This window comes from Leucopleurus acutus, assembly GCF_964270905.1.
Source record: "Leucopleurus acutus genome assembly, chromosome: 6".
NCBI lineage: Eukaryota > Metazoa > Chordata > Mammalia > Artiodactyla > Delphinidae > Leucopleurus > Leucopleurus acutus.
This window is the reverse complement of record NC_139149.1, coordinates 78,367,376-78,439,464: the sequence shown is the minus strand read 5'-3', so window position 1 is coordinate 78,439,464 and position 72,089 is coordinate 78,367,376.

The following is a 72,089-nucleotide window of genomic DNA, read 5'->3' as shown; positions in this document are numbered from 1 at the left end:
CACTGCTCACAGAAGGGCAAGCACCACCCCTAGCTGTCTCTGCACATGACTACATCCTCTTTCTCTCACTACCTCTCTGGCTCTTGCTCTCGCTTTCATTCTGACAGACACACACCTATCACGAACTCAGTGGGGCAGATACAGCCATTAGAAAATACCACAGCTGGTGGCACAAAGACAATTAAAATAAGCAGTTACAACATGGCTTTTTATTTCACACATTTAGATGAAGGGGCACTAATTTGAGCTTATTATCTGAAAACACATGTATTTTAAGTGTGATGCTTAAAATGAGCAATTCTATCTACTAGAATTTTATTTGTTTTACTTTTTTTATTATTTAAACATACACGGGGTCTTGCTCTAGGCGTTAGATTACTTTATATGAAAATGATGGGCAAATTTAGTTTATGACAGATGCTAGCATAATTTTACTAAATGTGTTTGCATCTGATGTCTTCCTTGAATTGACACTTTCTCTAGAATCTGTGTAATCAAAAGTCTTGCACCCAGCTTTTAAGGACTGGTGATAGAGTAGAATAGGCATTTGGCTTTCCAGCTAGTTGCTTGCATCACTGAATCATAAGTACACAGAACACAAATAATGAGACAGGAAAGACAGTCATAAAGTAAATTGCAACTTATTGTCTAGGACCAAGGTCCAGGTACTCATGTAGTCTAATGGGTCATATAGATTTTGAATAGATTATACTTTTCTGTTAAGGAAATTAAATTCTTCTATTTTTTTCTTTTTTACTTTCTGAATTGTTGGCATTTGTCTGAACAACTCTAATTTCTTATGTAGTCTGTATTGTGTAGTGTTTTTAAATAAGGGTTTATAAGAAATTACTCTGAAACATTATATATGTAATCTTTAAAGTGCTACTTGGTAATCATGCATACATTATGAGTATTTCATATTAATAACTATAATTTCATCCCTTTATTCAGCCAAATCACTTTTATGATAGTTTTATTTAAAGCTAGATACCTTAGATTTTCTTAATGATGTAATATTTTATATATATTATATATACATATTTTAATATGTAACACACGCATAGATAGAGATCTTAATGATATAACATACGATCATATCTTTCTTCCCCTCAAATCTCTCATTTTTCTACTCTAGTTCTCTTTTCTTCCTCTCCTCACCTTCAAATCTTCCCAGCATACACACACTCACCACAAGATAAACTTCCCGAATATTAATCAGCGGGGTGAAAATATTTTAATATTTATTTGCTATTCTACTGTAAGAAGCATGAATAATCATCTCACCAAATATTTATTTTTGTTTCCCTATTTAAATAGGAGTCATGATAGCCCCACTTTGGTCCCATCGAACTAAACCTCCCAGGGAAAATAACTATAAAATCTGGAGGGTGTGAGGGACTACCAGAAAGCATTGGAGAGTGAACAAAGTGAAAAAGTGAGCAGCAGATGACATTTAGGAGAACAGATACTGAGGGAGTTTCTCATTTTCATGGTGTCTAGTCTGAGAACAGGCCCCAGTTTTTCAAACGGAGCAATTTAACATGCTGGACAGTTAAATCTCTGATAGAAAACCCATCATCCTGATGTTCTGAAGATCTATAGGACATTTTTTATGGCACTCACAAATGATAGAAAATAAGGGACAGTATCTATGAAAGGAGAGAGCCAGAGAAAGGAAGCCCTAAATTCTGTATATAAACTAACCCCTGAACCATGCATGTGGGGCGTTTATGGGGTAGTCTTCAAATGGCTAACAGAAACAGAACTCAATTGTTATTTGAGGTATGTTTGTTCAGAAAACACCAAGCAGGATATTACAAAGACAATGACACCTGGACACATTTGGCTAAAATCCAAATATAAATAGAAAAATTTAAAGCAGTCAGGGAAAAAGAAAAGGCACATCTCATTCAGAACAATGATTAAAATGACTACTGGGCTTCCCTGGTGGCACAGTGTTTGAGAGTCCACCTGCCGATGTAGGGAACACGGGTTCGTGCCCCGGTCCGGGAGGATCCCACATGCCGCGGAGCGGCTGGGCCCGTGGGCCATGGCTACTGGGCCTGCGCATCCGGAGCCTGTGCTCCGCGACAGGAGAGGCCGCAGCGGGGGAGAGGCCCGCGTACCGCAAAAAAACAAAACAAAAACTACTGAATACTCTTTGGAAACAATGGTTGCTACAAAACAATGAAAAACATATTGAAAACATTGAAAGAAAATAAAAACAACTATCCCACCAGTGTTCTATATTCAGCAAAAATATCCCTCAAGAATATAGTCAAATAAAATCATTTTCTGACAATAAAAACTAAGAGAATTTGTCTCTAGCATATCTGCACTAACAGAAATGTTAAAAGAAGTTCAAAGCTGTTAAAAATATGGAACAAAAACTTCAAATTATCTTCTCTTTTGACAAATAACTACATGCACCACCATTAGGGAAACATTGAAATTTTATAAAAAACAACTTGGGACTTGATTTCTGAGAAACAAAATATTTAATTTTATATTTGAAAGTAGGAGACAGCGCCAATATTACATGGATTAAATTCTTAACCTTTTTTAGGTAATTTAGCCAGCTGATTTCTACAGGTTAGTGATGTTATTTTAGCTAGTACTTTAAAAACTAGCCTATGTAAAGCAGATCTGGAACACAAGTGCTTTTGGCAACAATTTACTTTTCAAATAATCTTTTGCTGAATTGGACTTGCAAACAGAAATGACACCACTCACTGGAGAATTACATATATTTTTGTAATCACTAAACTTTATCTTAGTTAGTATACCTACTGCCATGAAGACACTCTCAGGTGGCTTTGTTTTTACACCATGGCCATGAGATGAAACTCTGAATTATTATAATTTGGGGAGAAGATTTCTCATGAGATAAATATCCTAGGCCAGGTGTTGCAAACGAATTTTGCTTAGTTACACTGTCTCAACATGCTTAGACTAAAAGAAGCCAACTTTATAAATAGAATATTGACAAACAGTTGAGAGCAGTTAGTATCATCAGAGCTAGAAAAAAACAATGCACATTTTTTTTTGTGGCCTGGTGCTATCTGCAGAATAAAACAAAAGATTTCTATATTGTTTCATTGTTCAGTAAGCTTAAGATGCATATAGTGTTTGAAAGTAATAGAAAAATATTTAGAAAAGTATTTTTATTAATTTATTAGTGATATTGTAGAATATGTAGTTTAAATTATAAAATTTATTGTTTTAAGGTAACAAGATAATGAAGATAATCAAATAATAGTGATTATTTTTATGTTAAAGAAAAGTCTTAAAACTACTGTTGTAGTCATATTTGTACCCCTCAGATCATGTTGATTTATCCTGTGAAAATTTCCTTTTGTTTCATCAAGATGAAATTAGTATTGGAGTATTATATCCTGTATTAAAACCACAGTTCCTATTGTTTATTTAGTGAGCCTGAAATATTTCAAAGCACTGCGCGCCAGTAAATCATAAGTAGTTCTTAAATCTGCCTTCAGTTTTTTTCCCTCAGCTCAAAATCACAAAGCTGCGTTAGGAATATCAATCTAATAAATATGTAACTCTTTAGGGTGCTTTTATAAAACGAAATACATTAGAGTAGCATCATGAATGAAAATCAATAAATCAGTCAACTAACTGAAACTAAATAAAGAAACAAAGAAATAAACAACAACAAAACAGGCTCTATACTAGGAATCAAGTATGAAAGCTCTCAGTTCCCCTTAATTAAAAATAGGACACTTAAAAGAAAAAGAAAGAAAACATACTTAATGAAAGTTTTAAAGAAATAGTTCCAGAAACAGAAATGATTTCAAGAATACTTAGGAAATTTTACAACATGGGCATGGCAAGGGAATACTTGTAGTACAAAATAATTTTGAGCTGATACTCCCACAAAAAAATAGAGCAACTGAACGTTCCGATTTATATTTTACTCCAGGGTTTGAACATATGAAATACTAACTTGGACAGAACCTAACACATTAATGGTGTGTGGCTTGCAATTAATTAACTTATAAGCTGAAAATTTGAGCAATTTATAAAGTCATCATCAATCTAATTCTAAAAAATCAATTTTGATATTGATGAAATTTCTCAAATTCCATATTCTAGCTGATGAATAATTTAACCAGTTTTATGTTGATTTAACTTTTGCCTCTTTAAAAAAGCAAATCTTAATTTTCACTTAATATATAAATTATTTGAAAAATCTTTCTCATAAGTTTCTTCCTTCACTTTCTGGAAATCATTGCTTTAATTTAATTTTTGTTAGGTTGAAGTACCTCCTTGAGCTATATTCTCAGAAATTGTACATATTTTCTGAGATCTTGCATTAAAAAATTCTTTTTATTTACCTTTATCTGAAATAACATCTTGACAAGAAACAGAATTCTTCTCTCTCAGCCTCCTTTTTCAAAGCTCTCCAAGGTGTTTCCACTGCTTTCTGGCATTCAGTTTTTCATTCAGTAAGACATATGATTATACAAATAATAAAAAGATGTCACTCTAGTTCTCATTCATTTTGAAGCAACATTCCAATTGAAATGCTAGTAACTTTTTTTGTCTTCAACTTTAGCAATTTTTTTAGTTATATTCATATTACCTTCCTTCTTTATTTTTCACTTCTTATTTTTCTTCCTTCTTCCTCTTTCTCTCTTTCTTGCTCTGTCTCTAGCAATTCCCCCTCTTCTAATTAATTAACCCTGCAAGAGCTGATTAGTGTTGGCATGTTGTCTTCCATGAAAAACCATAGTTCCAACTGGGAAGTTATTTAGTGAGCCTGACATTCTTTAAAAATTAGTAATTTAATTATTTTAAAAATAAGGTTATTACTTCTATTATTTGTCTGACTATATATTTTTACAATCTGTGCCATTCTCTCCTTGGTGTCTCCTATTATTTGTGTATGATGCCCTTAGCTCTTGTCTCCATGACATTGTTTTTATACTTACAAGTAATTTTTGTTTTTGTTCTTTATTATGTCATACTTTCTTTGTTAACTATTCGAAATCATGAATGTAATTTTCAACAGTGTCCTCTTTTCAGTTTCTCTGTTGAATTTTAAATTGTGGAAATTACAATTTATGTTTCTTTTATCTATTCTGTAATCAGTAATTGCATATTTTTTGTCTAATTAAGTTTCTTTGCATTTCATTTTATTTTTGTTCAGTTTGGTCTATCTTCTGTAAACTACCTGAGTGATCTTTCACTGCCCACATACTTCAGTCATCATGTATTCCCCAGCTGTCAGATAACTCAGGACATTGAGGGCTGTTGGCAATTATGGAATAACAGGCAATGAGACATAATTAAAGGTTGAGCCAAAGAAAACAGACTGGCAAGCTGTGAGTCTAGTGTTTTGACAGAGATGCTTCAGATTTCTCAGGATTCTCCAGACGTGAATGTGAGCAGTACAGAATGAGGCACATTGGCCCACAGAGCTGAGCTAGATCAGTACTAAAAATTTCTGTTATCAAACATTATATCATCAAAATCAGTAAGTAAAGATGTAAGGTTAGCCCTTGTACTTTACTTGAAATACTTATGAATATGACTTGCAGCCCCCCTTTTAAATCTCCTCTTTCTTAATACAATATAATATTTTAAAGTAAGTCAATTTAATAACAAATTACAAAAACATTTTCTGAGTACTGTTTTTTTCTTAATGTATTATCTAAAAGTTTTATAGATTTAATGAATCTACCCTCAACTTTCCATTCTTTGAAAAATTAGCACATCCTATCTTGTAACTTTCTTTTACTATACATATTTTGTCCTTTCGGCTGGAGTTTACATTCTTTTATGATGATTATCTCGGTTTCTACTTCTCTCATATAATTGAAAGGAAAAGACGTTTATATTTTTGTGATGATGTTCTTGGCTTGTGCTTCTTTCATATAACTGATGTGAAAATGTATAGTATGATTAAAAGTAAAAGATACTGACAATAAGTAGGTTTACTGATGATTTTCCTTGTGTGCATTAGGTTTGTTAACAATTTGGTCAGTCTTAAAAACATTAAGGTTCTTACATTACTTTTTCGAGATGTAAGTTAATAAACAAGTTACCAAGGGTAGATTTTTATTTGCAAAATAAAGAAGTGCATATGGCTATCAGTCACTGGATCAATTTCTCCAAAACTAAGCACATATAAAGACAAAAAGTTGAAAACTCACAAGATTGACATTTAGAATTTGCATTATCAGAATTAGGACCAAATATTCAATAAACACAAGCCATTTAGGAAATCAGGTGCAAATATTCAGTAAATTCAAGAGTAGTGATACAACAAGCATTCCCACAGAAAAAAAAGGATACAGTTACATATCTGAAAAAAAAAATCAGTCAAGGTGATTTAATCTTTAGCACTCTTTGCTCTGAGGCTTAGCAACATAAGACCTGCTCTAAACACAAAATTAGAGTTCTAAAATTTCTACTGTGCTGTTTGTGAGGAAGCTCTGTGTGATGCTGGCCTTCACGATGGCCCCTAATGATCGTTAATCATATCCACATATAGTCCCCTCCCATACTGAATATAGGACTCACCTATGTAATCAATAGGATGTAGTAGAAATTATAGTGTATTTCTTCCAGGTTTACATCATAAAAGACATGGCTACATCCATCTTGCTCTCTCTACTGAGGACATCAAAAACCATTATTTGAACACTAGAATAGCTCTATGTATCCATAAGTCAAGGGACTGAGGCCTCCTGCCAACAGGGACCATGGATTTACCAGTCAGTTATATATGAATCTGGAATTGGATCCTCCAGATTCATTAAGCCTTTAGATGACAGCATCCCCAGTTAACATCTTAACTGCAAACTCATGAGAGAACCTGGGCCAGAACCAACCAATTAAGCCTCTGTCAAATTCCTGACTCAGAGAAATTGTGAGACAATAAACATTTATTATTGTTTAAACCACTATGTTTTGAAGTAACTTTTTCATAGCATTAGATAGCTGATATGCTGAGGTATTTCTCGTGTCACTGTCCCATGCAGTACAAAACTTTCTTTTCCATTCTTCATCACAAAACAAAGAAGATACGAATTGGGAGAATGTTAATGGGTGGATGGGGTGGGGAAGTGATGTACTGACTTCATTTATGAAACATTCTAGGCAAGGTACATAGACATTAAGGTCCATAATAGCTTTACATGCTGAAGAATAGAAATGTGCTGCACTTTATCAGTTAAAATAGTGGCGGTGGTGGAAAAAAAGAAGATTCTACTTCAGCTGAGGAAGACCACATGAGATGAATGCCTGTTAGACACAATAAATTGGGTTACAAATGGCTTTTTTCACCTATAATTTTAAGAAATGGGTTAATAGACAAAGCCAAAAACTACCACAAACCTGTCTATTGTGAAAATATGGATGAGACCGGATCCCTGTTTATCAAAGAAGAAAGAAAATAGGCCAATGACAGTTATGTAGATAACATTATAAAGTTTCCCAGCAAATAGAAATATAAAGGCTGAAAATGTTTGCCAGCTACAGAACAAAAATTAAATTTCTTATATATTTTCTCGATAACACTAAATGCCAGAAGACAATTCAATACTATTTACACAACTTTTGAAAGGATTATAGAGGGACCAAGAATGTATACTCAGCCACATTGTCATTTGTTTTGGAAAGTCAGAGAAATACAGGTTTGTCTTTTGGACTCAGAAATCATTCAAGTCATTTTCTTGAAAGCAATACATAAAGACATATAATAGTGAAATGAGTGTGAAAAAAAATTGAGAAATGAAAAGCTGTGACAGAAAAGACCAGGAAATAAGCATTATAGTTACAGAAATAAAAATGAGTTTAGATTATTTTTACAAATGTAGTAACAAAAACAACAGAACATGTTAAAAGAGAAAACAGTTGAGTTGATTAATGAAATGTTTGTGCTGTATTGTCTTCATTGGAAGCTACTTTCGTGTACTTAAACATATGATATATGCTTTCAAAATCAATTTCAGAGAAGAAAGTTACTAACACCTGTTGTTTGATTCTTTTCAGTGCCATTTTGTAATTACATGATTGAACATTTAACCTAATTATTACTGATCCTTGCTTTTATTGCAGCCTTCTGTTTGGGAAATTGTGGCAAAGGTTAATTATAATCCCAATTGTCTCTAATCACCAAGGCTACACATATGTATGACTATAAGTCCCAAATTTCAAACAGCAAAATTAGCGTAGATCATTGAGTATCATTTTGACGAGCCTCTTTTAGGAATAAACTGACATATTACCTGTCTCAAAAGTCTCCTTCCTCCTGTTTGGAATCATCTGAGTGCAATAATGTCTGTCCACAATTCTCCAGTTCACTTTACACTTTGAACGAAATGCTTCTCCTCTTCATTCTTTTGTATTTAAAAAAAAGTCAAACATTCTTTAAAGTATTAATATTTTATATCCAGACCGAGTCTTTTATACCTTATTGCTATGTAACTGAATAAAATCAATGCTCTATCAATTGCTGGCTGGGAGAATGGGCATTTTAATTAAAACAACAGTAAGGAGAAATACCATGAAGCACATAATGCCATTTGGAAGATTAGACACTAAAAAGCCAGATAACAATAAGAACACACTGACAATATATTCTTAACCAGATTGGCACTACTTTAGCATTATTCACTGGTATGTTTCTAGCAGAGAACACAGTCATACCACACTACAGGTGTTAAAATAGTGTATGTATTTGTTGAGGTCTTACCTACATAGCTGAGATTATTGGAAAATAATTATTTGAAAAGAGGAGACAGAAAATGACACAAGAGAGGGTTAAAGTAGTTCCTTTTGTACCTTCTTATTTTGTCATTTTAGTATTTTAGTATGTTGGTATATTTTGAAATTAAGCTTTGGAAAATTATAAGAGTTTGAGCAGACTTTCCATTTCCGCTTAGAACTTTGCTTTGGCACCCATAATTAAAATTCATTTCATGTTAAAAGTGTCTTCAGAAAAAGCTTTTAATGTGGTTGCATGTCTCAATCTCAGTGTTAAGTTTTGGGTAAATCTTTATGACACATTTATAAGCAGTGTGAATATAAGCAATCACAATTTCAGCCACAGAGATAGTCACTCTGTATGAGAAGTTAGTTTTAAAAAGGGAACCTGTGCAATATTTTCTTCTATTTTCTATTCCTTAGTTTCTCTTCTCAATGTTTTTACTTTACATTTCACTACTCTAATGTTTTTGTGAGAGAAGCTATGAAATTTCTAGTTTAGATGAGTTTATGCAATGGAAACTTGTTGAAAATAAAGCTGAATACTAGTATTGAAACATCATTGTTCTACCCAGAGAATCATTTTACCTAATTTACTGGTATATATAAGATCTAAGGCACAGTTGTTAGCAGAAGCACCATGCTTTAAAAAATTACACATATGTAAAATATATATTATTATATAATTTATTATAAATGTTATATATCATATAATTTATTGTATATGCTATAATTTATACATTATATAACATATATATAATTATATATATAATATTAGAGCTCTAAATTCCTTGCAAGTCCAGATTTCTCAGACTGTGGATATTAGAGAAGACTAAGTAGATCAATGTGGTTATGACATATGTTTCAGTTTCTATTTCTAAAGAAAAATAATACTTAAAATTATATAACTATAAAAAATTAAGAAGAGTATATTGGTAGTTACTGATTAATTTATTTATATAGTTGGTATATTAGTCAACTGAAACTCACTAACATCTTTGGTCGTTTTGACCATAACATAATTTTTAAGTATTGTTATTTACAGTTATATGTTGTTTATTAGAGACATTGTTAAAGACAGGAAGCTTAAATAATATTAAACCAAGGAAAAAACAGATTACATTTCTGCTTTCCATTAGGATTTAACAAGTTATAACTGTAGATACACTACCACTAAAACAACTTAGAAAAGATGAGTAAGCCTTCTGGTGATGAAGGAGCTAGTGGCATAGAATTAGGCAACATGCCTTAAAAATCTAGAACATTGGGCAATGTATACAAAACTACTGTTTTTAGACATTGGGGCAATAAGCTGTGCAGAACTGTGGTCTCTGGGAGAAGGAAGAAGATAAATCAGATGACCCTAGTGATCATTCTGGCTTTTGGTTCATAGAAAAATTTTGGATCATGGAAAAGAGATAGGAACTCAAGCAGAGAATGGAGGTCTCTTTGAATTAAGAAGACAGACAGCAAGGTGGCTGAAATATTTGAGGTGGAGTACTAGAGAGAATGGAGTTGCACAGAAACAAACAAATAAAACAACAACAAAAAAGGGAACTTCAAAAGCCTGCTGCGTTCCCCTCAGTCTTGTCTGAATATTGATTTCCACATGAGTTAGGTGATATAACATGAGTAAAGATCAAATGCCAGGGAGCTATAGATTGAACAATTCTTGGAACATACACAGGGCTCAGAGATGTTTAAATTCCACCCAGACTGAGAGACCTTGATGAACTATCAACTGATCCTTAGAGACCTTGATAAAACACTGAGTGATCCTTAGAAACCTTGAAGACACCCCCTGAGTGATCCTTAGAAACCTAAAAAGTTACACCTTAGTATTAAGTATAAACTAGCACTAGGGTACACTAGATCTATGCTAATAAAGCACAAAATAAACCTGAAATTATCAAAGGCAGCAAATGATATCCAAACACTCCATAATGGAATCTAGCATCCAGGTGGATGTCCAGCATTGAATCAAAAACTACCATACATGTAAAAAACAAAGCACAAGAGAGTTGAACATCTTTAAAGGACAGAAAGGGAAAAAAATAGCCCCAAATTTTATGTTCGTCATAAATATCTTTCAAAAACTAAAGCATAAATGCATTATGTGACTTTTACTGGATTCTGGTTCAAGCAAACAATAAAATACAAAAGTATGTAACATATATTTTGAGAACAATTTAGAATATATAAATATGGGCAGAATATTGGTTAATATTAGTAACTAATACTAATTTTCTCAGATGTGATAATGGCATTATGGTTATGTAAGAAACTAATATTTTTGATAAGAAATGCACCATGAAGAAATTAATGATGAGATATCACAATTTATAATAACCACAAAGAGAAAAACTTTAACGTTTGTTGAATCTAGACAGTGGGATACTGATATTCATGGCACTGTATATGATAATATATATTGATATTCAAAGTATTTTCCATTTTTAAAATATTATTTAAATTATTAATTAAAAGGAATGGAAAAATAAAATAAATAGGAAAAAATCAACAGGAATTAGTAGGAAATAAAATTGAAATATGTGCTATTATAATTTGTTCTTCTTTGAGAATGCAGAGAAAGTTTTCACACAGAAGTACCTGGTGGGCTGAGCCTTTCCAGGGCAAATGCCATTCCAGAGTAAAATTTGGCAATATTACACCCCTCATTGCCTGCACTCTGTGTTCTTTTAATTTCCCTCCTAGTTTCTGAAATGTGACATATTCTTTCCCATCTCAAGGATATTGAATTTTGTCATACATTTTCTGGGATCTCTCCTCTTCTCTGCTTCCACTTCTAAATCCACCTGATCACCTAAGTCACACATTCCCATGCTGGTTAGTTTCTTTTCATTTTTTAAGACAGCTCAAATGATTCTTCCTTAATTTAGTTTTCTCATATTCACCCATGCTAGATGAGGGCATCTTGTCAGATGCTCTTGTCACATCCCTCTCCTTTCAGGTTATTATTGCAGTTTTGATTACACATTTTAATGTTTTCTTAAGTGTTCAAAATTGATCTCACACTAGGATGTAAGCTCTAAAGGGGTGTTGCCAGAGAATAGAACAGTCACTTATACATAGTAGGTACTCAAACTATATTTAAAAGATGAATAAAAGGAAAAACATATTATGATTATAAAATGTGATTTTGAAAGAAATGATAATTTTGCATTCCTCATGTTTCAGTTGATATAATTGATAAATATACCTTCAACTTTAAACTTTACACACCAAAATATTTGCCAACAATTAGCCAACAGCTCACCTTTCCTTTTGTGGAGTCATTGAGAATTATAACCCAGTGGAGTCTGGGATATAGAAGTGATCAATTGTAAATCCCCAAATGAGGAAAGCATCCAATACAGGACTGTTCCAAATGGTAAAATTCTGATGTGTTTGTTTATCTTCTTAATACCTTTAAACATACAGTGTGAAGGTCTGTTGATTGTATTGATCATAGACCATCCTGTGGAGTTTTGTGTTACTCCCTACCAAATAATAGGCTTACCTTGAAAATGTAAAGGTCAAGAAATGGTAAAAGTTAATACTTCTTGATTGACAAGCATTTACTTCTTTCATGAGATTAAGGTTCCACTAAGTCATTGTCACTGATTTCTTCTGCCAAATGCTGTAAACTTGTCCAAAAACCATAGCAATTTAATGAAAATAAGGAATACAAATAAATCAAACCAAACCATAAGAGAATTGCCAAGATAATCAGACTTGTTTTGAAGGAATATTGCATCTTATATTTGTTTTAAGGCCTTTCCCACCAGATATTCATATTTTCTAACATCCAAAATACAGTTATTAAATGTTTTGCACAGTGATATACAATTACAAAAAAGAGTCTTTTAAAAATTGATCATGTCAGTTTTTTTCTCAAAAAATTTCTGGAATGTGACTGTGAGGTCACTTTAGACATCATTTAGAAGATTCAAAAATGGTTTGCCTCAGGATTATTTTAAGAAACCTAACTGGATATCTCTTTTATTTATGTCCTAAAGCTGATATTAAGAATAAGTTAATAAATAAGCATAAATAAAACATAACAGTAAACAAAAGAATCTGATTTCAATTAGAGATACATGTAAGGCTGCAACACTGTTTTTTGCTTGCTTGTTTTAGTCTTTATTTTTGCTTTTTAAGATTTAGTGAAAATGGCTGCCCATTCTGATTGTGACTCCACATAGAATAATGTATTCATAAAGCTGGGTTTCTGTGTTCAGAGCAGGCAGGACTGTAACTAACTTCCAAAACGAATTATATATCTATATTAACTTGATGGTTGTCATTATGGTGAACATATGCTTATATAATTTCAGAAGTATGAAATGTGATTTGAAAATATCTATTATCATGTGCAGCTTCATATTGTATTCCAAAGGGGCTGATTAAAGTAGTTACTTTAAAGATGCATAAGCACTTTAGTAACAAATGTTTTTAAAAGTCACAATTTCAGATACTCAGTGCACCTACTGAAAGGAATTAAAGTAAATTAATTTCAACATTAGCCAAAGTAACTGACCCTCAGACAAAGGCAGCTAAGTGTTTAGAGAGTGATAAGTTAGAAAATCAAGAAAATCAAAATCTAAACTCATGCGTACAATATGGCAGAATAGTCTTTTTTATTCTCTCCAAATTTAAAAAGGCTGAATTCTGCCTTCAAAGACTTAACTCAAATTAAAATATTTATGCAGACCAAATTATACAAGAACGGTCTGTCATACTTTAATGCAGCAACAACTTGAGCATAGTACCTTCACTATAAATTTAAGGCTATACTGTATGGATATATGTTAAATTTAACCCAAGTGACTTTATGTGATTCATACTCATTTCTACATAAATGAACAATAAATAATTTGACCCTCCTTGGAATCATTCATTCATTCATTCAATCATTCAATCATTTATTCATTCTTGTATGGCAAATCTCAAATCAGCCAGTGCAGCTAATCTAAATTTGAAGTTTGAATTGAACTAAATCTGGACAAGGATTTACATTTCAGAAAGTAAAGCCTTTCTAGTGGAAAGTAGTATGCTGAGCTTCATATACAAATTTCCCCACTAAGTTATGGATAAGCTATTTCCCAAAAGGCTTGAGAAACAGGAAAATATCAGATTCCCAGAGGATGAGTTGAACTCATGAAACTCTATTTTTAGACAAAAGCCCATGAAAAGAATTAAAATACACAAAATAAGAACAATGTTTGTATATTTAAAATTCTGTTGCCCTGCCACGAGCAGCATGGTGGTAAATAGCTTGAACTTAATAATCAGACAGAACGACATTTTACTACCATGTCTACCACTTAACAGCTATGTCATCTTAGACAGAATCCTTCACTTCTCGAGCCCAGATTTCCCAAATTATAATTGGAATTTTAAGTACTTTTCTCACTGGACTGTTCCAAGACTTCAGATTGTTTATGAAGGCAAAAATAAAATAAAGGAGAGTGCCTGAAACATACTAATTAATATCTCTATAGTAGATTATGATAATAATGCTGCTGATGACAACTAACGGATCAGAAATTTTAAGAAAATATACAAACAGTGAGGAAGAGACATAATTCAAAAGCACAAGAGGGAAAGAAATCCTGGAAAATGAATAGAATAATTAATTGTTCAGCTAGAACCCAGGACACCTCCTAATATAAAAGCAGCAGAAACTGAGGGCAAGGATGCACCATGAAACAGTTAAATAGCACAAAATATTTACATAAAAAATTGGAGAAATTTCTTTGTACAGGTCTAAATATGTTAAAAGTTCTGTTATATAAAGAAGATCTAGAACGAAGGGTTTCAAGATTAGTATGAGAGCAAATGCCCCCTTTCACATAATTAATTCAAACTTTGAATGCAACTTAAAAAGTCTTAATTAGAATTCTCAGATGAATTAAAAAGGAAGTGAATTGAAGAAACTGGAACAAGCTAGAAAAATGAGTATTAAGAGGTAAAAAACAAAAATCTGGAAAAAAAAAAAACAGACTTATATACAACAAACCCCCCTCAAACCACTTCATCTTCCACAGAGTTACATACAGTTCCACACTTAGTGGCATTATATGGAAGGAGAGACATTGCCTGAAATTAAATTAGTAATTATAATTTCTAAACATAATGTATAATGCCACATTATTACAAGATAGCAATGCCTACCAGTACTAATATGTTCCCTTCCATTTATTCATATATTTATTCTTTTTTTTTTGTATTTTGCCACAATTTTTTTTTTTACATCTTTATTGGAGTATAATTGCTTTACAATGGTGTGTTAGTTTCTGCCTTATAACAAAGTGAATCAGTTATACATATACATAGATCACCATTTCTCTTCCCTCTTGCGTCTCCCTCCTTCCCACTCTCCATATCCCACCCCTCTAGGTGGTCACAAAGCACCGAGCTGATCTCCCTGTGCTATGCGGCTGCTTCCCACTAGCTATCTATTTTACGTTTGGTAGTGTGTATATGTCCATGCCACTCTCTCACTTTGTCACAGCTTACACTTCCCACTCCCCATATCCTCAAGTCCATTCTCTAGTAGGTCTGTGTCTTTATTCCTGTCTTACCCCTAGGTTCTTCATGACATTTTTTTTTCTTAAATACCATATATATGTGTTAGCATATGGTATTTGTCTTTCTCCTTCTGACTTACTTCACTCTGTATGACAGACTCTAGGTCTATCCACCTCATTACAAATAGCTCAATTTCGTTTCTTTTCATGGCTGAGTAATATTCCATTGTATATATGTGCCACATCTTCTTTATCCATTCATCCGATGATGGACACTTAGATTGTTCCCATCTCCTGGCTATTGTAAATAGAGCTGCAATGAGCATTTTGGTACATGACTCTTTGAATTATGGTTTTCTCAGGGTATATGCCCAGTAGTGGGATTGCTGGGTCATATGGTAGTTCTATTTGTAGTTTTTTAAGGAACCTCCATACTGTTCTCCACAGTGGCTGTACCAATTCACATTCCCACCAACAGTGCAAGAGTGTTCCCTTTTCTCCACACCCTCTCCAGCATTTATTGTTTCTAGATTTTTTGATGGCCATTCTGACTGCTGTGAGATCATATCTCATTGTAGTATTGATTTGCATTTCTCTAATGATTAATAATGTTGAGCATTCTTTCATGTGTTTGTTGGCAATCTGTATATCTTCTTTGGAGAAATGTCTATTTAGGTCTTCTGCCCATTTTTGGATTGGGTTGTTTGTTTTTTGTTATTGAGCTGCATGAGGTGCTTGTAAATTTTGGAGATTAATCCTTTGTCAGTTGCTTCATTTGCAAATACCTTCTCCCATCCTGAGGGTTGTCTTTTGGTCTTGTTTATGGTTTCCTTTGCTGTGTAAAAGCTTTGAAGTTTCATTAGGTCCCATTTGTTTAGTTTTGTTTTTATTTCCATCTCTCTAGGAGGTGGGTCAAATAGGATCTTGCTGTGATTTATGTCATAGAGTGTTCTGCCTATGTTTTCCTCTAAGAGTTTGATAGTTTCTGGCCTTACATTTAGGTCTTTAATCCATTTTGAGCTTATTTTTGTGTATGGTGTTAGGGAGTGACCTAATCTCATACTTTTACATATACCTGTCCAGTTTTCCCAACACCACTTATTGAAGAGGCTGTCCTTTCTCCACTGTACATTCCTGCCTCTGTTATCAAAGATAAGGTCACCATATGTGCGTGGGTTTATCTCTGGGCTTTCTATCCATTGATCTATATTTCTGTTCTTGTGCCAGTACCATACTGTCTTGATTACTGTAGCTTTGTAGTATAGTCTGAAGTCAGGGAGCCTGATTCCTCCAGCTCCATTTTTCGTTCTCAAGATTGCTCTGGCTATTCAGGGTCTTTTGTGTTTACATACAAATTGTGAAATTTTTTGTTCTAGTTCTGTGAAAAATGCCAGTGGTAGTTTCATAGGGATTGCATTGAATCTGTAGATTGCTTTGGGTAGTAGAGTCATTTTCATAATGTTGATTCTTCCAATCCAAGAACATGGTATATCTCTCCATCTGTTTGTATCATCTTTAATTTTTTCATCAGTGTCTTATAATTTTCTGCCTACAGGTCTTTTGTCTCCTTAGGTAGGTTTATTCCTAGATATTTTATTCTTTTTGTTGCAATGGTAAATGGGAGTATTTTCTTGATTTCACTTTCATATTTTTCATCATTAGTGTATAGGAATGCCAGAGATTTCTGTGCATTAATTTTGTATCCTGCTACTTTACCACATTCATTGATTAGCTCTAGTAGTTTTCTGGTAGCATCTTTAGGATTCTCTGTGTATAGTGTCATGTCATCTGTAAACAGTGACAGCTTTACTTCTTCTTTTCCAATTTGGATTCCTTTTATATCCTTTTCTTCTCTGATTGCTGTGGCTAAAACTTCCAAAACTATGTTGAATAAGAGTGATGAGAGTGGGCAAACTTGTCTTGTTCCTGATCTTAGTGGAAATGCTTTCAGTTTTTCACCATTGAGGATGATGTTTGCTGTGGGCTTGTCATATATGGCCTTTATTATGTTGAGGAAAGTTCCCTCTATGCCTACTTTCTGCAGGGTTTTTATCATAAATGGGTGTTGAATTTTGTCAAAAGCTTTCTCTGCATCTATTGAGATGCCCATATGGTTTTTCTCCTTCAATTTGTTAATATGGTGTATCACATTGATTGATTTGAGTATATTGAAGAATCCTTGCTTTCCTGGAATAAACCCCACTTGATCATGGTGTATGATCCTTTTAATGTGCTGTTGGATTCTGTTTGCTAGTATTTTGTTGAGGATTTTTGCATCTATGTTCATCAGTGATATTGGCCTGTAGTTTTCTTTATTTGTGACATCCTTGTCTGATTTTGGTATCAGGGTGATGGTGGCCTCGTAGAAGGAATTTGGGAGTGTTCCTCCCTCTGCTATATTTTGGAAGAGTTTGAGAAGGATAGGTTTTAGCTCTTCTCTAAATGTTTGATAGAATTCGAGTGTGAAGCCATCTGGTCCTGGGCTTTTGTTTGTTGGAAGATTTTTAATCACAGTTTCAATTTCAGTGCTTGTGATTGGTCTGTTCATATTTTCTATTTCTTCCTGATTCAGTCTTGGCAGTTGTGCATTTCTAAGAATTTGTCCAGTTCTTCCAGTTTGTCCATTTTATTGGCATAGAGTTGCTTGTAGTAATCTCTCATGATCTTTTGTATTTCTGCAGTGTCAGTTGTTACTTCTCCTTTTTCATTTCTAATTCTGTTGATTTGAGTCTTCTGCATTTTTTTTTTCTTTTTTGTGGTACGCGGGCCTCTCACTGTTGTGGCCTCTCCTGATGACGAGCACAGGCTCCAGACGCACAGGCTCAGTGGCCATGGCTCACGGGCCCAGCCGCTCCGCGGTATGTGGGATCTTCCTGGACCGGGGCACGAACCCGTGTCCCCTGCATCGGCAGGCGGACTCACGACCAATGCGCCACCAGGGAAGCCCTCTTCTACGTTTTTTTCTTGATGAGTCTGGCTAATGGTTTATCAATTTTGTTTATCTTCTCAAAGCACCAGCTTTTAGTTTTATTGATCTTTGCTATTGTTTCCATCATTTCTTGTTCATTTATTTCTGATCTGATCTTTATGATTTCTTTCCTTCTGCTAACTTTGGGGTTCTTTTGTTCTTCTTTCTCGAATTGCTTTAGGTGCAAGGTTAGATTGTTTATTCGAGATGTTTCCTGTTTCTTAAGGTAGGATTGTATTGTTATAAACTTCCCTCTTAGAATTGCTTTTGCTACATCCCATAGGTTTTGGGTCATCGTGTCTCCATTGTCATTTGTTTCTAGGTATTTTTTGATTTCCTCTTTGATTTCTTCAGTGATCTGTTGGTTATTTAGTAGTGTATTGTTTAGCCTCCAGGTGTTTGTATTTTTTACAGATTTTTTTCCTATGATTGATGTCTAGTCTCATAGCATTGTAGTTGGAAAAGATACTTGATATGATTTCAATTTTCTTAAATTTACCAAAGATTCATTTGTGAACCAAGATATGATATACCCTGGAGAATGTTCCATGAGCACTTGAGAAGAAAGTGTATTCTGTTGTTTTTGGATGGAATGTCCTATAAATATCCATTAAGTCCATCTTGTTTAATGTATCATTTAAAGCTTGTGTTTCCTTATTTATTTTCATTTTGGAAGATCTGTCCATTGGTGAAAGTGGGGTGTTAAAGTCCCCTACTATGAATGTGTTACTGTTGTTTTCCACTTTTATGGCTGTTAGTATTTGCCTTATGTATTGAGGTGCTCCTATGTTGGGGGCATAAATATTTACAATTGTGATATCTTCTTGGATCGATCCCTTGATCATTATGTAGTGTCCTTCTTTGTCTCTTCTAATAGTCTTTATTTTAAAGTCTGTTTTGTCTGATATGAGAATTGCTACTCCAGCTTTCTTTTGGTTTCCATTTGCATGGAATATCTTTTTCCATCCCCTCACTTTCAGTCTGTATGTGTCTCTAGGTCTGAAGTGGGTTTCTTGTAGACAGCATATATATGGGTCTTGTGTTTGTATCCATTTAGCCAGTCTGTGTCTTTTGGTGTGAGCATTTAATCCATTTACATTTAAGGTAATTATTGATATGTATGTTCCTATTCCCATTTTCTTAATTGTTTTGGGTGTGTTATTGTAGGTCTTTTCCTTCTCTTGTGTTTCTTGCCTAGAGAAGTTCCTTTAGCATTTCTTGTAAAGCTGGTTTGGTGGTGTTGAACTCTCTCAGCATTTGCTTGTCTGTAAAGGTTTTAATTTCTCCATCATATCTGAATGAGATCCTTGCTGGGTAGAGTAATCTTGGTTGTAGGTTTTTGTCCTTCATCACTTTAAATATGTCCTGCCAGTCCCTTCTGGCTTTCAGAGTTTCTGCTGAAAGATCAGCTGTTAACCTTACGGGGATTCCCTTGTGTGTTATTTGTTGTTTTTCCCTTGCTGCTTTTAATATGTTTTCTTTGTATTTAATTTTTGACAGTTTGATTAATATGTGTCTTGGCATGTTTCTCCTTGGATTTATCCTGTATGGGACTCTCTGTGCTTCCTGGATTTGATTAACTATTTCCTTTCCCATATTAGGGAAGTTTTCAACTATAATCTCTTCAAATATTTTCTCAGTCCCTTTCTTTTTCTCTTCTTCTTCTGAAACCCCTATAATTCGAATGTTGGTGCATTTAATGTTGTCCCAGAGGGCTCTGAGACTGTTCTTAGTTCTTTTCATTCTTTTTTCTTTATTCTGCTCTGTAGTAGTTACTTCCACTATTTTATCTTCCAGGTCACTTATCTGTTCTTCTGCCTCAGTTATTCTGCTATTGATCCCTTCTAGAGTATTTTTAATTTCATTTATTGTGTTGTTCATCATTGCTTGTTTCATCTTTAGTTCTTCTAGGTCCTTGTTAAATGTTTCTTGCATTTTTCTATTCTATTTCCAATATTTTGGATCATCTTTACTATCATTATTCTGAATTCTTTTTCAGGTAGACTGCCTATTTCCTCTTCGTTTGTTCGGTCTGATGGGTTTTTATCTTGCTCCTTCATCTGCTGTGTGTTTTTCTGTCTTCTCATTTTACTTTTCTTACTGTGTTTGGGGTCTCGTTTTTGCAGGCCGCAGGTTCGTAGCTCGCGTTGTTTTTGGTGCCTGTCCCCAGTTGCTAAAGTTTGTTCAGTGGGTTGTGTAGGCTTCCTGGTGGAGGGTACTAGTGCCTGTGTTCTGGTGGATGAGGCTGGATCTTGTCTTTCTGGTGGGCAGGCCCACGTCTGGTGGTGTGTTTTGGGGTGTCTGTGGACTTATTATGATTTTAGGCAGCCTCTCTGCTAATGGGTGCGGCTGTGTTCCTGTCTTGCTAGTTGTTTGGCTTGGTGTCAAGCACTGTAGCTTGCTGGTCGTTGAGTGAAGCTGGGTGTTGGTGTTGAGATGGAGATCTCTGGGAGATTTTTGCCATTTGATAGTACGTGGAGCTGGGAGGTCTCTTGTGGACCAATGTCCTGAAGTTGGCTCTCCCACCTCAGAGGCACAGCACTGACTCCTGGCTGCAGCACCAAGAGCCTTCATCCACATGACTCAGAATAAAAGGGAGAAAAAGTAGAAAGAAAGAAGCAAAGAAAGAAAGAAAGAGAGGAGAGAAAGAGAGAAAGAAAGAAAGGAAGGAAGAAAGAGGATAAAAGAAAATAAAATAAAGTAAGGTAAAATAAAATAAAGTTATTAAAAAATAATTATTAAGAAAAAAATTAAAAAAAAAACAAAAACGGATGGATGGAACCCTAGGACAAATGGTGAAAGCAAAGTATACAGACAGAATCTCACACAGAAGCATACACATACACACTCACAAAAAGAGGAAAAGTGGAAAAAATAATAAACCTTGTTCCCAAAGTCCACCTCCTCAATTTGGGATGATTTGTTGTGCATTCAGGTATTCCACAGATGCAGGGTGCATCAAGTTGATTGTGGAAATTTAATCTGCTGCTCCTGAGGCTGCTGGGAGAGATTTCCCTTTCTCTTCTTTGTTCGCACAGCTCCTGGGTTTCAGCTTTGGATTTGGCCCCGCCTTTGCGTGTACGTCACCAGAGGGCGTCTGTTCTACGTTCAGACAGGACGGGGTTAACGGAGCCGCTGATTCGCGGGCTCTGGCTCACTCAGGCGGGGGGGGGGGGGGCACGGAGTGCGGGGCGAGCCTGCGGCGGCAGAGGCCTGCATGACGTTGCACCAGCCTGCAGCGCGCCGTGAGTTCTTCCGGGGAAGTTGTCCCTGGATCCCGGGACCCTGGCAGTGGCGGGCTGCACAGGCTCCCCGGAAGGGGGTGTGGATAGTGACCTGTGCTCGCACACAGGCTTCTTGGTGGTGGCAGCAGCAGCCTTAGCGTCTCATGCCCGTCTCTGGGGTCCGCGCTGTTAGCCGCAGCTCACGCCCGTCTCTGGAGCTCCTTTAAGCAGCGCTCTTAGTCCCCTCTCCTCGCGCACCAGGAAACAAAGAGGGAAGAAAAAGTCTCTTGCCTCTTCGGCAGGTCCAGACTTTTCCCCGGACTCCCTCCCGGCTAGCCGTGGTGCACTAACCCCTTCAGGCTGTGTTCACGCCGCCAGTCCTCTCCCTGTGCTCCGACCGAAACCCGAGCCTCACCTCACAGCCCCGCCCGCCCCAGTGTGTGAGCAGACAAGCCTCTCGTGCTAGGGAGTGTCGGTCAGCACCGATCCTCTGTGCGGGAATCTCTCCACTTTGACCTCTGCACCCCTGTTGCTGCGCTCTCCTCCGCGACTCCGAAGCTACCACCACTCCGCCACCCGCAGTCTCCCCCCGTGAAGGGGCTTCTAGTGTGTGGAAACCTTCCCTCCTTCACGGCTCCCTCCCACTGGTGCAGGTCCCGTCTCTATTCTTTTGTCTCTGTTTATTCTTTTTTCTTTTGCCCTACCCAGGTACGTGGGGAGTGTCTTGCCTTTTGGGAGGTCTGAGGTCTTTTGCCAGCGTTCAGTGGGTATTCTGTAGGAGTTGTTCCATGTGTAGATGTATTTCTGGTGTATCTGTGGGGAGGAAGGTGATCTCCGTGTCTTACTCTTCTGCCATCTTCCCCCTCTCTCTCCATATATTTATTCTTAACAACTTTATAAAGACAGAATTCCCATAATAATTCACCTATTTAGTGCCAATTTTAATTAGTTTTTAGTATATTAACAAAATTGTGCAACCATCAAAACAATCTAAAACTAATAAATAAATGGGAGACAAAAATAAACCCATAAAAATAATAACATTAAATATATTAAGCAATTAAATCAAAAGCCAGAGATATATTCACATTTAATGTTATTATTGGTAGGGGTTGTGTTTATATCTGCCACTTTAATAATTACCTAAATATATACTTTTAGTGTCTCTCTTTATTTTTGTAGATTTGGATGATTGTCTGATATTAGTTCTTTATCCTGAAGAACATCCTGTAGGGGTTCTTGTAAGGTAAATTGCTAGCAGTGAATTCTCTATTTGTTTATCTGGTAATCTTTATTTTTGCCTTCAGTTTTGGAAGATAGTTTTTGTGAATATAAGATTCTTAGTCATTAGTTCTTTTTTTTCCTTGTGCACTTTTTGGAAATTTAGACCTAAACTGGTTGATAAGTTTAACAGCTTAAATTGCGTAAAACTTACCTAAATAGATTGAGTAAATAACATGTTTCAATATAAGAAAAATATTTCTATATCAATAGATTTCCTCAGATTTGTTTTAAATGGTTGTAATAATATTGTAAAATTTAAGCTAACAAAAACTAATAAAGACAAACAATGTAGCTATAAAAATATATAAATACTTTTGTTGGGTCCAGTAAATTGTTCAGAATTTTAAAATTTCAAAAGTTGAAACTCTCTGAAAGATCAGAGGAGATTTTAGAATAGAAAATTAAATCACTAGGTAGAGTAAGCATTTGAAAAAAAAGCAACCATCTGTCATACATTGTAAAACAGTACATACATTGTGAAACTTAAGAGAAAATGAAATAGTGGTAATAGTGATAGCAAAGAGTAATTGTTCCCAATTGCTAGGAAGTGAATTAAGTATTTTGGCTCATAATCTCATTTAATTTTCATGAAAAATCCTTGGATCAGTGACTTTCACAAACCCTATTTTATAGGTGAAGATACTGAGCCATATAGAGTTCAAGCAAGTTGCAGAAAATCAGTAATCAAGTGTTGCAGTTTCCATTAAATTCAACACACTATGTGCTCACACACACACACATAAATAACACAAATGAATTTTTTTTTTTTTTTTTTTTTGGCGGTACGCGGGCCTCTCACTGTTGTGGCCTCTCCTGTTGCGGAGCACAGGCTCTGGACGCACAGGCTTAGCGGCCATGGCTCACGGGCCCAGCCGCTCCGTGGCATGTGGGATCTTCCCGGACCGGGGCACGAACCCGTGTCCCCTGCATCGGCAGGTGGACTCTCAACCACTGCACCACCTGGGAAGCCCACACACATGAATTTTAATAGAAAAGCTATGATTGGAAAATATAGAACTCAAAAAAGCATGCTTATCAATTTTTATGAAAATAAGATTAACTAGGACCAGAAAATGGCTTAGGATACTTATAATACTCTTGAATCTTCACCCTTTGGATGTAATGACTTTATGGTCCACACTCTTAAGAAAACCCAAGTGATAAAAATTGAGATATATTATCCCTATATCTTTCTTTCTTTCTTTCTATCTATCTATCTATCTATCTATCTATCTATCTATCTATTTATCATCTATCTATCTCCAAGTAAGAAACAAAGGTCCTCTTGGCAAAAAAAGTCTTTTTCAATCAAATTAATGTCATTATCAATTTTAGGCTTCCAAAGTGAACTTTCAAAAAATAAATTGTGTAAGAAAAATTTTGAAGTAGCTGAATTTATCGTGTCTCAGTTGCATCTTCGTAAGTTATGGATGTTGTGTCAGATGACTAAGCACGTTACTTTCATGTCCTATTTGAGACGATTGCAAAGAGTTCCTTTCAGAGTCTCAGGAGCAAGCTCTTATTGCAAGGCAGTTGTCAGGTTTAAGAATTGCTTTACTGCAGTATCTCAAATACAAATAAAGTTATGTTGAGAGGAAAAAAATGTACTTCAATATAGTCAATCAATTTTTGCTAAAACTGTCAAAATAGGACCAGTAAATGTGACTTTTTATGTGAGGTTGTTGTGAATTTGGCACTTTAATGTAAAATTATGTTTGCTGACATTTCCCAGAGAAGACAAACAGATACTAAATGGTCATAATTTTGAATCACTGATTATACAGTATTTTCTTGCATGATTGATTCTCAGCGTTGTTATTTGCTACTAAGTTAAAATCAAAGAATACAGAGGGATTTACAAAATTTTTGTTGTTTTTAATTTCAAAAGAATTTTGTTTCTTGACAAAAAGCTTACCTAAAGCATTACTGCTTATAGAAAACATATGGTGAAATATATTATTATATTTAATTTTTGTTTCTCTTATGTCTATTTGTGCTGTATATAGGAGTTAGTTATATTTTTCTTGCAAAGACCTCAGGATGGAAATTGGTCAATGAAGTGTGAGTCTAGAGACAATGAATGACACAATAAAAATCCTGCATTTTTGGAAAACAAGACGTAAAGATTATGCTTTAATTTTGTATATGTTTACCTATGTGTGATGGTTATGTGATGTAGGTATTGCAAAACTAAACTCAAGAGCATTTAAAAGAAATTAATAAAATTCGTCTTAACTTTATGGAATTTAAAAAGTATGTAAAGGGAAAAAATGAGGAACTTTGAAAAAGAACCTATAAAACCTTAAAAGATATATCATAAATGATGTACTGCACTTGCAACGTTATTTACAATATTTTTATTATTTATCACAATGTGTGAGCAATGTTATATGTTAAGGGACAAAGATTAATGACATATGGTCTCCATCCTCGAAGAATACATAATCTAATTTTATGTCTCCTGAATTTGTAGTTGCTATCGGGCAAATTTTTTTTCCCCTCTTCTCATTTTAGTATACACTGAGCACAAATTAGAGGGTAAGTTAGGACCAGAAGCAAGCCAAGCAGTTTGATTTCCAAGCAGTCCCTTGGCTCCCTGGGTTTCTTCTCAAGGCTGAAATTTTGTTGGAGAGTTCAAATAAGTTAATGAGAACTCACCATTTTTTCAACTATGTGCTGGCTGACCCTTAGGGAAGCATTAAAATAAACAGCAAACCTGGGAGTACTCTAAACTTTTACATTAAAAAAAATCTTAAACTAGTGGAAAAGAACACTTCTTACCATTGGGAAGGGATGAGAGTTTTTATATATTGTTATTTTATACTAATTAGCCTGTATATCTTAGTATACAAATGGGACTATTAGCCTAACAATAATAGTAATAATAATTGCTATCATGTTTTGAATGTCTAACCCCTATCTTATAGGCACTTTTGCAGATTACATTTCATTCATTATGCTTAATTGTTTACAACAATCTATGGATCAGTTACTTTTGTCAAACTTGTTGAATGGAACACAGGCTTCAGTTAGTAGGGTTAGAATCCAAACCCTGTCCTCTTTCCAAATTCTCCCACTGCCTCTTAATCTATTGATAGGTCAAGTTCTTATTTATACCTCTTTGACACACACTTTATTCCCTCGTTCTTTGGTTATCTCTAGGAATTTGCTTTGTAGAGAGGGGAAGGGCAACAAATAGTGGGACGTTTTAGTCCTGCCATACCTATATGTCTTGCTAAGTATTTCTAGGTTGTCCATAAGATTTATACTGCCTAGTGACCTTAATTCTTTAGATAAAGGGAAAATAGCTACTCTGTATTAGATACACTTATGCTGAAATTTCAGTGGCTTTAACAAACAAAAGATAATTGCTTACTTACACTATATGTCCTACACGTGTAAATAATGGTGTGTGTGTCTGGGAGGGGCAATGTATCTCAGCTTCACACAGACTTATGGAAGTATCAAATGTATAGCTGCATCGTCAGTACACCTGTCCTCCTTGGTTGCCATGGAGGAGAGAAAACGTGGGGAATCATCTGTGACATTTTCATAGTCTAGAAATGATAGATATCATATTCCCTCATATTTCATTGGTCAGGGTAATTTTCTGAACCATTCTCATATGCAAGTGGCCTGAAAAGTATAGTCTTTCCTGTGACAGAAAGAGAATGAGAACTGGATTCCGGTAGACACTAATCACGTCTACGAGATCATCCTCTCAAAAAGGTTAGTGGTTCCTGACGCAGGAATTCACAACCTACCAGGTCAATAGAGGAAGACTTCAGGTAGAAGGTACAAGGTGCAAAAGGTTTTTGATTGATGTGATGAGGACCAACATAAGAAGTTATATAAATTGTGCACAGTATAAGGTTGCCTCCTCCGGGCTTCCCTGGTGGCGCAGTGGTTGAGAGTCTGCCTGCCGGGTTCGTGACCCAGTCTGGGAAGATCCCACATGCGGCGGAGCGGCTGGGCCCGTGAGCCATGGCCGCTGAGCCTGCGCGTCCGGAGCCTGTGCTCCGCAACGGGAGAGGCCACAACGGTGAGAGGCCCGCGTACCACAAAAAAAAAAAAAAAAAAAAAGATTGCCTCCTCCAAGGCACAAAACAATCTCTCATCCCTATGCTGAAGATTGAATAGAAAATAATGATAAAATTTACCACTTCTAAGGATAAACAGAGACTTACAAGATTGAAAGGCTCTTAAAAAATAACCATTTGGTGGTATAATATTTTAGAGTGGTGCATGGCTTTAATAATTGTTTCTCATTGTGCCTGGAAAAATCAGAGGAGTGCAAAGAAAGAAAAAGGCAGCAGCCAGAGTCAGCAGTGACAGGCTACCCGCTGAATGCCATGAGCTTCATTATCTTCTGTCACGGCAACTCCTCAATCAAAGGGAAATAGTGCTCTGGAAGCAGGAGATGGAGGGAAAATAAAACATACGCAAATTGCCCAAATTATAGGCACAAACTACTACTAAAGATACAGTTAAAGAATAATAGAAAAGAGCAGTCACTTTCCTCCAATTAATTCTTAAATTCTAGCAAATGTGATATCCATTTACGCTGTTACATGAGATAGAATATGTTCACTAAATAATCAGATGACTTTTTCACTTACTATGATATTTCAGAGTGTTTTTGCCAGTATTATAATCAGAATTTTATGATATCAATCTGTTCTCTCTGCAGAACATGAAGAGTCACTTTTTTCCCCATAACTATTAATATAAAGTTTGCTGATGTATATTTTAACTTTAGAATGTATATTTATAAATATACATTTCAACAGGAAAAACTTAAGGACAAATGCTTTGCTATTCCTTGTATAAATACCTTTTATCTGAAAATTAACATTTTTGGTCAGTTGTATATGTGCCTACGTAGGTCTTGACCAAGATGGTTGAGAAAATACCAGTTTTGTATTTACCAAACATGTCAATGAGCAATGAAGTAAATTTTTTTTTTAAATTTCTTAAAGTGCTTATGCAGCACAGAAACATTTCCTAATTTTTATGTAATTTATTTATAAATCCTCTCTGCTTTTTGAATCATGAGGAGAATTGAGAATTTGGATTTTTTTATTTGACTTTTTCAATTATACTAATATTCTTTAAGAGTTGCATAATCTATACACTAAATCTGACTACTCTGCATTGATGAATGTACTGACATGTACACTCATCAGTGAGTGAAATGACCCAACTCCCTACAATGAAAAGAATAAGAATGCTTACTAAAGTACATATGTGTACATATATATACAGTATGCATGCATATTCAAATGCTTCCTTTATAATTTATTTCCTTTCCTAGTGTCCATAATTGATCCAAGTACTACTAATAATCACTGATTTTAGTTTCTATGTTTTTTCATTTTATCATTGCCTTTAAATAGTGAAAATATAAGAAGGAAAAAAACGTTTGTGCTATAAATCCCTATTGAAATCTCAAGTAACAAATCTAAAATCAGGAAAGCAGAGTGATCAGAAAAAATAATCATCATTTTGAGCTGATTCCAACAGCATTTCAACTTTCATGTGTATCAATTTAATATTGTAACAAGATTTTTGGTTCGATTTAAGTTCTGTATTGCAGGCCTCAGGTTGAGGCATGAATTTCGCTGCCAATCAACTCCTGATAATCACCCAAAACAGAAAACTATGCAGGTACCCTTCTTTTTTAGATGAGGAGATGAAGGAACAGAGAGGCAAATTGCCTAAGGTTATACAGCCAAGTAGTTCAGAGCTGTGATTTAATCTCAGGTAGTCTAACTCCAGAGTCTGTACCCGTAATCAATATTATACAGCAACAGTTTTTATTCGCAACCTAATTTTACCGAGGTCTTATTCATTTTTTTTCTTGTCTATGGGACTTTTGGGTTAAGATAACTTATATTTTAATATTTATGATTTCACAAAATATAAACAAAAAATTTCCAGGACATGGATTTCAATTTTGACTGAGATATATAATCTGGTACAAGGCAGAATATTTAATTGGCTTACATACCATCAAAGGATGATTTATGTCGCAGCCAAACTGTTTTTCTCTTGATAACACTAGGGTGTGAAAGGGGTAAATAGACTGTGTCCAGGAGGTGCTAATGGTATCTGTAGTCACAGACTAAAAGCCTTTTCCAACTTGCTTTTTCTTTCAGTTTTTTTTTCTTATTGGAGTATAATTGCTTTACAATGATGTTAGTTTCTGCTGTACAATGAAGTGAATCAACTATATCCCCTCCCTCTGAGACCTCCTTCCCACAACCCTCATCCCACCCATTCAGGTAATCACAGAGCACTGAGCTAAGCTCCCTGTGCTATATAGATAGCTCCAACTAGCTATCTATTTTACATATGGTAGGGTATTTATGTCAAACCTAATCTCCCAAATCGTCCCACCTTCCCCTTCCCCCCCCCATGTCCACATGTCCATTCTCTATCTCTGCGTCTCTATTCCTGCCCTGCAAATAGGTTCATCTGTACCATTTTTCTAGATTCCACATATAGGCGTTAATATACAATATTTGTTTTTCTCTTTCTGGCTTACTTCACTCTGTATGACAGACTCTAGGTCCATCCACATCTCTACAAATAACCCAATTTTGTTCCTTTTTATGTCTGAGCAATATTCCATTGTATATATGTACCACATCTTCTTTATCCATTCATCTGTCATTGGACATTTAGGTTGTTTCCATGTCCTGACTATTGTAAATAGTGCTGCAGTGAACAATGGGGTACATGTGTCCTATTGAATTATGGTTATCTTAGGGTATATGCCCAGGATTGCTGGGTCATATGGCAGCTGTATTTTTAGTTTCTTAAGGAACCTCCATACCATTCTCCATAGTAGCTGTATCAATTTACATTCCCAACAACAGTGCAAAAGAGTTCCCTTTTCTCTACACCCTACCAGCATTTATTGTTTGTAGATTTTTTGATGATGGCCATTCTGACTGGTGTGAGGTGATACCTCACTGTAGTTTTTTTTGTTGTTGTTGTTGTTTTTGCAGTACGCGGGCCTCTCACTGTTGTGGCCTCTCCCGTTGCGGAGCACAGGCTCTGGATGTGCAGGCTCAGCGGACATGGCTCACGGGCCCAGCCGCTCTGCGGCATGTGGGATCTTCCCGGACTGGGACACGAACCCGTGTCCCCTGCATCGGCAGGTGGACTCTCAACCACTGCGCCACCAGGGAAGCCCTGTAGTTTTGATTTGCATTTCTCTAATAATTAGTGACATTGAGCATCTTTTCATGTGCCTCTTGGCCATCTGTATGTCTTCTTTGGTAAAATGTCTATTTAGGTTTCCCACCCATTTTTGGATTGGGTTGTTTGCTTTTTTGATATTGAGCTGCATGAGCTACTTATATATTCTGGAGATTAATCCTCTGTCCATTGCAAAGTGTAAAGTCTTTGTATTTTCCTAAGTATGTCTTTAAACTACTAGGACACTGATATCCTGCCAAAGAATTGGATGACAGCCTTTTTCTTTTTTTTTTTTTTTTTTTGCGGTACGCGGGCCTCTCACTGTTTTGGCCTCTCCCGTTGCAGAGCACAGGCTCCGGATGCGCAGGCTCAGCGGCCATGGCTCACGGGCCCAGCCGCTCCGCGGCATGTGGGATCTTCCCAGACCGCAGCACGCACCCGTGTCCCCTGCATCGCAGGCGGACTCTCAACCACTGCGCCACCAGGGAAGCCCTGGGTGAGAGCCTTTTTCATCCATCAACAATCTCTCCCTGTATGTGGGCATTGAGAAGACTCACATTCCAGTTTCTCTGGTTCCTTCAGAAAACTCTGTTACACACAAAATGAAATCTTAACACATACAATTTTTGCATTTTCTTTCAATAATTCTATAAATTAGAATGCCCTCCATGCCTCCCCTGATCCTCCGATCCCAGAGGGCCCCTCCCTGACAGCCTCTCCTCTTCTCCCCCTGCCTCCCTCCTATGCCACTAGGGTCAGCAAGGCCCAGAGGGTCCTCAGAGGGTGGAGGACCTAGGCCGGGAGTCCAGCAAGCTTCTTGGGGTCCGATTGGGCAGGGGAAACACTAGGCACGCTGCCCCCTGATTCTCCATGCCCCTGAGGGTCCCTCCAGTCATGGGAACCCCTCCCCTCTCCCAGCCACCCCTCAGGGGCGCCAGTCCTGTCCAGCCTCCACTTCTCCTCCCCCCTTTCTCCCCCCCCACATCCTACCCTATCGCTCAGGGGTTCCTCCTGTCTCCTTGGGTGTCGAGGTCCCCCACCAGCGTACGGCAGGTACCCTAGTTGTGGGGAGACATGAACTCCACGTCTTTCCACACCACCATCTTGACTCTGCCTCCCAATAGTCTCTTTCAGTTTGTAAATATGTAACTCGGTCTCTCCCATTTCATCCTGGCCTTTCCTCATCTTCACAGAGTTCATTTATTTACTCATCTCATTTGCTAACCACTACAATTCTGCCAGTGTCAGAAACTGAGAAGCTGAGTATTTCTTAATGAAACTAAAACTTCTATCTCCTCTGAATCTATTAGAAAACTGTGCCAGGGTAAGAAGAGAGTTAAACACCAGTGTATTCTCATAACTATATTCATGTTTCCACCCAGACATTATGTTGTTAGTGGTTTCTGCAAATTAAAAAAAAAATTATTATTAGCATTATTCTAGTGGTGAAGAAGAGCTTCTTACCCTTACTGTGCATACAAACATGTGTAATTAATTTATACACGTTGTTGGAAGCATTTGAACTAGCTCTAATGAAACTAGTAATATTGCCTAGGAAAAAATCTGGCACATAGTAGGTTATAATTAAATATCATTATTATCATTATATGTTTTTATGGTCTCAGTTATCCTGTTAACATGACAAAACCTACCTGATTTATTTAAGCACTCATTACAGAAGGTAACACTAGAAGGAAACAATCTGATTTGGGAAAATCACCTTCTTATTACTCAAATTCTACATATTCTTTCATACAAAATTTCTTTTTCTGCTTCTTTTTCCAAATATGCTTTTTCATCTTTATTCTTAAAGCCACTACCATGTCCAATTTTCCTTATCACTGAACACTGAAATACTTTATTAATTAGCTGCTTAGCTGCATTTTTGCCTTTCATTTCCTACTTGGCTCAGTTTACGAATTTATGAGACTATTCTTCCTAACACCCTGATGTTGGGGTCTGTTATCTGGTCCAAAAAAGAGCATCCTTCTTCCCTTCTCAAATTCTCAACAAATTTTAAAATTTGGCAAAAGCATAACGCAAATTAGAGAGCAAAATATCAATATAATAATGCAGACAATGTTGGAGAATCTAGTTAATATTAGAGTCAAATGTGCTTGACACTTAACCCAAGAGCATGACAGATTTACCAACCTAGACAGAGGCAGCACTAGATTGGCACAGACCCCAATGTAGCAGCTTCAGCCAGAGGACAAAAGAGAATAAATTAGACCTACTGCCAAGAGAGAACAGAGGAGAGGAGAACTTATGTGAAATGTTCTCTTTCAATTTCTCAATCAGATAAAATCCAGCACCCCTGGAACAAAGGAGCGAGGGGCAGGAAGAGGCTGCCTCCACACAGAAAATAATATCAAGAGTGAAGAAGAAATATTCCCCTAACAACACTTTTCACAGTGCTACTGCCACTTAATAATTTATAATATACCATTTTGGCATTTCATATCAAGCCCTAAATTCTCTCCATTTAAAGACACTTCATAAAGTTTTCACTCATTCTTTTGACAGCTGTTATTTCCCAATTCCTCTCTAATCTCCCATTATTTTTGTCCATCAAAGGTCCTCATTGTCTTCATGTATACCTAATGACTTAATTTATGAAGTCCCTTCCTCATTCTACTTGTATAAAACATAATTCATGATCCAGTTGAAGCCCTATATTTTCCAAATATGTATCTTAATCTATTAAACTTCTCAATGATTTTTTTTTTACTTAACTTCTTTTATTATTTAAACTTTGGGTAGTTAAATTTTGTCTTCTTTACTAAATGGTTAGGCATTTGAGGTCACTAATCATATACAGCATGTAACAAATAGTTGACATAGAGTATGTACTCACCGAGTGCAATTATATTATTAAATAAATTAAAATATTTAATTAAAATATTAAATATTTTTTACGTGTTCAAAGTGTTGAACATTTGGGTGATTTTCTTACTAGCTTTTATAAAAATTTAAAAAACATTTAGAATAGATACATGTATATGTATAACTGAATCACCTTGCTGTACACCTGAAACTAATACACCATTATTAATCAAATATACTCCAATATAAAATAAAAATTAAAAAAAATAAAGTGCTGTAACACATAAATAAATAAATAACATTTATGACAGATTAAGAAATAAAATACATTATGTATACTGAACTGAATTCTATATTTCTGTGGCATTTCTCATCATCAGGTTAAACTTAAATCTCATGTAAGGCAGAAACTGGGGACATGGAATATATTTCTTCTCATCTACATGTAATTAAGCATGGGTGAGGGGAGGGGTGGACATCACTAAATTCTAACTCATTAGGTCAAACAGAGTTTGGCACATTCAGAACTGGCACTCTGGCTTTTGCCATGAAGTTTTCATGAAGAGAGTAGTTTTGTGACAGAGTTGAAGAAAAGTTTATGCTTCCTCCCATAAATGATTTCCAGTAGAAAGATTAGGGGTGAGTATGTAAGAAAACACTTCAGGGAAATTTAAGAATTGCTTATGAATTGAGAGAACTGATACCCACCTATCACTGGAGGTTTTCTGAGTGATAGACCCCACAAGCATGCTTGTTGCTGTTGAGTCCTGGAAGAAGAATGGAGAAATGGCTAAGTAGGATAGCTGGGGGAGGCTAGGAAATGTTTAGCAAACAGCTCTGGTGGTAAGGGAAGAGGATTCTTACATGTAGCAGTTGCTAAAATTTCCTCAGCATGAAAGTCTCACCATTGCTGATTTCAAGCTACTGATATGAAGCCAGTAAACAGGGAGATGGGAAGAGTTGCATATAATTGGCCCTTAGAAACTGGTGTGAGCAGCTCCTGCACCCACTGGCTGGATGAGGGGTGAAAGTGTTCACTTCAGATTTCCCCTGAAGATGATTTTCATGTGAGCCCAATTTCTGAGCTTCCTGTGTGCTGAAAAATGCACCATGTGTTTAAACCTCCCTAAAATCTACATGACCATATGCCAATTCACCCTTCCGATACTTCTTGATATCATAGGAATACAAACACATATAAACCCTGGTGAAAATAGAAATGTAACTAATATACCAGGAAGACAAAAAATGTTTGAATAAAGAAGAAAGATTGAATGTATTCTGGCATTGCCTGAGATAATTATACATGAATATAATTGAATATTGAACTAAAGGATATATTATTTTAGAATTAACTAAGATATATGAAAGTTTATCTCTGTAGCAGAATGAAAATGGAGCATATAATATAAATTGATTATTATAGAAATAGTGTTAGTGTATATTATCTGATCTGTGACTAGGTATTACATATTATACAAGATATGTAGAACTAAAAATCCCATCCCAAATCATTTCAGTCTGTCACAATTTTCATCCTCTCGTGTTTCTCTCTCCCTTTTCTTTCTCTTCCAAGGTCCAATCAGTCTCTAAATCTGGTAACATCTTTCTTCCTTTCTCCCTCCTTAATCCCATTAATCCAATGTCTGTTCCCACTATTGGTTTATCGATGTCTAATTTTAACTGTTTCATTTGCAATTTCCATATTTAAATTCTCACCTCATGCTGTCTATGCTATAGTCTATTTCCACATTAATTTACATAAAATACTTTTCATAAATATTAGCATTTTCTTATAGGATTCACCCTCAACTGCAATTTGTACTGCAGCTTTATTGCCTGTCCCATCTCCAAGGTGCTCAACACTGAGCCAGATGGAAGCACTCACTACTCCCCCAACCACAGCACAGACTTTAACATCTTCTTACCTTAACTGAGCTATTCCCTCTTCCTTAAATACTCTCCCTTCAACTTATCTCCTTTGGAGCACATCTTCAGTGTTATCAATAGTTCATTATGGTTGGCTCAGTCAGTACGGTTTAATTAAATATATCCTGCTTATTCTGTGTACATTTTGTGATGCTAATCAAGAATTCCCTCTTTTTATTTTAGATGCTCTTTCATAGGTATCTGTCTGTTGGATGATGTGTCCTTATGGCAGGGAGGGGATATATTCATATTTGTATTTCTAATATTTATTACAGGACTGGAAAATGTGGCCAACAGAGAAATGTAAATGAAACTGGTGTGAAGGGACGTGTATAGATGCTGAAAACTTTGCTGACTCATGTTTTTCATAGTAACTCCAAGGTAAGCCAAAATGGGGCTACTTTTTTTAAATGTTTAAGGAGTTATTCTAAGAAATTCTGAAAGATAAATGAAGTAGAGCTCACAATATAGAAGAGTTATTTCCCATAAATGATGGCTGAGTGTGCATAAAAGGCAATGGTTTACATGCTATCCTGACAATGCATATTACAATAATACAGTTGATGTTTTCAAGGATATATTAACTGCTTACTTGTTAAATATCTTCTGTGTTTAAGGGGACTTTCTGGGAATTTTAAAAGGTGTATGTCTATAAAAATGAATTTAATTTATTTAACATATTTGGGAACTATCACTTGGAATTAGTGTACACAGTATTTGTTACATATCAATTAATATGTACTTAATATAAATAATACAATATAATTGCATATGTATTATGTACAAGATACTGCTTCAAATGTTTTACATGAATTATGTTATTTTACAAAATGTTATTCCTGTTTTGTAAATGAGAAAGTGAAGGCATAGAGAGTTCAGGTGACTTGACTGTATATGTTCGTTGTGAAAATTATTATAAAATCCATGTACTTTTTACTTCGAAAAATATGCAGTCGCTTAGATGAACTACCTCTTTAGGGAGTAGTGATTAAGAATTTTTTCCTTTCAATTCAGAAAACAGAAATCTTGATATCACATACATGATAATATATGATTTTATAAGGTTCCAATAGTTACTTGTGTACTCTGGGAGAAAAAGATTTTGCACAATGACTGTATATGCAGAGGATTCCATATATGGATGTCCAGTCAGAATTCACCAAACATGGGAAGGATTGAGGGAACTGGCTATTATGTGGATCGTTCTAGTTGGCCAACACACCAAAATCTTTATTCAATCCATTTCCACTCACGGGGGATTAACATTCTCAAAGATTCAACTAGACTATTTAATATGTTGACAGCAGTACAGTTTGAGCAGTAAGAGACAAGGAGGAAGTATGTTACATTTCAGATGAATGTCAAAAGTGTCATTAGGAATTTTGTGTTCTCTGTTTTCCATCCAATGGCAGGAAGATTGTTCAGAACTTTGCAAGTGCTGCAAAGATTTCCTGGAAGAGGAGAATATGCAAAACCTCTAAGCAAAGAAGTCCCCCTGTCAATTGTGCCTTTATTTGATTATTGTTTCTGTCCCACTGGACTAAGCTTCAGTAGGGTAGGGACAAAGCAGATTTGGTTCACCTTTATATTTATCATTCCAGACACAGTGCCTGGAATATGGTAGTCATATGGTAAATCTTGACTGAAGTCAGTTAATTTATTAGCTTACTAATTATTTTACTAATTAGTAATTAATTAACTACTCATACTGGTGAGGGAAGTAGAAGCTGCCTGGAAAATTCAGATGAGAAGTGAGTGTGGTTCCCTCTGTGTTTGTATGAGGTTCACTCTAGATCCCTCTAAAGAAATAAGGCCCCAAATCTTAAACTTGGAAATTTGCAGTTCTAGAATGAAGATTAGGAAATATCTACCTCTACCAAATGAGTTATTTATGTGGGGTAGCTTGTGCTAGGATTTCATAGCATTCACACTGTAAAGGAAGTGCTCCCTCCTGAAGGATGCATTCAGAAGCGCTCAGAAAGAATGACCAGTCTTGGAGAGAAATAAATGTTAGGCATCTTGACAACAGCCAAGGCAATTATATCAGTGAACAGGGGCAATATTGCACTTTCTGAATTATTTTGAAGATATTCGGCATTTTCAGTCCCTTATGTTTTGTACTGTTTGGAGGAGGAGAATGTCCTAGGGATAAGAAAAGGATGAAATGGAGTTCAGATAATCTAACTGGTAGGGGCATATCATAAAATTCACATTTGTGACCTCTTTCCTTCCCAAATATAATGTTCTGGGAAACTTTTTATCATGTTATACTGTAGAACAGTTACATATGCAGTTTTCATGTTTATTAGGGCTTCTTTCAACAGTTCAGATGAAAAGAAGAAGAAACAGGTCTTTCAAAAAAGGATTTTATTTGCCTAAGAACTATGATAAAAGTTTACATATTGTTTTCATTAATTTAGAGATATCTCTTATTCACTGGGGTTTATGGAGTTGGAGAAATGCATAATGGGTTAGACCAGAAAGCATACTGGAGTTTTTATATTTAACTTTTATTTCAGTACTTAAAATCTAAACTCTAAATGACCATTATGCATACTATTAGAACTTAGTTTTAAATTTTTAGGGAGCTGATAATGTTTTTTCTAATCAGCAGACATAGAAAACATGTTGCATTTAGGTCTCTTGATTAAATACATTATTCAGGTAGTTAAGTGTTCACAAATATGTCACATGCATACTAAATATTAGGTACTAGGCTTTCAGATTGGAGTCACTTTCAAGTGCAGAATTTTAGCAAAGCTGGCATTTTGTGAAATTAGATATTTGTAATTAATTGCCTTTGAAAATAATTTTGTTCAAAGTTTCATTTATTATTTTTATTATTATGAAAAGTGAAATATTTTATTTTTGATTTACCTTTTAAAACAAAATTACATACAAGCAAAACAATTCCTCTATAACCAAGCCATGTAATTGTTGGGACTCAAATACTCCAGGCTCTAAAACATTTTATTTAAAAAGTACCATCAGAAAAATATTAAATTTTACAATTCATATCTAGATTATCCTCATAAACTAAAATATATAAAGTTTTAATTTAGTTTCAAAAGTGTGCATGTGTGTTTTCATTATATCCCCAGGGAAGAAAATAACAGTGCTTAGTATGTATGTGTGTATACACATACACACACGTACACAAAAGATGCTGAAAAATCTTTGTTGAATAAATAAATGAAGTATCAGTATTATCATGGAAAGTTTAAAGTAGAGTAATAGTGGTAAACTTTCAGATTTAGAAACCTAGCTGCACTACTTTCTAGAAATACCTTCATCAAGGTAACTAAATGCTGAATCTTGATTTCTGCATCAGAAAATAGAGATAATAAACACGGTGTTGTAATGAGGTCTAAATGAGATAATCTACATAGTAAGTATGCAATAAATATATAGTTGTTAGTTCTCAAAGTGCAATTACTAGAATTAATGAGAATGTGACAGTGATTTGTGATGTTAATGAAGGTTATAGATCATAATAATTTAGCAATTTATCCAATTAGTTAAGTCTTTAAAGTCTTTAAAAAGCCTCTTAAAGAGGCCCAGTCCTATGCCATTTGAAAAATCCAAAAGGAGCCAATTTTACCAACATCTTATAAACATGAGAAAGCTGCTTAGTAGTTCCATTTGTAAATTATGGAAGATTTTCAGATATTTTAAAATCATAAACACGTTTTAAAAAGTTTTAATTAGTGGAGAATATTTGTGCTCATCATAGTCTTCTTGTTTTTTATTATCTTTGAGCTTTTTCATGACATGTTCAATTTTGAACAAGGGATTTCTTCCCTTTAACCTTAACCTGTTCTCTGAGGTATAGTTACCAAATGTATGAGAAGACCTGAAAATCAATGAAGCTTTTTTTTTTTAACTGAATTAATTGTTTGTTTTTTTCCTACTAGAATTAAATTAGAAAATTTCTCATTACAAGTCTTTTTAAGAAAAAAAATACAAGGACTTGTTTCAAATGCAAAAAAGTTCAATGTGCTTTCAGGAATTCTGTAGTAGTATCTAATAGTCTTTACAAATGCTGTCCACAGCTGTGCAATATTGTAGCCACTAGTCATATGTGGCTATTGAGAATTCAAAATGTGTAATGAAGGAACTGAATTTTTAATTTAATTGATCTTAATTGATTCAATTTAAATTTAAATAGTAACATGTGTCTGGTGGCATTTGTAAGAAAACTTACAAATTGTAAGTTCCACATGATATACTGGAAATGCAGCTTCAAGTAAGGTACTACTATAACTAAGAAATAAAACAATTTACTTTTTTATTCTTATATATTTAAAAAATGTATTAGAACAATTATCCTCCCCAGAGGCTCTCTCTCTCTCTCATTTTCTTTCTTTCTGTATATCTATTGTTCTCTATCTGTCTATATACCAAACAACATTTTTCTCCTAGTGGTATACATATATAGTCCTACTTCAATGAGAGAAGAAAGTCAAGAAGATCAGCTAAATTTTAATTCACATACAATTTTTTTGTCTCCTTGCTTCTCCTACTGTCAGAGATAAGTAACAATTTACTTTCTCATTGAATGATAAATATAATCTGTATTGATCTAGTTTCAGTTTGAACGCCCCATTTCATACGATGTGGAACTTTAAAAAATTTTGATTTTCTTTCTCAAAATTCACTGCAACATAATCTAATGATTCAAACATTTTAATCTATTGAGATTTAATCTATGCTTCACTAAGTAAATAGCAATGAATGTATTGATATTTGTAAGATTTCTTAGTTTTAATTTTTTGTTTGTTCCTTTGTTTATTATTTTAGCCACTGTAAGTGAAATGTGTGTTGTTGTTGTTTTTTGTCCTAAGGTCTATTGATGTGATTTTCTCCCAAAAATATACATTCTGAAAACTGCCCATGTTTAGAGTTTATTTATTTTTGCCTTGTATAAATCATCTAAACCTACAGAAAAGAAAATCTTGATTAATAAAATGTCTCCCTAAGTATGATATAACATTTGAAACAATAAATTGACTTACACTTTTCTGACAGGTATTTTGGAAGGATTAAACCAATGGGAAGTACTAGCTTTATGGATAGTCTTGTGCTGGTGCAGAAGAAGTAGAAAAAGGGAGGGGACTCTAAGAAAGGTTCGCATTTTAGTCATGACCAAGACGACTAAACTTTTCAAAACCTGAATTTTGTTAGGATGTTTCCTGGAGGTTAATCTTACTTTACCTTCCTGTCCCTAAGACCTCACCCTCAAGAGCAGACTTTGAGGGAACTGCAGAACTGGGTCTTGTTCCGGGAGGGACCACAGCACTGCATCTTTGGAAAGGAGAGGGGGGCCAAAACCATCTTTAGAGTCCAGATGCATGACTGGAAAGTATCACACCATATGACCAGAGGCTGGAGAGTGGTGACATTAAGAATGCAACACAATGTATTTTCTTCATAACATCTAAATCAGGTCACTTCTCTTTCTTAATTAGCTTGCACTAAAATTTTTCAGTTATTTTAACATATACAGATGGACGTGATAGTCTGCAATTTAGACTACTGCAGACGCCATTCCACACACTCCTTTCGAAAATACAAAATTGCAAGTGTGAGTGTGTATGCATATTCATGTGTATGTCTAATACAAAGTGATAAAATTACTAAGTAAGATGATCTGTGACAGACAGTGCTGTGAGGAAAGGGAATGGCAGTCTAAGTGAGGATCACTAAAAGGTTTATGAAGGTTAGAAATTATATAAAATGTTAAGAAAAATGTTCTGGAAGGTTTGAGGCTATAGCCCACTAGTGAAGGGTATAGATCAGAGACAGCTTTGAAGCTCATAAGGAACTGGAATTTATTCTAATGGCAAGAGGAAGAATTTATTGGCTTTTTAAATTTGAGAATGGTGTGATGGGATGTAGCTATGTTTGGAAAAGCAACCATGATAGCACTGTGCGAGATCACGTATGGCGAAAAGAGACTGAAAATAAGGTGAAAAGTTAGAAAAATATCTAACTGCTGGATTAGGGAAGACGAGGTCTGAACTAGAAAAATATAGGGAAAAAATCTGGTTCATTTCACAGGAAACATAGAATAGAGAAAAATATGAAAGGTACACTGAAAGTTAAACATATTTTTTAAAGTTCTTACCCCTATGACTGAAAAGATGGAAGGAAACTTAAATATAGGAAAGAAATAGAGAAGGAATTTTGATAAGAAAGATAATCATTTGTGTTTTAGATTACTTGTGCCATCCCTTATAAGTCCAGAAAAGAGATGTCATGATTGAGGAGAAAGGATAAGAACAGAAAGGTGTGTTTTAGAATCATTCATATGGAGATTACAATTAAGTATTTTAAGGTAGATCATGTTCCCTTGGAAGAAAACTTAACAAGCAAGGATGACTTTAAAATCTTGGAGGTTAAAGTAGCTCTGAACAATGGCCAGATTCGATTGTGCCCATTGATTAGGGGTGTTGAGATTGAGCAATGGGCTATAAAACTACTCATTTGGAGATGTTGTAAAGGCCATCAACAGGGGCAAGGGAGTAATTAGAGAATAAGAATGGGGAGGAAAATTGTGATTGAGTAGCCAAAGTCCTGTCTTAGAGATCAGTTGATGGCTGTGATAGTAAAGTTCTAGTTAAACACAGCAGTGGGAGAAATGGAGAAACATCTCTCCTTGTGGTCCTTGATTAATTAATGAACAGGTAAAGTTTCAGTCATCATTTGAGAAGGAATTTCTTAAAGTTGTGTCCTTAATAGATAACAGCAACTGACATTATAGGTTTATCCCATAATTATGGATATGTGAAAGAAAAGGTATTTTGTGAGATTTTTTTTCATTATACTGTATTAGAAAATTAGACACAGTTACAAGATTCCATGGTGTCAATATAAAGAAATCATGATTAAGCAAAAGAATGAGAGCCATAAATTTAAAGAATTATTGAAAGAAAATGCAAAAATTGTATGTATCATTTAAGATTTCATTTTGTGTGTAACAGAGTTTTCTGAAGGAACCAGAGAAACTGGAATGTGGGTCTTCTCAATGCCCCCATACAGGGAGAGATGGTTGATGGATGAAAAAGGCTCTCACCCAATTCTTTGGCAGGATATCGGTGTCCTAGTAGTTTAAAGACATACTCACTTTGCATTGACTGAAATTAAGTTTCTGCCATCCCACTGAAATGGGGGCTTGAAATAAAAGTAAAAAAAGAAATGTTGAAAATTAAACGATATTCTATTTCTTTTATTTCTTTCTTTGTGGGTCGAGATTTATGCCTTCTATATTAAACATAAGTGTTTTTGAGAGACTTCATATGAAACATATTCCTGAGTACCTCTCAGTAATTATAAAAAATGGCGAATGTGACTACTAAGAACATGGTTCTGGTTTCCATTGCTTTCCTCTATTTGATTAATATCTGCTTCCTCTTCTCTATTTTTTTATGGTTTTGAGCTCAGAGATGAATTCATGATGTGGAAGTAAATTATTATAAGAGTCAGATTCTGTATTTCAGCCTTAATTAAAATGATGTGGAATTCAGGGGCAATAAGTTTCAACTAGTAGTAAATGAGAAAATATTGAGAAAGAAAGTTAAATAAAGCTGTTGAGAAGGACTTTTATACTGCAAGAGCATGATATCCCTTTGTCTTTGTTTACAGAAAAAATAAGAATCAAGCTTGGTGAATAGTTAGATGTCTGTTTCCAGGAAATTTAAGTTAGAGCTATAGTTGCTCTGAACTTGGTCATCATAATGTCAAATTTTGTTCTAAGGCTGTTTAGTAAAAAAGACTGTCCTCTTTTTATAATATTCAGTGCTCTTTTTATAAATCAATTTCTTAAAATGTTTATCATATGAAATTACATTTGAAAAGATGTTTTTGATATAGTATTTGTGTTCAGTTAAAATTGAAACTGTATTTGTCAGAGGAAATTGTATTTGAAAACACTCATTAATCTCAGGATATTTAACTCACTAATTTTCACTTGACTCATCTTATTATCATTAAAACAACCAGGTAAAAACCCTGCCCATTTATCCTTGAAGTTTAAGGGGGGGAATTATTTTCCTACCTACAGAAGTTGTGTGGATAAAATTAGATATTAGAAACATTATCAATCAAAACAATGTAGAAAGTCCATTTTTCTTTAACAATTTTCTGAAAAATAAATACCTAAATTACTCAAAGATGCTTTAAAATAGCAAGGCTGTACAACTTGTCATATTCTATGCTGTCATATTTAATTATAAAAACTACATGCTTTTGCAACAGACAGCTATTAAAAAGTTATTTTCTGGTAAAGATTTATGAAAAAACTACTGATGAGTAGTCATCTCCTATTTCTCTTGGTAAAAATCAAATCTGCCATTTTTTTTCAAAATATCTTAATTCTGAATATTTCTCAGTCCCCCTCCAACTGCTACTCTATTATAAACCACTACCATCTCTCTCCTGCTTTATTTTTTATACATCAGCCTTTTAACTTGTTTTCTTGCTTTTACTTATTCTTCTTCCTCATTTATTTTCCACACAAGAAGGCAATTGGTCTTTTAAAAATATGGCTCAAAATCCTGCAATAGCTTCACTTAGAGTGGAAACCAAATGTTCCTCATGACCTGAAGACTTTATATAATCCACTCCCCTCATCCCCCCACACCTCCACACTCCCCCAACCACACACACACACACACACACAGATGCACTGGCTTTTCTTTTCTAATTTCAAGTCCTCAAGGATATTCCTGATCTGGAGCCTCCATGCTTGCTGTTCTGTCTACCTAGAATGATCTTCCCCCGGATACTCACATACCCCTCTCCCTCACTTCATTCTTCTCTCTACTCTATTATTGCCAGTTCAAAAATATACCAACTATTGCATTTTTGCTAATTGCTTCCACTACTTTTATTTTTATAATATTTCTCATTATATATATAAAATTAAATATAATATCACATTTTTTGGTTTATAGTTGGCTTCTTCCAGTAGAATATAATGTTCATGGTAGCAGAGATTTTGCTTGCCTTAACTTGCCTATGAATCGCCACTGCTTAAAACAGTGCCTGGCACAAAATAGTTAACGCATACTCTGTGCTGAATGAATGGGTAAATGAATGATGTCTGTACATTCAAACACACCTATCAACCACAATTGTTACTAATTATTTAAAAAAATATTTAAAAGATTTTCTTGTGCTTTTTTCCCCATGAATCCTTTTTTTTATGTGTCCTTTTGTTCTAAATAGAAGAGTGTTTATTTTCTGTTTATCTGTATCTGTTATGAATGAGAGAAATTGAGTGATCTGATTGGCCATTAAAATTGTGGACATAACCATGAATTCAACCATCTAATTATTGAAATAGAGGCCCTCATTTTAAATAACCATGCACATACATATATTTTAAGTATTGTATCGCCTTATGTAAGTTAAGAGTTCATGTCTTTTTATTTATATTGCCCCTTCATCTTTGGTGTGAATTTAGTAAAATTCACAGGTTGGTGGCTCATGCTTTTGAGTGGGAATAATGCTAGCCTATCAGATCACAGATTTCTCTGCTCATGAAGATTTTGCTTATTGTGAAGGATATCTGAGACAGTAGTCTTCGTTGTTGTTTTCAATTTGGGGGAGTCAACTGGTGCTTTGATTTTAATAAAAATCAGCTTTGATGGAAAAAAAACCATCTTCTAGATGATCTTCTAGAACATCTTCTAGAACAAAAGGGCATGTGAATAACACCTGATGGAAAACATATTATTGGTTATATGATATGCAATTTTCCGATATGGAAATTATTTTTGTCAGTAATTAAGGAATGAGCCATACATACATATATATATATATATATATATATATATATATATATATATATAATGTGTGTGTGTATGTATGTATGTATTTCCATATATATGTATGTATATGGAAATATTTTAAATAGTCATTTATAGCCCTAAAAAGCTAGTCAGGATTTATTTCATTTATGTAACCCTAAGGAAACCTTGATGTTTAGATATACCTAAATGTAGGAGTATTAAAACTGCATACAACTCTGTGTGAGATTTTTCAGTATTAAAATGTATGCTGTCTTATTCCTGGAAACTGTTATTAATTGTGTGTGGAAAAGTGTGCAAGTTGTGCTTTTTGTGACACTTTTAAGGGTTCTGGTCTCACTGAGGCAATTCTATGACTAGACCTTTGAGTAGGAGATTGAAATTCAGATGACAAAAAAGGAGCTAGACCCCCAATTTGTATTCAGGGGATCTGAGGCCTTAATTTTCAAATAGAAGGCAGGATGGCTGAAATAGAAAAACCTGTGTGCTTGTTTTTAAAATAAAGATTCTCTAGCCTTACTGAGTCAGAAGTAGATTAAATAAAGATTCTCTAGCCTTACTGAGTCTGCTTCCTAACAAGATCCACAGGTGACTCCTGTGCACTTATATTTGAGATGCAGCACTTTAGGTGATTTTGATGCTCAGCCAGATGTAGAAAACACTGGATTCTAGAAGCTCCACAGTGCAGCATTAGGGACTGTGGGTAGAATAGCTGGAAGTGATTTTTCACAGAAGTAATTCTGAAATCCAGCCATTGATTTCTGTCCCTTTTAAGTTAGAAGAGCTCTCTGCTCTGTCTCATTCCAAAGGATTTATCAAAGCAAAGCATGTAAAGCCGCTAAACCATGAACTGCTGTCCAACATCAGCATTCTTGAAGTGTATGCTCTTAGCAGATATGATCTGTTAATTTCTGCTTCTCAAAACTCTTACTGTATCACTTTGTGAGTATTTAACTTATTTAATCTAATAATTATATATTCCTGTTTACTACAGAATTTTCAATATTTCTTAAAACTGAAATTTTACAGTAGTGGAATTTTAAAAATTGAGTTATTGCAATTATTTAATAAGCAGTATCAATGTTTGACAGTCCCTGCCAAATATAAATTTGCCATTTGAAATTCCTCTTTAACCCTCCCAAAACTCCTAAAAATGCATTTCTCATTGACATAAAACCTATTTATCAGGAATATCTATGTGGAAAAACTGGGAACTCAATAAACAAGATCAACCCAAAATATATTTCTTCATCTGTTTACTTTTAAGGGAAAATTCATCTGTGTACATATATATGGTGCCAAAGAGAAGATTTAGAATTTATTGAACAATACCATAAAGGTTATAACATTAATGAAAATGTAATCTATAAACCTCAAAGGATTGGTGATTAGTACTTATATGCATATATACTAAAATTATAATTTTCTATTTCATAATTTGTCTCTTTTCAAAAATGAAGATCTCTTACCTATGGAAATTCAAAACACTATGAAATATTAGAGGAAACTTAGACACCCTCATATAACCAAAATTTGGGAAACAAATGCAATGGAGGGGGCACTAAAAACACAATTTTATTTTATTATTTCTCATAAATTAATTTAAAATTCAATATATACTTCATCACAGGTTCCAATAGATCTCAATAATTAAATTGCTCAATTCATCACTAATGGTTCTGCAATATATCAAACTTTTATCCTCCGTTAAGAATCAGATGATTTGGGATTTTCATGAAAATAGAATTATTTAACATATTACATTAAATTATTAGTATTAAGATCTTTCTATACCCACTCACACATATTCACTCATACCCCATACACAGGAACACTAAATATCTACCTTCTTGCCTTTTTTTCCCTGAAATTAGAGAGAGTTTAAGTCATGTAAAACTTACTACAACATAGTAAATATATTTTACTGAATAATTCATTTGACAACTATGGCATTATTCTTAGAAAAATAGTGCATGAATTTATTTTCTATCAATCCCAAGGGAAGTTGTTTATTCTTTTTGTCAGTTCCAGCTTTCTTTCAAAAATACATATTTGATTATCTCATTGCATGCAGGAAAATAAGTGCTATTTTTGTAGTTGTTAGAGAAAGAAGTGAGACACATGTGAGAAATCATGGCATCAGTATTAAGCTTTGAAGAAAGTACATGTCAAAAATTGTTCCGACTGGCCTTAGGGAGATGCAGAAGGCAGCCTCCAGGGGTTTAATTGAGGAGAGTTTAATTAAGGGTCTATTTACAGAGGTGTGGGCAGAGTGAAAGAGAACAAGCAAGGGATGACAAACTATCCAGAGATTAGTTGCACAGGGAAGCTGGTGCCACCAGCTGAATGGAAGGGACAGTGTTATAGGAGACAGAGAGACCACAGAGCCTGGAGTAAGCCTCCATCCTGCAGCTGTACCCACAGAACACAATGCCTTCCTGTCAATGGAAACATAGAGGAGGAATAAGCAGAAGGAATAGCTATTTCAACCTCTCTTTGCTCAGAGTTCCTGGAAGTGCATGTTGACCATCCCTGGGGTTGTTGGAGTACAATGTCATAATGTGTTCTCACTCTATTTCTTCCTAATCTCCTGATAAGTGTAAATATTTTAATCCATAAATTCAGATAAAAATATAAATTTAGGTGAATTTCTTAAGGAATGAAAGCTAAGGAAAAAAAGAAAGAACAGCTTTGGATCAGGGAAAAAGCAAGAGAGAAAATTTATCTGTCTTGTTTCTGGGTAGTATGACAGGGTTTTCTGAGAAAATTCTTTGTATATAAATAGGATAGATGCTCTTTATTGTTTTATTTCGCTGGTAGTGCCTGCTCCCTCATCATCTGCTTTTCAGTCACATGCTAGTTTTTGTTGTAGTTGTTAACTTTTTGTTTTGCGTGTGTGGGTTGTTTTGTTTTTTTTAATATATTAGCACTCCTAGAGAAAACTCTTTTTTTAAAAGTTTATTTATTTTATTTATTTATTTTTGGCTGCATTGGATCTTCGTTGCTGTGCGGCCCTTCTCTAGTTGTGGCTAGCAGGGGCTACTCTTCATTGCGGTGCGTGGGCTTCTCATTGCGGTGGCTTTCTTGTTGCGGAGCACGGGCTCTAGGCTTGCGGGCTTCAGTAGTTGTGGCGCACGGGCTCTAGAGCACAGGCTCAGTAATTGTGGCGCACGGGCTCAGTTGCTCCGCAGCATGTGGGATCTTCCCAGACCAGGGCTCAAACCCGTGTCCCCTGCAATGGTAGGCGGATTCTTAACCACTGTGCCACCAGGGAAGCCTGAAAACACTTTTTAAAGATAAACTCTAAAGTACAATTGGGTATTCTCTCAAACGCTTGACCAGCACTTCATTTTAGTCATCATCTTGTTGCCAATGCCCCACCACCCTTCACTCTGCATTTTGGATTTGTGTATAGACATCTCTCCGAAGGCTTAGGCATGGATTTCCAGGTCTTTGGGATTTGTGTCAAGCTGGGGTTAAAGACCTTTAAGAATTCTGGTCAATTTTTTTGTGGGTTTTATCCCCTTAAGATACAAACTCTTTGGAATTCCCTGGTGGTCCAGTGGTTAGAACTGGGTGCTTTCCGTGCCGAGGGCCTGGGTTCAATCCCTGGTCGGGGAACTAAGATCTCCCAAGCGTCACAGCCAAAAAAAAAGACACAAACTCTCATTCATTCACTTAGCAAGTATTTAATGCTAAATAATTCTTCCTATTCAAAGAACTGAGGTGGATACCTTGGAATACTGCAGTATTCCTGGGAATATTCAGATTTTTGGTCCTTTTTTTCCTGCTTATACAGGGATGTAATTGAGTGAAGTTTATTCTTGTTTTTGTTTATATTTACTAGTTCTTAGTACCAAAATTTAGGAAGTGCAATTATGAACACGTGTCCATCAGAGCAAAAGAATGAGAATGATGGCAGTATGATTGTTGGAGGTAAGCATGTTTAGAGCCGAGGGTTAAGAAAATTTGAGTAAATACTATTAGGTTGTTTTTTTTTTTTTTAAGTATTTAAATAGTTTTTATGTAAACCAATGATAAAAGTTTCTCAGGGGCAGAGGACAACCCTTGATTTTGTTTTTTTTATAAGCCACTGTTACTTAGGGCTTGCTACTTCTCACAGATGAACTTCATGTTAGGTGATGCACAGAATCTGAGAAGCCCCAATCCTTTTCCAATAAACTCCACTTTTGCAACAATAGAAAACATGAGTGCCATATGGGGGGAAAAAAGCTGAATTTAATTTTCCCTTTTCTTTAACAAAAGAATCAATTAAATGTTTTTTCATTTTTCTTTAAAACATAACTTTAAATATTATATTTTAATACTCTGCAAGGCAGTTTTATCCTTTTCCTCTTATTCAGAAGAGTAACTTCATTTCTTTGTTGTTGTTTTTCTTTCTAAGCACATTCATTCTTCCAAGTTTTGTCCTAACATCTATTATTATAAGTGATTTGTATCAATCAGTTCAGTTATGCCAAACAAAAGCACAATTGTTGATTAAAATGAAATCATTATGTTCTGAAGATTTTACACAAAGAATACATGATTATTATGAAATTTATTTTGATATATATAACATTTACTCTTCTTTTGGCACATAATTGAATATAAAAGTAAAACATATTCTATCTGTAATAAAGCTAAATTAAAAAGGTAAGCACCTGCATCAAAACTGAATTTATAACAGTGGAAATAGTCTATGTGCAGTTGCTGCTTACTTTTTGCAGCAAATTTTTATAATTTTTTATAACCAAAATCTGAACTGTAGCTAAAATGAGGTGATTACTAATAAATCATAAAAATAAATAATTATATAAATATCTAAATAGTATCATGACTGTTTATTTTTCTTTTTTATTTATTTATCAGTTCTTTTGTTATTGTTTTGTTTTTTCAGCTTTTATAATACAATAATTCTTGTGATTTTTCTGACTCTAAAAATGTTAAACAATATAAAATAAATTTTCCAAACTAGTGTGATGAAAATAGTTCCTTTTCAACTTTATAATTTTATCTCCTTTTTCTTCTGATTTTTTCTACTGCTTTCCTCAAAAAGAAAAGAAAAAGCCTGCTTTTTCTTTTTCCTATAGGAATTAGAATCCTAGAAATTTTTTTATTTTTTAAATTCTGGAAATGGTATAAAGCAACACAGACTAACGGTAGATAGCTTAGTTGTTAACCTGTCAGTCAAAACCTTGTTACACTAAACTGCAGTGTCAGATTTACATATAACAAACTTTCCTGTCAACCAAACACTTTTTTTAAAAGCCTTATATATTTCATCAGATTCCGTGGTGAGATGTCTGTCTGACTGACAGATGAGGCACACATAGTTCAGGGGAAAATATGTTACAGTTAAGTGTACTTCCCTTTAAGAAAATAAAATTCAGGTATGACCATGGTTTCAGTGGTTGTTAATGGATTATTCACAGACACTTGCAGTACATGCTATGTACAACTTTTGAAATTTCTTCACAGCTTAAAAACAAATAAATAAGTTTGATTTTTGTATATTAATCTTGTGTCTTGCAGCCTAGCTGAACTCACTTATTAGTTCTAGTGGCTTCTTTATAGATTTCTTTGGATTTTCTATACAGATTCTTGTGTGTTGTGTAAATAAAGTCAGTTTTACTTCAAAAAAAAACACAAATAATGTAGCCAAAGTTGTCAGGATGCATGTAATAAGCAGCCCAGACAGGTTGCTTTATGATGAGTCCAGTTATCAAAAAAATAACAGTAGCTGTCAATCCTTGCTAATGTTCATGTAACAGCTGTTGTATAATCACATAGAAAGTACTTATGTTGGCATTTTTAATTTTTAATGGAAAGTTGAAATAATGACAAAATGCGTGTGACATCGGCTAGTTATAAATTTCATGAAAATACAGTCCCTAAATGTTGAGGAATTTTTATTTCTGCCTGCATTTGCTAACATTTACTTAATGTCTTCCCATTTAAAAATCGCTTTAATTTAAAATTCTGACGGGAATTCCCTGGCAGTACAGTGGGTAGAACTGGGCGCTTTAACTGCCTGGGTTCAATCCCTGGTCTGGGAACTAAGATCCCAGAAGCTGGGTGGCACGGCCAATAAATAAATATATAAAATTCTGAGGTTGTTTTGGTAAAATATCTTCACCCTTTCTTAGTTGGACCTACAAAGTAGGACCTGTCCGACTTTGAGCACCAAAAGGATATCCTCGGTATCCTTCCCTCAACTTCTAGCCCTGAGACGTGGCCCATTTCTATTGCTTGTCATGCAATATGCATCCAAGGCTGTGCACTACCATTACAAGAGATAAGATTGTCTTTATTATTTCAATACAAAAGCATAGTTTATGAGTCTCCTATGAGACAAGTGGTGAGTTAAGGATAGAAAGTACAAAAATAAATTTTATGATACTCACTCTGCCAATTTCACAGTTCCTATTCTATGTATGAACTGGTTTCCTAAATTCCATAAATCTTAGGATTAGAAAAACAAAGAGTCAAGGGATTGTTTTTCATTTTTAGGTAAAAAAATAACAATAAGCTCTGAAGATGCAGCAGCATCCTACAAAATTATTGGGGTACTTTAAAAGAATGTATGATAAGCTTCACAGCAATCAGCTCAATGGCAAATAATAAAACAATACAGGTTTCAATGTGTAGGGTATTATTCTGATGAGTAAGACCAAAGTTATTTATAATTACTAAATGGTTACTATAGACTGAATATTTGTATCCTTTCAAAATTCATATGTTAAGTCCCAATTCCTAATGTGATTGTAATTTGGAGGTGGGGCTTTGAGAGATGATTAGGTCATGAGGGTGACCTATTCACTATCACATTTCTTTATATTTAAGTGTGTCTCATTGCTTTCATATATTATGAGCTCATTGATATCAGAAACCATGTACTATCCATTCATATAATCTCAAAATAAAACATTTCATACATATCAAAAGTTCTAAAGCATATGTTCTCACAGAATAAATCTCATTCTACTGAATGATTTGCTAGATACTGTGACAGATGCTGAAAAGGTATAATGCCTTAAATTTATTCACAGAGACTTCATAGACTACTGGGGAGATAAAATTAATATGTGAGGGAGTACTAAATACATAGTAGACAATAAAGGTACACTAAAATTATATAATTCTAGTTATAAAGTCTATAGGGGATCATAGAGGTAAATCAATGAAAGATGGAGCATTAAGGATAATAGCATAAATTTATTTAGAACTTATTATGTAACTAACAATGTGCCAAATACATTAAATGCATTATTTTGATGAAACTTTGTAATGATATTAAATTGTAAGTACTATTATTATTGCATTTTACAGATGCAGAAATCGAAGCTTGAAGTTTTTATGAAAGATAACATAGCTAGGTTGGGACAGATTTAGAACTTGAGCCAAGAATGCCTGATTTCCAAGACCCTATTCTTAACCGCAGTTTAAGAATATTTTCCAAGAAGGCTTTGAAATAATACAGGAACTAAACCTCAAAATATGCAAGAGGAGAAAAATCTCTTAAAGAAAGGAAAAAACATGTTGTATAACAAAAAATGGTGTCATGAAAGACTGATTAGAGAAGTCAGGTTTGACTACACCAGAAAGTGCATGTAGTAGTTTTACAGTAAATGAGTTTATTTAGGTAGAAAGTAACCATATTTAAACCAGAGAATACTGGCTGTCAAAAGGTTAAGTTCTTCTGTGTCTCTGTTTTGGGCTTTCCCATACATAAAAGAAATAGCATCATGCAGTAAAATACTTTTGGCACTTTAGAAATTCTAGAGTCAAAATTATTTTGTTGTTATAAAACTCTAGATTTTGATCCTAGATCTGACACTACACAGTCAGGATACCAATATTCCAGCCACAGACTTTTGACCCAGAATAATAGAATCAAATATGATATGTGACAGAGATTATTAGTTGCAATCCTCATATTCATTTTTCCCTTTATCTTTAATATGCAAACTCCAATTTTTATTCTTGCACTCTCTCCAACAACATATACAGCTGAACGTGATGATGATATTATATTCTGACCTGTAAAATGTAAGGGAAAATGCTATGTTGGACTTTAGGAAATTCTGGTAAAGAGAAGAGGGTATGTACTCTTTCCTTTTTTTCTTTCTGAAAATCTAGCATGGTTGCTACTGCAACCAGCTTCTTATTCACCCATGAGGTGACCTTAAGAAAAATTAATATACTGAGGATAGAGCAGATGTGAGCTTGGGTCCTTCATGCCATTGGGCAGCTGCCATACTAGCCCTGGACAGCCTTCTTCTGAATTTTCTTACATGAAAAGTAATTCCCATTTAACTTATTTAAGCTAGAGTTTGTATTTTGCTTGAAGCTAATCAAATACACCCTCATATGGAACTGAAGTAGAAGGTTCATGCAATTGAAATTTTGTTTATACAGGAAATGCTGCATAATGCAAGCTACTCCTTGGATAATTTTAGCATTACTATTATTTTCATGGTTAATGGTAAGATATTTTCATGATTATGTGGAAAATATGAAACTGGAAAATGTAGTTGCACTCAGAACAGTTCAGAGGCCTTTGAAAATTATCCTTATTTTGAAGATAATGGATAATGAAACTATGCACTGAGAGCTCTCGTTCCACTTTATGGTTATTTATAAAAAAAAATACTCACATCTGCTAATTGTTTATTACCTTTGGTTTTCACTGTTGAATTTCTACATCAATTTTACTGATTATTTCTTTCCTGAAATATTTTACATTTGAAATTATTTTCTTTTGAGTCCTTTTTTATTGGCACCTGCAGCATTGAGATTTTTTCTAAACCTCAGACTCTAAATTAAGGCTAATTCACTTCATTGTTTGCAAGCAAAGCATCAGTCTTTATGAATCCAGAATTAAAATGATCTGGCTATTCTGAAAATATAGCATAAGTCCACTAAAATACTTTTATTAAAGCAGATGCCAGAATCCAAGTATATGCATATGTTGCCACATAATTTTGATTTGTTACCTTCCGTTTAAGTTGCAGATTGTGTATACATACAGCAGAATCTTTAAGCACATACAAAATCCTAGTTGAATATTTTAGAAGACAGTACAAATTCATCAAAGATGATTGAGCTAGAGAAAACTGCCTAGATGTTGGTTTTCCACAGATGTACAGAGAATCATTAGTACTAGGTTATGATGAACTCAAAAACATTTCAACTCCTTTAAATATAAACATCCCTAGTAATGGTATGCAAATTACAGTAATGGTGGTAAAAGTTTTAGCACCATCATAATATTCCATTTTAAAGTGAAAACATCTGTGAAATGCAGTAATTCATTTTCATCAACTGACTTTGCAGAGAGCATTTCTTTTCCGTAGGAACATCTATTTTGTAATGAGCAACAGCTGAAAAGCAAATAAAATTAATGATATCATATTCTATATTCCTTGTTTCAGAGTTGTAACCATTTCGTTCTGGTTTTTTTTTTTCAAGTCCCCGCTTTGTAAGCAATAGAAAAAAATTTTCATATCACAATTACTATTGGATTCCTGTTTGGGATGGGGCCCAGAGTAAAGGGATCAGAGCTATCTCAACTCACTTTTCTCCTAGGCAATTATTGGTTAAATAAAGGATAAAATTATCTGACATTATTACTCTACATAATAGTCATCAAGTTTTGATCCATGTATATTTCCATCAATGATTGCAAAGTCAGCACTCTATTTTACTTCTGATAACCAAAGAAGAAGCCTATTTTGAGCATTTTACTTTGCTGAAGTATCTAAAGAAAACCACGCTGAGATGTATGTCTACCTATTCATAAGATGCAGAGACTGCATAAAGTTAATCTTATAATTATTGTGAGTGAGATGTTTTTGTATAGGCTTCATTCCTTTTTCTTCACAGACTGAGGGTTATTTTGCATATATGATTCCTTCCCCAAACCTTAGGAATCATTTTTGAAATAATATGGAATTCCATTAGCACACATTGTGGCATTGTGAAAAGGTTTCTTTAGCCTGCCATGAGAAGGAGGTTAATGGGGGCAATTTGTTTTTTCCTTAATCCTGACAAAGAAAATAATTTGGAAACTGCCACTATAATATATTGTATCTTCATTACTAGAAGGAGCGAGTAAGAATACTAGTCACAGAAGTGACACTGTAAACAGTCATCCCTGATGATGGAACAGAGAGAGGATTCCTTCCAGGAGCACACTGTCCTGGCAGAGGTTGTAAATTTCACATTTGTTAAGTGTTGTCTCTAATCTTCCAGGTGGGCTGCCACAGGGACACTTCCATTAGTATTGGAGAAGCAGAAAGATCCTATTTCCCTCTTTCTTGGGGGTAAAGATAACAATGGTAAAAATAAGTTCTAAGGAAACTCTTTTTGAAATCTGGTCTCCCAGAAATTTTTAGAAATCATGTTGAAATTTGAAATGTACTATAGCTAACAATATAGTGTCCCAGGATTTCTTCCTTGTAAATGAGGAGACAGAAAGTTTCATAACTACTAGAATGTAATAGATTACATTCAATCATACATCTCCACGTCATTGGATAGTTTTAAATAAAAAAAATTCATTATTTAAACAAAAAATAGGGAATTTTTTCAATAATAATTGTTGTTATTTTAATTTAGAAAAAGAGCTATCAGAGAAACAGAGAATATAGTGGTGGTTACCAGGAGCTGGGTGCAGGTTGGGGAAAATGAGATATTAGTCGAATGGTACAAACTTCTAGCTATAAGATTAACAAGTTCTGGGGATCTAATGTACAGGAGGGTGATTGTAGCTAATAATAGTGTGTTATATACTTGAAAGTTCTTAGGAGAGTAAATCTTAAATGTTCTCATCACAAAAAAGATGGGTTAGCTAATGCTGTGGTGGGAATCATTTTGCAATATATGTTTATCAAATCAATGGTTGTACACCTTAAACTTACAACAACAATTTTAAAAACAGGAGCTAGTTTCAAGTTATATTCTTAGACTGCTATGGTATGAATGTTTGTGTCCCCCCCAAAATTCATATGTTGAAATTCTAGCCCACAAGGTGATGGTAGTAGGAGGTGGAGCCTTTGGGAGGTGATTAGGTCATGAGGGCAGAATCTTCATGAACAAGATCTGTGCCCTTATGAAAGAGACCAGAAAAATCTGGTCTCTGTGAGGTTAAAGAAATGAAAAGACAGCCTGCTAGGTGGGGGTCCCTCAGGAGACACAGAATCTATGTACTTAATCTGCAGGCACCATGGTCTTGATTTCCCAGCCTCCAGACTGAGAAATAAACGTTTGTTGTTTATAAGCCTCCGATTTTATGGTATTTTAGCAAGCTGAACAGACTAAGACAAGGGCAAATTATCATTTAGAAAGTGAATGTCTTTAAATATGCAGAGAGCATGTGGAAAAATAACAACTCCTTATCAAAACCTTGGACATATTGAAGGTCACTAACACACAAGCCACAAATAAAAATCTCAATATCAGTGGATGCTACTGAGTTTTTAAAATCTTCCATTTCTAAATTAATTTGTTGTATGCCATCCAGAAATAAAGATAAATATTATAAGATGAGGGCAATTTCTAGAAATATACATATTTGCAATTCTCCTTATGTTCTTGTGTGCAAAAATAGTTTTGAGAGAATACAAGCAGGCTAACTAAAGTATTAAGAAAACTCTCTACATGGGCTCTGTTATTCATTTATTATGGTTAATTTGCTTTAAGCAAATTACAGTGAAAAGGTATTAATTAGAAATATTTACTTAATATAAATAAAAGTGATGAAATACTCTTTGGTACAGTATGACACAATATTTAATTTTATCCAAATATTTTTGTGAAGTTTAGTTTTGTGTTGTCTTGCCTATTTGGCTGGTTAGATGAATTTTTAATTTAAAAAATTATTCTTTATTTCTAAATAAACTGCTTGTTAGAAGTTAATGAACTGGATATAACTTCTGCTTCTACTATGAATCATTAACTACTATAGGAATTAGTGCCCCCCATAAACAAATAGAAAACTAGATAAAATATATGAAGTAAAGATTTGCCAAAATAGACAGAAGACACTACAGCAGTATGCAACTTGAGAAAAGAGAAGTGAATAAAATGGACACTACTCTTGCCCGTTTATGGCCTGAAGGTGGTTTCCAGGCCACAGCACAGGTAAGGAGAACTGAAACACAGCCCTGGAGCGTTAGCTGGGTTGACGAGAAAGAGATCAGAATTGAGGGGTGCTTAGAATTTGCATGGCAAAGTAACAAAAGACAGTGCTACACAGTGAAAAAGTGCTAGAATTCTCCCAGAGGGCTTGCTGAAGATGTTGGCTGAGTATTGATGAGAACATGTGCAAGAGGAAACCCTCAAAGCTGGGCAAAGAACCATGAGAAGTAGCGGGATGAACAATTCTAAGAGATCAAAAAAGGCTAGGAATAACCTGTGTTCCTAAAGTGTAGAGATCTTGAAATGTAAGGTGCACTGGGTAGACTCCTCAGGAATATAACTTTAGAATAAGGTTAAATTAGACTTGGAATAAAGGCTACTCTGAAACCACTATTAAAACAAAAACAAAAACTTTAAAAGCAGGCCTCAAAAGGATCAAATACATCTGCAAGTAACTGAACTGAACTTGAATAAAACTTAATACTCTTTAAAGGGATACAACAAACTCCTGCAGCTAACAATGTAAAATTCCAATATCTGGAATCCAATAAAAGAACTGTCAATGTGCAAAGAAGCAGGAAAATATGACTGATGATCAGGAATAAAAATAATAGCAATTAATAGAAATAACCCAGAAATGGTGAGGATGATGAAATGAGTAGACATAATAAATCATAGAGGGCATTATGTCTGATTACAATGGAATTAAACTACAAATCAATAATGAATAATTATCTGGAAAATCCCCCAAATAATCAAAAGTAAAAGATGTCCTTTTAATTAAAAAAAAAACTCAAGAGATGTTAGAGATATAATTAGAACAAAAATTATGAAAAACCATCATATCAAAATCTGTGAAGCACACCTAAAGCATTGCTTTAAAAGATAAAGATAACTATATAAACTGCCTATATTAGGAAGAAAGGCATGAAACCAATTACCAAAGGAGCTTAAAGAAAAACAAATTGAGCAACAAAATAAACAACATAGTATTGATTGTAACACAAAGTACAACTTAAATGTATGAGTCCATCCTGATACAAATAAATGATTGCCTAAAAATATTAGAACAAAATAAAGAGAGAAAGAATAAAAATAGAGAATAAAGAATAAAAAGAGAGAAAAGTTTTCCTTAGAGTAGATTTCCAAATAATATATCTAGATAATTTTCTTTCCCAGGAGATAAGCTTAATCACCCATCCCACTCCCCACCTCACCTGAGCATTGGCGGGACTAAGTGATTCACTTCCAAAGAGTAGAGTATGGAAAAGAAAAGTGTAGTAACTTTGAAGTGAATAGACCTAGGAGATACACCTTAACACTACCTTACCTTACAAGATAAAAGGTAACATCATTGGTGATACCATGTTGAGATTTTTGTATCCCTCTTATATTATATGATGAAGAGGGCACTTTCCCTCTGTGATCATCTTCCCCAAAACCTATAACCCCTGTCTAAACATTAAAAAGATCATCAGAGAAATGCAAAGAAATCATCAGATATTTTTTACAAAATAAAAGACTGAACTGTCTTTAATAGAGTCAAGATCATGGAAAACAAGGGAAGACCAAGAAACTGTCACAGATCTGAGGAGACTAAATTATGACTAAATGCAACATGATATACTGGATTGGATCCTGGAAAAGAGAAATGACATTACTTGTGAAAATGGTGAAACCCAAAAAATGTTTGTTGTTTAGTTAATAGTAATGAACTAGTGTTGATCTCAAGTTTTGGCAAATGTACCACAATGATATAAGATCTTAACATTAGGGGAAGCTGAAGCAAGAGTGTAGAGGAAGAGTCTGCACTGTCCTTGCAACTTTTCTGTAAATCTAAAATTATTCCAAAAAAAGTTTAGTTTTAAAAAGAAAGCTATTGGGGTATATTAATATTATCAGGGATAATAAGCTCATTTCTCTTTTATAAAGGAGACATTTGATCCATTTGATAACAATCCTAATTGTTCTTGCACTTAATAATAGAGTTTAAAATACCTGGAGCAAAACTTGTTAAAACTGCAAAAAGAAACAGAAAAAATTCATAATTTTATTCAAATATTGAACAATTCTAGCTTAATAATTGATAGAACAAGTAGATTTAAAAATCGATCAGGATATAGAAGACCTGAATAACTATCAAACAAATTTACTAATGAATAAATCACTTTTGAGATTCTTAGACCAACACCTTGCACCTTGATAGGAAAAAAGAAAAGGCTGAAGATGCAGACAGCTAACTTCTTAGATAAGTTGGGAGAGTGCTGTTATGAGAGTTATGAGAATGTTATGGCATTTGACTTTACAATAACACCAGAGAGAATTTGATATAGTTCCCATGTAATTTAGGTTACAAAGGAGCCTAATATACCCAATTTATATCTAGAAAGTATTCAGGAAAGAGCATGGCTGAAGTGGCCTTATTAGTGAGGTAAAGTCCTGGAACAAGAGTGTGTGGCTTCATTTCTGAGGACTAGAAGTGGACCCTGCAAATAGGGATCAGACTGAATTTTTTTTAAAAGAATCCCATCCAAGGGTGAGAGGTGACATCAGCAGAAAGAAGCTGAAAGTTACTACTGTGTATAGAATCAGAGGTGGAAATGGTCTGAATTAAACAACCAGATGAAAAACAAAGCCCAAGGTACACTGTACTTGGGGACTTTCCAGTGGGGAAATGTTTAGGAAAATTGTGAGCTCACCCTTGTTGGTTTCCAACCTCGAGAATTCCCAGGTGAAATATAAAACCAGCTTGAGTAAACAAAGGGCAAGGAGAGACCAAAGAAAAAAGGCAAATCCCTCCATATTGTCAGATGGCTGGTGTAATAAGCAAGGTAACTTATATACTAGGCTTGTCTTGGGTGGCCACAAGATGAATAGATCTCTGTACCCACCTGCTGGAATCCTGAGTTAATATAGAGGCCTTAAAATGGTTCAGTCACGTATTTAGTCCAGATGGTCTCAACAAAACTTTACTTTCTTCAAGGCTTTGTCCTTGAAACAGCTCCAGCTATGGTAACAGTGGGCAGAATGTACATTCCAAGGACAGTGTAGAAGGTAAGGAGTCTCTGATTGCCTGGGTCCACCTAGCAGGTCAAGTGGTGGCCATGTCCTCTTGATAACCTCCTCTTGCAGCCCCACAGGAGAAAGCATTAGCTTTAGATACCATCTATGCTCAGAGGGAGTCAACACCAGACCATAATAGAATCAATCAAGGAAATTGTTCTTGCTTCTTAGTTCTTCACTGATCCACCCATCTTTCCTCTGATCACAAAATTATTACTTTGGTCATTCATTTTACCCCTCTTGATGCCAGAAATCAAGAAAAATTATACAAACTTTGAACAAAACGCAAATGCCACCACTGCCCACAAATTCAGCATTGAACTCCATGCTTCTTATGTTTAAAAGAATAAAATAGCTTTGATCAGCTTTGAAAAATATTACCTTTAATCTCTCTTCTTTTTAAAATTATTTATTTAGTTTTGGCTGCATTGGGTCTTTGTTGCGGTGTGCGGGCTTCTCTTGTGGAGCACGGGCTCTAGGCTTCAGTAGTTGTGGCACGTGGGCTTCAGTAGTTGTGGCTCGAGGGCTCTAGAACACAGTCTCAGTAGTTGTGGAGCACGGGCTTAGCTGCTCCGCAGCATGTGAGATCTTCCCAGACCAGGGATCAAACCTGTGTCCCCTGCATTGGCAGGCAGATTCTTAACCACTGTGTCACCAGGGAAGTCCTGCCTTTAATCTCTTGAGAAATAAAAAATATGGTGAAAAAATGATGAAAATGCAAAATCAAGGAAGTATCCAAATCATCTTTCAGGACAAGAAGGAACAGATTTTGATGACTAGAAAAAAGTAAACCATGAAATTGATGAAACTTTAGCTGTGAGGAACTTCACTTGACATACATTACTCGCAAGGATAGTTCTGTTCTCTTCCATCAGATTCCAGGAGAGGGCAGAAGCTCCACGCAAGTGTCAGAGGTTTGTGGTTGCCTTGGACAAAGAAAGAGGCTGGTAGGTTGTTCAAATTACTTTCATACTTGCCTGGCTCTCAACAGCCACCTCTCTGCTTCCTGTTAACCTGTCACCCTCACTTCCACACCCAGCTCATGGCAGAGAAAAAGTAGCAAGGGTAGTGTGAGTGGTGAGGACCTAGCCCAGCTGGTAGAGTTTCTTCAAAAGGAGATTTGTGGGCCAGGCCAAAAGAAGTACATTCTGAGTAAAAACTGAAAGAGTAAGTTAAGAATGTAGCTTTGCCAAAAACAAATCATGATGCTCTTGGTTTTTCCTATACTGCCTTTAATGTAAATAAATAAATAAAACTAAAAAAATAAACGAAGCTAGAGGAGAACATTTGAATTATTTTCTATTTATTCAACAGAATATGAAATTACAAAATAGTTAACATAGGAAGAAGCAAACAATATACATACAACCAACAATTTTAGGATAAAAATATTCTAAGGTTATATCAAGTGTAATAAATTATAATAATGTTTAATATATTTTGTGTTTTGTTGATGTTTAAGGTGTTTTTCCAGCTTTTAAAAAGTGTGTAATTTGGTTTTAATTTATTTTTTATTTTAAATATTCACTCATGCAGTTAAATTTGTCCATAATTTCTTATTATTTCTCTTAAAAAAGTTCCCCAAATTATATAATCTTATGGTCCCATGTATCTAGATTTTAATGGAAAGAAGGATGAATTGATAATACATGTAGGAGAAGAAGGATGAATATGATAATACATGTAGGAAAAAATAAGAGTCATTTATTACTAGAACTATAAACATTAGTACCTAACAATGTTTATTTGGGTATTGCCCTTATGAAAGATCACCTATATGAAGAGGTGAAATTCATAAAATACTTGTATAATTAGGTAGCAGACTTGTTTAAGATGTGGCTCCATAGTTGAGGAACAGAGTATATTTACAATAAACACACTTGGACCTGATTATAATGAAAGCTAGCTGTTAGAATAGTTTTTCCACAACCATGCATTAGAAAATTTGAAAAAAGTTTATATATATATATGTGTGTGTGTGTGTGTGTGTGTGTGCGTGTGTGCGTGTGTGTGTGTGTAAGAATATATGTGTAAGAAGGGTATATATATATACACACACCCTTATGCATACATGTATACATGTATATATGCATATCTGTTTGCTTTTACCTCAGGATCTCTGCTCTTGCTCTTCCTCTTTGCTCTGCTTTAAAATCTTTACAGTAAATCTTTGCATAGATGGCCCCTTCATATTATTCAGGTGTCAATTCACTTCTTAACTTTTCTTATTACACAATCTAAAGACAGTGTGTTTCACCCAAGTCATTCTTGTCCTTCTTTCACTGCTTAATCTTGCTCTCAAAATTCCTCCTTATCTAAAAATACCTTTTTTTTCTTTTTTCTTATTTATTATCTATCTCTCATTCTCTATATATGGATGGTCTACACATAGACAGTAGCTACTTGTGATTATTCAATTTAAATATAAATTAAATAAAATTTAAAGTGTATTTCCTTGTCATATTACCCACATTAAGAAGAAATTTAAAGAAAAATGATACAGATGAACTTATTTGCAAAGCAGAAATAAAGACACAGACATAGAGAACAGACATATGGATACCAGGAGGAGGAAAGGGGGGTGGGATTAATTGGCAGATTAGGACTGACATATATACACTACTATGTATAAAACAGATAACTAATGAGAACTTACTGTACAGCACAGGGAACTCTACTCATTGCTCTGTGGTGACCCAAATGGGAAGGAAATCCAAAAAAGAGGAGATATATGTATACATATAGCTGATCCACTTTACTGTACAGCAGAAACTAACACAACATTGTAAAGCAACTATACTCCAATAAAAACTAATAAAAAAATAAAAGAAAAGAAGAAATTTAAGACTTTTCTACCTCAATATCTAAATGTGGGTAGTGGGTACCATATTGAACAGACTATTTCTACCACTGCAGAAAGTTCTATTGGAGAGTGCTGCTCTATCTCATGTTAGCTTGAAGAGATGAAATATTTCCAATTATTTCACTGTCATATGTAGAGTCTAAAAGAGTTCCAGGCACACAGGAAGTATTCCATTAGTATTTGTTGAATAGATTGTTAAGTAAATCCAGCACATTTTAGCTTCCTCCAAGAACAAGAAACTGAACTATTTTGCAAATGAGCAAATAGCAAAAGAGCACAAGAACAGTTAAAGATATTAATAATATTGCAGGTCGTAGGTAAACATTTAAATTTCAGAGAATTAATCTCTCATTCTTTTACTCTCCTTCACTCTCTTTTTTCCCCTCAAACAAACATATGTAAGAAAACAGGAGGCAGTTATAGAAAATTTCAGTTTTATATTCCCTAAAAGATATAAGAAGATGCTTTATCCATAAAAATAGAGAAAGCAGTTATGGAGAAAAATCGATTTAAAATAAAGAGTAATTATATGTAAATGGAAAACTTGATTGGTAAATGCAGTCCTTGATTGAAGCAGTAAACAGTAGGCTGATTAGTACAGAAAACTGAGGAACAAAAGTAGAACATGTTAGCTAGGACTCAAAAAAAAATAACACAGGAAGTTAAACTTGAATAAGTGAAGAACATTTCTAGGAGTTTCTATCTATATATAAGAAGCAGACAAATGATAGAATGGAACAGAGGTGATAATTTAAAATGTTAAATACCAATAGAAAGAAACTATCTTGAAGGAATATATGAGTCTTCAGATAGAGTCCTAGATAGAAATTAATTAAAGGAGATAAGTTATTTTTTAAAAAACTAAGTTTCAAAGAAAGATGTAAAAAAATTCTAAAGCTTTGTGAAGAGGGAAGACTATTCTCTTCTTCCCTTCTAGGTTCTTTGGCTAGCCTAATAATTAAATTGACATAGACAGATTAAAAGGAGGAAAAAAAACATATTTAATTTTGTACATACAGGAAGCCCAAAGATATGAGGCTTTTGGACAGTCAGGCAATTGAGGTTTATATGCCATCCTGTTACGGAGAATGGTGTAGGGATCTGGGACTTTAAAGGAGAGGAAGACATTTCACAGGAAGAGGTGACGAGCAAATATTTCGTAAACAGATGTTTATCATGACATGAGGAGAAGTCTTTCTGATGTAAAAAATGTTATCTTTGGTAATAGCTCTTTTCCTGGCACAGGCTCCCTATCTATATTTCTTCTAGCCAGTTTAGGGGGGAAATAATAAGCTCTTCCTGGGTCTATTGGGCCTTGATTGTCTTCTGCTCAAAATAATCCATAAGCTAAAGTGGCATATACTGTGGAGGCCTGACCTGAACTCCATCAGCTTACACCCCGAGTACTCTAACCCAACCCACCCAAAAAAAGACTTTTTATACAAAGAAATTTGAGACTTTTTGCCACAGTAAATGAGCAAATAGAGAGGTGAGAATTATGGAAAGAGATTCTATATGCACCCTATTACATTTAATTTACAAGAACAATATAAAGTGAGTTTTGGCCTCCACCCAATCTGAGGTTTCTAAATAAAGTGGGATCATCAATCAATGGCAGTAGCACAGATTCCAGTCTTACTAGAGCATTAGGGAATGGGTAGATATTTATGGAGCCGTGTCTCTGGTTTCTGTCTAATTTCTAATTGTTCAAGAAGTGTAAGGAAATTAAGTTCCTTGATCATTTTATCAAAAAGCAGCCTCCTGAATTTTTTTCAGAACTGGTTTTAATGTTTCTTTCCACTCAACTTTTGCATACAAATATTGGGCATATATAATAAGACTGATAGCTGCCATAGTCAATGGATTGTGGTATTAGACCCGATAGGTAGAGTATCAAATATTTAATTTATGAATTTGTATTATCTTATAACATTCATGAACCTTCAGGGCATCTGGGTAGCAAGATCAATTGTTTTATGTCCCAATTAGACAGTAGACAAGAAAGAGATAAGGAGATAAATAAATCAAACAACAACAACAAAAAACAACAACAGAAATTTTCCTACCACCTCTTTTATCATTTTTAAAAAACGTATTATTAATCTTCTTTAAGAAGGAGTCCAGAGGCAGGGTGATTAACTTGATGACTGAACTCTTTTATCATGGATCGAGGATCTTTCTGTCCTGCCTCTATCAGCTTTGACCCCAGGCTACCCCCTCTTAAAGTACTAAAATTCCTGCTGCAGCTTCAGGCATCATTTGCGGACACAATAGCATTCATTGAGAAAAATGAGGCTATTTTCCTGTGTGTGTCCCTTTTTATGAGGGACCTTCTCCAAAAGCACCCAGCAAGTGTCCTCTTTTATCTAATTGATTGCAATTGCTTCACTTTCTAATTGCTAAAGCTGTCATTAGCAAGGAGAATGCGATGGCCAGGATTGACTTTAACCTCTGAGCTGGAAATAGAGTTACTCAAAGTCTGTAAAAGTCTGTGCTTTAGTTAAAAAGAAAGAAGAGGAAAGTCAGTGTTGAATAGGCGACTAACAGTGCTGCTATACTATCCAAACCCTGAAACTAGTTTACAACAATAAATGGCATCTGTAGCAAAAGCTGCCTAGGTCAGTTTAGTGTCTTGCAAATCTATTGGATTTTTGCACAGTAACTGCTGGTATGGTCTCATCTCTGCCAGTTGGGTGTTGATAAACAATAGAGGGGTCATAGTTGTTTTGGCCTTCTCTGAGTATAACAACATATGGCAGCACCACAGGGCATGGAGGACAGGAAATTGCTATTTATAGCCTCTAGTACAGAAACAGATAGTATTGCCTGCAACTGGTAGGTCTCTGGAGTTGAGGTAGCTTCTGCTTTTCTGACAGATGAACCCACAGGTGCAGAACCAACCCAAAGTTTCCATGAGACTTAGATCTAGTTATGCTCACTAGACGCAGTAGTAAAATTTGAAATTGAAACAGATAGATGGTTGGAGAGCAGAAGTTAATTTCTGTTCAAAGAGGATTGTACACCTAGCAAAACAATGGTTGAATTGTATAGGAGAGAATTGGAGTGAAGATGTTTCTTGTTACAAGAACAAGTCAATAAAATTATTGACTAAAATATTATGTATGTACATGTGTTTATGTATATATCTGTGAGTTTGTGTGTATGCATCTATGTTTGTATGTATATGTGCATGTATACTTATTCATATATCTTTTATATGGGTCAAAGAGCAGTTCAAGGTCATGTTGTCCTTCAGTTTGGTATCTCTAAACCCCAGCACAGTTCTGTAGCTGCAGGCCTGGTTAATAATACGCTCCAGTGTATAAAAAGCCAGCACATGTCTTCCTTTTGTGAGAGCATTCGCCTGGAGTCATCACATGCATCATTTTATACACACAGTACAAAGAAAAAATATACAATTTATTTGAAGACATTGTAAGCCGTAAGATTCTGCATTTTAGTTAGAATTTTTTTAAGTTATGCCAAAACACTTTTTAAAAAATTTAGTTGAATTTTGCAGTATAATATGAAATAACAGGTCTTATCAATTTAAAAGACAAAAGTCTAAATTGTTGGGAAGTTCTGCTTGCCTTCAAAAACAATTCAAGTAATGTTGTACCTATAAAATGAAATAAAATGAAAGTTTAATTTTTCAAAATTTAACTGTATTATGTTCCCTAATGTCTGTTAGGGAGAAAGAAATTTTTCTTTACCCTTCTAGGTTTTTCTGGCTGGACTAAAACTTAAATTATATGAGACAGATTAACAGTAGAAAATCAAACTAAAATTTAATAACATGTATACATGGGGAAGACCCAGCAAAACTAAGTAACTTGCCGAAAGGGCTGAAACCCTCACCTTAAATACCATCTTCAGCTAAAAACAAAAGAGGATGTTGGGCAGGGGTGTTGTGGGTAGTGGTTTGGGACTTCAAAGGGAAAAAGGCAATTCCCATGGAGATGGAAGAGCAAATCTTGGTAAATAAAGGCTTGCTGGGTCTACAGAGACATTGGGACACAGAGTGGACTCTGATCCCTAGGCCATGCCTAGAGTTTCCCCCAGCACACCTACCCCTTATTCTTTGCTGATATCCCTGGTGATAGCTTTATTCTGGGAACAGGGCCTCTATCTAAATTCTTTTAGCAGTTTGGGGTCAGGTCAAAGTTTCTTCCTCAGTCTTTTGGGTCGTGATTGTTTTCAGCTTAAAATAATCCTCATGCCAAAGAAATACTTTGGGGTGGCAAGTTTTACTCCCCTACATAACCAACAATAATAAAAGAGTAATTATGAGGGTCAGAAAATGTGCTTTTGATTTCTATCCACTGTATCTTTTTTCTGTTTTGTATGCAAAAAAAGTAAAATAGCTAGATGCTGTGTTTGATCCTTTACCCTTAGATCCTTTATACACTTTGCAAAGGTATTGTGAAAACAAGAAGTTGTTTGGGAATGACTTGGGACCTTTAATTATTATCATGAGAAGAAAATATAAAATGATTATTCTGAATCATTTATTTATATTCCAGTAACAGACACTGAAAACAGTAGAAAAGATGGCAATATACAAAAAAAATGGTACACTGTGTAGTATATACACACTAAATAAAAAGAAGTCATTTGGCAAAAGTATCATTGAATTAACTGAGGCTTTAATCACTATTAGTTTCTCGTAAATGAAAAAATATTAAAAATGCATCAAACAGAACATTTAAGAGAAATAAAAAGAGAAATTCATCTGAAATTATACAAATAACTTTAATATAATACATACTTAACATATTATGTATATTGTGTTATATTTACAATTACAATAATTTGGGTGTCTTGTATAGCAAACACAATTTGAATTACAATCTCTAAGGAATAAAACAACTAAGAATATTGTATAAAATAAATTGAACAAATATGATTATTTGTTTGGCCCATTTATCATTTTAGTTTACACAAACTATATTTTATAAGAACTACTAAATACTAAATATCAGTATTGCTAGGTATTCTGTGTTGAAATAGTGATATGCTCTATATTTTTATTATGCTCTATAAATTTTTTTTAAAAATCACATACTGATTATACTGAACTTTTCAACTGCAGAAGAGTGTACAGATGTAATGACACTGGGTTATGATATATAATAAGCCAGAATAATGGGGAAAAAGTCTTGTTATTAATGTAGGTTTCTAAAAATGTGCTTAATGTAACAATTTTTAACTGTGTTTCCAAATTAGCAAAATGTTATTAGAATGATTTTCATGCCATCTCAACAGTTTTAACTTTAATGATAAGTCAACACATATTTGTTAATTAACTGTGTATTCAAAACTAAAATTTGAATGTGTAAGCAGTATAATTTGTGGGACAAAATGTTAAAAGTGCAGCTATACAATTCATTCACTCTTTTTATCTGGAAGAGTGAGAATAGTGCTCCAGGGAAAGAAAGAATTCTGGAGACCAGTCTTGTCTTCTTAAAGACATGCTAATGGCTGACCATCTAGAAAAAAAAAAAAATCTGGCAGAAAAATGCTCATCAATGGACTACTTACAGCATATAGGATTACTTATGGTAAAAATATTCGGAATCTATGGTTTATGATGAATGGCTCCCTGGAAAATGTCACACAAATTATGGAAAAGTCTAAGTATAAAATGACATTTATATTTAGATTCATTCATGTGAATGAGGTGACTACACATCTCTCTTAAAAACATGGTGGGAATGTAAATTGATACAGCCACTGTGGAGAACAGTATGGAGGTTCCTTAAAAAGCTACAAATAGAACTACCATATGACCCAGCAATCCCACTACTGGGCATATACCCTGAGAAAACCATAATTCAAAAAGAGTCATGTACCAAAATGTTCATTGCAGCTCTATTTACAGTAGCCCAGAGATGGAAACAACCTAAGTGTCCATCATCGGATGAATGGATAAAGAAGATGTGGCACATATATACAATGGAATATTACTCAGCCATAAAAAGAGACGAAATTGAGCTATTTGTAATGAGGTGGATAGACCTAGAGTCTGTCATACAGAGTGAAGTAAGTCAGAAAGAGAGAGACAAATACCGTATGCTAACACATATATATGGAATTTAAAAACAAAATGTCATGAAAAACCTAGGGGTGAAACAGGAATAAAGACACAGACTTACTAGAGAATGGACTTGAGGCTATGGGGAGGGGGAAGGGTAAACGGTGACAAAGCGATAAAGAGGCATGGACATATATACACTACCAAACGTAAGGTAGATAGCTAGTGGGAAGCAGCCGCATAGCACAGGGAGATCAGCTCGGTGCTTTGTGACCGCCTGGAGGGGTGGGATAGGGAGGGTGGGAGGGAGGGAGACGCAAGCGGGAAGAGATATGGGAATATATGTATATATATAACTGATTCATTTTGTTGTGAAGCTGAAACTAACATACCATTGTAAAGCAATTATACTCCAATAAAGATGTTAAAAAAAAAAAAAAAAAAAAAACATGAGCCTAGTCCTAATGCATCTGATGTGAAAGAATAGAACCTGGAAACCCATCTGAGGATCTGGACTTCTCCTTGCCTCTTGATTTTATTAGCGGTCTTGGTAAGAGCTCTGATTGTCATCAGGATTTCTCTGTCCTTTGTGGTATCTTACTTTGATCTCAGGCATTTATTGTGTAGTTTGGGTTGAAAAGAACAAAATACGTATGCAACATTAATATACCACTATCTGAAAATAGTTGGTCTGCTCAAAATATCATTTGTTTAAATCCCAAACTGTGGTTCTAAAATTTTTGATTTTAACTTAACATCATATGTAAATTAGACAACACAGTATTGTGGATATCTTCTTTTTTTTGGAAGATACTTTGAGTACCCCAAGAAAAATGATAAAATATAATAATGCTAGTTGTGGTCTTGTGTCTTAGTAAAGTGATCATAGAAGAGGTGGCATTCATGAGGAATCCAACTGGAAGGGAGAAATGAACTTCACTTAGAACAGTGCCTGTGGAAATGAATGGTTACTTGAAAGAATTGTACTTTTTTCAGGAATTGCAATTACTACCATGTTACTGGAGTTTAGTATGGAAACAGAATGGTGAGTGTGACAGACAAAGATGAGGCATGCACAGAGGGTTATGAAGTAAACCTTCATTTTTAAAACCATTAACAAATAGACTAAACCTTTGTTTGAGTTGCAAACTGTGGTGTATCTAATTTACAATTTTTAAAGTCTTGCTTTGCCTTATATTGATCCCTTAGGGAGGCTCCATGGCCAAATGACCAAACTAAAACTTTCAGCACCATTTGGATAGGTGAATTGCCAGGAACAGTCTAAAACTGAAAGCTGACATAAAGCAGAAGCTATTTCTGTTGAAACTTGTTTTGTGTAGTCCTTATGTGGCACTACATAATATCAGCACTAAATATTCCAACTTCCTCTCTAATATAATCACTTATGTTAGAATATTCTCTCTGATTATTGCCCAGTTTAGCTTATTATATGTCCATTCACACACTGTGCTTCCTTTTGAGAATAGAAGTTTCTGTGTCAGTCTTGTGTCCTGCATTTGCTATTTATTTTCCATCTTTTAAATTTCTGATCTGATTTCACAAACAGGCATATCAAAGGTTTTTATATTTCTATGCAAAGCATTTGTTACATCCACAAGTCCTTCACTATTCACTATTATTAAGTTAAATTTCTACATTGATATATGCATATTGGCTTTTTCCAAATATTTTATAGCCTATTTTGTGAAATGAGCTACAACTGAAACCATTTATTTCATTTCTCTATATCGGTGTTCTCAAACTTGAATGTGTATCAGAATGTCTGGAGGAACCTATTAAACATGCATCTGTTTAGGCCCACTTCCAGATACCCTGTTTTATTAGTTGTAGGATCAGGCCTAGGAATCTGTAACTTTATCAAGCACTTCAAGTGATTCTGTTACATGAGGTCAATAGCAGGCTATACTTTAAGAAATCTATAGATTTTAGGTAATGATGCTTCAGAAAGAAAAAAGACATAGGTTTATTTGGTTTGTTTTTAGAAATCATTATATAAGGTTGGCTAATTGTTAAATAATACAGATAAATAAAATAATTCTCTATAAGACAATAGATTTTATATTTGGTAGTTTATAAGATACAAATTATAATGTTTTTTTAAGTGATAAGTAGCTCTTCCACAGTGCTCTGGGTGACAATACATATTTATGAATGAATAATGGTTATATAAATGTGTTTGTACTGAGGGGAAAATTGAAAATAATTAGCTTTAATTAGAAGCTGAATTAGAAACTGATCTGGGTAGGGGAATGAAAGTTTAAGCTATGTGTAGTTTTATTGTTGTTGTTGTTGTCGTTGCTGTTTTTGAACTCCTGAAACTCCCAGATGGAGAACTACTAAATGCATCTTATCATGGTTATTATTAGCATTGCTATTTTAGATGACATGACATGTATGATAAGCTGAACTGTGATCCTAGAAACATGGATTCACTCTCTATTTTTCTCTTCTAAAATTAACTGTGTTCATTTTATTAAAATGGCACAGAAATGGAGATTTATCATATAATTATAAGGAAACTGTAAGACACAAATCGCTGTTTTAGAACAAGAATTGACTTGTTTTACAGTTTAAGATACCTCTGACTATCTCCTGCTGATTGCTCACATTATTAACTGCATTTTTCCTGTGGCAGGTTTTGTATCCATCAGGGTTTAGGCAGAAAAACAGACACAATTTTACATTTTTAAAAGAATGAAAATGTAATACAGGCAATTGATTACACAGTCTTGGAAAAGCTGAGCACACACTTGACATTAGCAAGAGCAGGAAGCCATTAAGCCAGCCCTCTCCCTAGATGAAGAGCAAGGAGGACACAGTGCTCCTGGAGGCCAGGGCCTGGGTCTTGTGGGGAGGAAGGAACCAGGGTGCACTCCTCTCCACAGCCAGACCCTGGAGAGACACTGCCTGGGCAAGAGAGGAGTGGGGAGAAAAACCCTGGCTGTGCCTAGGTTCCACCCTCTCATCTTGCTAAATGCCTTTGTTGAAAGTAAACAGACAGTGTATGAGAAAGGGACCAGCTACCCTGAGAGATAGAGCAGACGAAGGAGGACAAGAAGGTCCGGGATGTGCACAATGTCCCAGTGCACTTACACTTTCCCTCTGTGCAGACGCCTCTAATTCTGCTCTAACTCTTCTGTAAAGAAAGGCTCATGTTTAGAATGACATAGAGGTACAGTTCTTTCCACCTTGAAGACAAAATTTTTCTAAGAAATTAAAAAATAATAGTATATGAGCTGAGTACTTAATGTTCTTTCTCCTTAATGACACAACGTTAAGCAGAATCATTAGATCACTTCAACAAGAAAGTCCAGGTGACCTAGTTATACTCACAAGATATTTCTGTTCTGTTGCCTACAGATAATAAGTAGATAAAATGATAGGTTTTCTTAAAGCCATTCAGAGAAGTTAAGGAATATGAAGTTTTCTTAAATTCTCTTTGGAACTCA